This window comes from Heloderma suspectum, chromosome 5 (genome assembly GCF_057233095.1).
Source record: "Heloderma suspectum isolate Gila_16-S chromosome 5, 16-S_ref, whole genome shotgun sequence".
In the NCBI taxonomy this organism is placed as follows: domain Eukaryota; kingdom Metazoa; phylum Chordata; class Lepidosauria; order Squamata; family Helodermatidae; genus Heloderma; species Heloderma suspectum.
Window position 1 is genome coordinate 135,718,779 of NC_139462.1, and position 72,089 is coordinate 135,790,867.

A 72,089-nucleotide genomic window follows, 5' to 3' on the forward strand; every position below is an offset into this window, starting at 1 on the left:
CCACAGCAGCACCACTATCTCCTGGCACCAAAGGGGAAGGCTGGGAAGGTAACTTACCCCCGCACACACATCACACACACACACACACACACACACTGCCATGCTGTGACTGCTGGCCATTTTGCCTAACAAACTGCATAATCGGATGGCGCTATGTATATGTAAACCTACCATTTAACTTCATTTCTCTGTCATTCAAAACTATAAAGAAAATGTTCACACTTGTGGAATAAAAGCATGAGCTAGTTATAGCCTCTTAAAACAAGAGAGCAAGACAGCGTCTGGGCGGCCATAGGACAGTTTGGATTCCTGGATCTGAGGGTGGAGACCCTGCCCTGACTTGGACCCAGGAGTCTGAGCTCCCTGCCTTCTGACCCTCCCAGCTGGTGCAGAGAGAACTGCACTGGCTGCCTCTCTGAGTGACCTCAGAGAGAAGGGAAAGGGAGCATTCCCAGGGGAAGGGAGGGGACTGGGAAAGTGGAGATATGCACTATCCCCAGCCCACCCCAGCCTCCTTCCCTACCCCTCCACAGAGCCCTAGCTAGTCAGGCAAAAATGCCCGTCTAGCATAAATGCAGAGTGGGAGAAGTGCAGTGGTGACGATTGCCTCCACACTTCTTCTGCTATGCATAGGATGCCCGTCAGACTCCGAGTTCAGAGGCTGATCGGCATCCGGATAGGATTGCACCCTAAAGCAACATTTGCTCATCTTAAGCCATGGCTGACTGAAGTCTTTGCACTCTCTTCCTAAAAGCATAGTCCAGAGAAAACGATGAACAACCAAGTCCGCAGGCCTATGCACACTGCCTGTGAGTAACATATAGAATCATAGAATAGTAGCGTTGGAAGGGGCCTACAAGGCCATCGAGTCCAACCCCCTGCTCAAGGCAGGAATCCAAGTCAAAGCATCCCTGACAGATGGCTGTCCAGCTTCATCTTGAATGCCTCCACTGTGGGAGAGCCCAGTACCTCCCTAAATAATCAGTTCCATCGTTGTATTGCTCTATCAATCAGGAAGCTTTTCCTGATGTTCAGCCAGAATCTGGCTTCTTGTAACTTGAGCCCATTATTCCATGTCCTGCACTCTGGGATGATCGAGAAGAGATCCTGACCTTCCTCTCTGTGACAACCTTTCAAGTACTTGGAGAGTACGATCCTATCTCCCCTCAGTCTTCTCTTCTCTCTTTTTTTTAAAATACTTTTTATTTATTTTGCCTTTATAAATGAAATAAACAATACCAACAACCTGATCAATAACTACACTTTCCCAACAATGCAATATTCTTATGAGGACACAACAATAACAAAAAGAAAAAGAGGAAAAGAAAAGAAATTTTCCTTTTTCCTTCTTTTTCTTCCCTCTCCTCTTTTAAAGGGTTAAATTTAAACTCCAATACCCACGGGCTTCAGATGCCATTCTATTTGAAAAACTATACCTATATCACTAGCAATATTACAATTTAATAATCAGCCTTACATTTCAATATCGTATCATCAATCTTATAACAAGAAAGCAGGCCTACAATTCATTCCCAGTAACCACATATTGCTCTTAAGTTAAAATATAATAGTAATAATAAAGCTTAACAATTCAACCAACCAAAAATCTTACTGCGTAATCTTATAGTGATGACGATGGTGGTGATGATAATAGTAATAGTAATAGTGATTTAAAAAAGATGGAATTATAATGTTATATAATAATAAAGCTTAAAAGCAACCTTACAACAATCAGTGATATATTTTATACTAGATATATAAATGAGTGTGCACAATACACCCTCAAATAATATATTTAAATACAGCATATCATATCTATTTTGGAAAAAGAGAATGTAAAGAAAAATAAAAAAGAAAAGAAAAATGAAAAAAAGTAAACGAATATATGTATAATCAGATATCTTCTGGCCTAGCCTGAATCATGTAGACTAAACATATGGGGCTGGAACAGAAATCTGACGCATTTTTACATTCAGCCATGACTCCGCCATTTCATGATTTAGGAACTTCTTCATCTGACCTTCAGAAACAATGCAAAATGTAGCAGGATATTTTAAATAATATTGTAAGTTCATTTGTTTTGCCATATTCTTCGCCTTGATGAATTGCCTTCTTTTATTTGCCACCTCTTTGATGTAATCTGGAAACAACATAACTTGATCTTGTTTCCAAAAAAGACTTCCACCCTCTCTTGCCAAATGCAGGATATAATTCTTTGTGGAGACTCTTGCAAATTGGACTATAATCATATAGTTAGTCCCTTTAGCATTTGGCACACAAAATGCCTGCTCAATATCAAATAAATAATCAGATGGCACAGGGAGTATCTCATGCAAAAACTTGTCCACAAAGGTAGGCAAATTTACATCACTAGGCAGATTTTTAATCCCAATAATACATACATTGGATCTGTGCATGAAGGCCTCCAGTTGGGAAATTCTGGCAGAGATATTTTTGAAAAATGCTTGTGTTGTAGTTTCATTCGTTGTGAGCCTATCTTGTAGCTCGTTAACTTTCATCTCCATTTTTTGCCAGGAAGCATTAATTAAATCCACAGCTCCTTGCAGGGCGGTGATGGAATTTTGGATTAAATCCAACCTCTTGGCTTGCTCCGCAAATTGCAAAGATAAAGTTTTTATCAAAGTAAATAATTCTGCTATATCTTCTGTTCTCGGAGCTTTTGGCAAAGGAGGTATGGGAGGAGTGGGCAGTGATGCAATCCCCTTCCTTCTCCTCAGTGTAGCCATGTTTCTCTTCAAACAAATCTTGCAGGTCCTCAAATATTCTCAAATATTGTTGATATTCTTAAACCATCCCTCAGGTGTTGTTGATATTTCTTAATCCATATATTACAATGGAACACATCAGCCCTGTTTTCTCCTATTAAATAGGAGTTTCAGCACAGCTTTTTGCGATGGTTAAGCTCTAGGAAGATGATCCTGGAATCCAGCCCCCCCCCCCCACTGCCTCGTGGGGAGTACTTTTCTCCAAGATGTTATCCAGATGCTGCCTTGCCCCCCTTTAATTCCAGGGGGGAGATGAAAAGGTTTTTCAACCTTTTAAAAAGCTGTTCGAGATAGCATCCCTCAGAGACTCCGCTGGATGCTGCGAGGGCGACATTGGTTCTAACCGGAAGTCCTCAGTCTTCTCTTCTCAAGGTTAAACATGCCCAGTTCTTTCAGTCTCTCTTCATAGGGCTTTGTTTCCAGTCCCTTGATCATCTTTGTTGCCCTCCTCTGAACCCTCTCCAGTTTGTCTGCATCCTTCTTAAAGTGTGGTGCCCAGAACTGGACACAGTAGTCCAGATGAGGCCTAACCAGTGCTGAGTAGAGGGGAACTAGTACTTCCCGGGATTTGGAAGCTATGCTTCTATTAATGCAGCCCAAAAGAGCATTTGCCTTATTTGCAGCCACATCACATTGTTGGCTCATGTTCAGCTTGTGATCGACAACAATTCCAAGATCCTTCTCGCTTGTAGTATTGATGAGCCATGTATCCCCCATCTTGTAACTGTGCATTTGGTTTCTTTTTCCTAGGTGCAGAACTTGGCATTTCTCCCTATTAAATGTCATTCTGTTGTTTTCTGCCCAGCGCTCCAGTCTATCCAGATCACTTTGAATTTTGTTTCTGTCTTCCAAGGTATTAGCTATCCTACCCAATTTTGTGTCATCTGCAAATTTGATCAGCATTCCCTGCACCTCCTCCTCCAAGCCATAATGTTGCAGAGCACTGGGCCCAGGACTGAGCCCTGCGGTACCCCGCTTGTTACCTCTGCCCACGTTGAGAAGATCCAATTGATAAGCACTCTTTGAGTCTGATTCTGTAGCCAACTGTGGATCCACCGGATCGTTGTTTCATCTAGCCCACTTTGAGCTAGTTTGCTCATCAGGATATCATGGGGTACTTTGTCGAAAGCTTTGCTGAAGTCAAGGTATATTATGTCCACTGCATTCCCACAGTCCACAAGGTAGGTTACTTGATCAAAAAGTGAGATCAGATTCGTCTGGCAGGATTTGTTCTTGACAAATCCATGTTGGCTTCGAGTCATCACTGCATTGTTTTCAAGGTGCTTACAGATGGATTGCTTTATCATCTGCTCCAGAATTTTCCCAGGGATTGATGTCAGACTGACTGATCTGTAGTTCCCAGGTTCCTACTTTTTGCCCTTTTTGAAGATAGGAACAACATTAGCCCTCCTCCAATCATCTGGCACTTCACCCATCCTCCATGATTTCTCAAGGATAATAGACAGCGGTTCTGAGAGTTCTTCTGCCAAGTCCTTTATTACTCTAGGTTGCAGTTCATCTGGCCCTGGAGATTTGAACTCATTCAAAGTAATTAGGTGATCCTTGTAGGGATGTACAAAACCCCACTTACCTGGCTCCGCCGGGTTCCGCTAGGGGGGACGCGCTCCGTCCCTCCCCCCGGAATCCTCGCTGGGGCGGAGGCACTCTGCACCTCCCCCCGGAATCCTGGCCAGCCGGCTCCGCTTCGTGGGGATTCCGCGGAGCTGCCAGCCGGCTCTGCCAGCAGCCGGACATCCGGCCGCTGGCTAGCAGGGATGCAAATGGCGGCAGCCGTAGCCACTGCCATTTGCGTCCCCGTATTCAGCCGTGATAGGCTACGTAAAGACTTATGTAGCCTATCATGCCTGGGTTAAAAAAAAAAAAAACAATGTGTACACAAATGGCAGCGGCTATAGCCGCCATTTGCATTCCTTATTTTTGGCCGTCTTAGTCTACGTAAATATTTACGTAGACTAAGATGGCGAAAATAAGGGGGAACGCAAATAGCCATTTGCGTACGTGCATATATAGCCGCCGCCATTTGCGTACATGTGTGTGTGTTTTTTAACCCAGACATGATAGGCTACGTAAGTCTTTATGTAGCCTATCATGAATGGGGGGGGGGAGATTGCAAATGGCAGCGGCGGCAGCCAGTCGGAAGACCAGCCACCGCCTCCACTGAAGCTGCTGCTGGAGCCGCTGCCATCTGGAACATCTGCCCCAGGTAAGTCTCATCTTGGGGGGGATCCGCGGGGGGTGGGGGGGTGGCAGGCCATTCTGCCACGGAGTTCGGGGGGCCGAATGCACTGGCGTTCGGCCTCACTGAGATCCGAGGCGGAATTTTCTGACATCCCTAGTTCCTTGACCATATGCCTCAAGCTGCAATCCTGCCCCTTCAGCCTGTACTTCGCCTTTGCCGGGGGGTTAGGAAACTTCTTTCAGGAGAAGACTGAGCCAAAGTAGGAATTGAGCACTCCTGCCTTTTCTTTGTCATGGATCATTTTGCCATCCTTATTTAATAGCTGAACCACCATTTCTTTCCTCTGTCTTTTACTATGCACATAGCTGAAGAAAGCCTTTCTGTTGCTTTTAGCATCCCTTGCTAACCTCAGCTCGTTCTCAGCTTTAGCCATCCTGATGCCATCCCTGCAATTCTGTGCTACATGCCTGTACTCTTCCTTTGTATCTTGGCCTTCCTTCCACTTCCTATATGTGTCCTTTTTAGTTTTCAGGTCATCTCTAAGCTTTTTGTGAAGCCACACTGGCTTCTTCCATTGTCTTCTGCCTTTTTTCTTGTTGGAATTGTTTGTAATTGTGCCTTGAGAATTTCCTTTTTTAAAAACTCCCACCCATCTTGGACTCCTTTTCTCATTAGAGTCACTTGTCATAGGACCTTAACTTATCATTGTTCTGAGTTAATTAAAATTGGCTTTCCTAAAATTCAGGGTATGCATTTGGCTACACTCAGCTTTTGCTTCCTTTAGAACCAAGAACTCAAGTATAACATGGTCGCTTTCCCCCACAGTTTCTGTAACTGCTACTTTATCCACTAAGTCATCTCTGTTGGTTAGGATCAGGTCCAGGATAGCCGATCCTCTAGTTCCTTCCTCTACTTTCTGTAGGAGGAAGTTATCCGCCACACAAGTCAGGAATTTCCTGGAGGGACCATGTTTTGCAGAATTTGTCTCCCAACAAATATCAGGGAAATTGAAGTCCCCCATTACTACTACATCATGCTTCCTTAAAACATTGGCTATTGGCTTTTCAAAAGCTTCATCCTCATCTTCTCCTTCATTGGGTGGCCAGTAGTAGACTCCGACCACCAGGTTCCTTTTATTCTTTGCTCCATTTATTTTGATCCAGATGCTCTCGATGGGGCTACCAAGCTCCTCCTCCTGTATTTCTGTGCAGAGACATGTATTTTTAACATATAGTGCAACTCCACCTCCCTTTCTGTTCCTCCTGTTCCTTTTGAAGAAGTTATATCCTGCAATTGCTGTATTCCAGTCATGGGAGTCACCCCACCAAGTTTCAGTTACACCTATCAAGTCATAATTTCCCTCCCGTATTAAGAGTTCAAGTTCATTCTGTTTGTTTCCCATACTCTGGGCATTAGCATATAGACATCGAATACTATGTGTTTTACAGTCTGGCTTTCTTCCTACATGTTTCTGAAGACTATTATTGGGTGCTATTAGAGCTGTTCTCTCCATTGTGGTGCATGAGCCTTCATCCATTGTTACCCCGTCCCCCCCGTATGCCAAACACATTCATCCTAGCCTTTGTGAAATGCAACCCATCCCTGTCCATCTTCCAGGAAGTATAGCCCGTGGTCCCAGAATCTAAATCTCTCACACCAGCACCACCTTCTGTAATGGCCCCAGGAGTGTAACCAAGTCACCTGTAGTTTTAGAGGGGCTTAGAGATCCATAATGCTTGGCTTAGGCTTATTATAAGTGCAATTTCCTTGCTAGTGGGCCTCTGAGCATATGAGATGAGCCAAAGGTCGATAGTGTGGCCTCAGCACATTCCATTCTAATGAAGGCTAGTATCTTATCAGGGCCTAGGATGTGCCTGAGAAGTGAGGCTGTGTTTATGCTGAGTTACAGGTGGCTGTGCTAGGCAAGTTCTGATTGTTTTTCCTCTGCACAACAAGTACGGTTAGCCTATGCTGGGAAAGCTGCAAATGAACGCTAATTAACGTTTGCTTCTGTCATGCTGCCTCACTGCTGACATGCATGGTATAAAACCCATTTTATCCCATGGCTCTGGGTTCAGAGAAGCTGTCTGATCCAACCACTGGGTACGCCTGTGTGCTGTAAGTACACAATAAAATCTCATTTTAAGCGAACTTGGATCTGGCTTATCATTGTCTCTGCACCTCCAAACCTTAGTAGCCCATGGCCGGGGCGTACACCTTCGTAGCCAGTCATTCACCCAGAATATTTTTCCCCCTTTCTATCCCTCTGGAAGGATGGATGAGAAAACTATCTGGGCTACAAAATTCTTGAGTTTCCTTCCCAAAGCTTCAAAGTCTGACGTGATTTCTTCGTAGCTCCGCTTGGCAGTATCATTTGTTCCCACATGGATGGGAAGAAAGGGATACCTGTCAGTGGGCTTTATGAGTGTAGGCAACCCTTCAGTCACGTCTCTAATCCATCCTCCTAGGACACAGCATATCTAGCAAGTCCATGGGTCTTTGCGACATACTTGACATGCAGCAAGGAGTCTACCACTACTACTACTCTTCTCTTTTTCTTGTTGTAGGCCTTGGTTTCATTCCCTCTGCTTGACTGACCTTCAGCCTCTTGCTCGCTGTCATGTATGTTCCCCTGTAATTCTTCCTCTGCAGGCTGTCCTCCAGTCTCATTTCCAGTTACTGGAAAAGGTTCCATAGCTCAGCTGCTTCCACTGGTGTAGAGTGGCTTCTAGTTCTTCTGCTCCTGTCACTCTTTTCCAAGGAGTATCCTCTACTTCATTTTTCCTCACTTCAGCATTTTCCTCTTCTGCCTCAGCTTGCTGTTGCTCTTCTAGCTTCTGTTCTTCACTTTGCTGCAGTAGTTCCACCATTCTGTCCAAGAACTCTTCGTGTTCTCTTATTCCCTGGAGGGTTGACACTCACCGCTCCAGTCCTCTTACTTTTTCTTCCAGTAGCATGATCAACTTGCACTTCTTACACGTGTAGGCCATGTTGATCTCAGGCAAGTAAACAAACATTGCACAGACCTTGCAGGTCACCACCACTGGAGAGTCTTTTCCTTCCATAGTCTCTATTCTCTTTATGTTTCTAGCTTTCTGGTTATACTGGAATTGCCTGTGCTTTGTCCTCTGTTCACTGGAGGTTAGCAACAGAGTCCCACTGGTATGGAAGTGTGTGTTATAAGAAAAAGAAATTTTAAAACATCAGGACATATTTCTGAGTAGGCATTCATAGGATTAGGCTGCACATCCCATTTATTCCTTGAGTTCCACTTCTTTACAAGTTTTCTGGTGTTATCACATTATGACAGATTGTGATGCACCATCTACAGAGAAGTGTGGCAACCGCAGACTTCTGGTCGGAGCCAATGTCACCCTTGCAGCATTCCACGGAACCTCCACAGGATGCTATCTCAAACAGCTTTTTAAAAGGTTGAAAAACCTTTTTATCTCTCCCCTGGAATGAAAAGGGGGGGCAAGGCAGCATCTGGATGAAGTCTTGGTAGATTAGTCCTCTCGGAGAAGCAGCAGGGGGGTTGGATTCTGAGACTACCCTCCCAGAGCTTAATCATTGCCAAAAGTTGTTTTGAAACTCCTTTCTAAATAGGAGAAATTAGGGCTGATGTGCTCCATTGTAATTTATGGATTAAGAAATACCAGCAATATCTGAGGAATGGTTTAAGAAATATTAACAATATTTGAGGATATTTGAGGACCTGCAAGATCTGTTTGAAGAGAACTATGGCTACAGCAAGGAGAAAAAAAGGAAATGCATCTCCCCCTACTCCCCCTGTACCTCTTTTGGCAAAGGCACCGAGAACCGAAAATATAGGGGAGTTATTTACTCTGATAAAAACTTTGTCTTCGCAATTTGCTGAACAGGTTAAGAGGTTGGATACAATTCAAAATTCCATCACCACCCTGCAAGGGGCCGTGGATTTAATTAACACTTCTTGGCAAAAAATGGAGGTGAAGGTTAACAAGCTGAAAGATAGGGTGGAAGTGAACGAAACTGTGTCACAAGTTTTTTTCAACAACCCTTTTGTCAGAATTTCTCAACTGAAGGCTTTTACACGCAGGGCAAATGTACGTATTATTGGTATTAAGGATTTGCCTAGTGATGTAAATTTGTCTACTTTTTTTGTCTACTGTAGATGAGCCTTTGCATGAGATACTCCCTGTGCCATCTCATCTGATTATTTACTTGATAGTGAGCAGGCATTCCATGTGCCAAATGCCAAAGGGACTGGCTATACGATTATCATCCAGTTTGCAAGAATCTCCACAAAAAATTATATCCTGTGTTTGGCAAGAGGGGGTAGAAACCGTTTTTGGAAACAAGATAAAGTTGTTATTTCTGGATTACACCAAAGAAGTTCCTGAGAAAAGAAGGCAATTCATCAAGGCGAAAAATCTGGCAAAACAAATGAACTTACAATATCACTTAAAATATCCTGCTGCATTTTGCATTGTTTCTGAAGGTCAGATGAAGTTCCTAAATCACGAAATGGCGGAGGCATGGCTAAATGCAAAAACGTGTGAAATTTCTGTTCCAGCCCCATGAACTGGAATCCATAAACATGTTTTGTTAACTGACTATGTTTAGTCTGAATGGCTCAGGCTAGGCCAGAGTTAATTGCATATATATATCCGTCTGCATTCTCTCATTTTTCTCTCTCTTTTAAAAAAAAAAAAAATCCTTTTTTTTTTAATGGATACGACATACTGTACCTAAATATACTGTTTGAGGGTGTATAGAAATGTGCACACTCATTTATATATCTAATATATAAAGTAATATATTTATAAAATATATTGCTGATTGTTGTAAGGTTGTTTTTAAGCTTTATTATCATTTAACATTGTAAAATTTATTAGTGATTTGTTATTATTATTATTTATCCTTTTTAATCTCCTTCCTTTTTATTATTATTACTATCATTATTATGAGTGGCTAGTAAGATTTTTGGCTGGTTAAATTGTTAAGCTTTACTATTATATCTTAATTGAAGATCAATATATGGTTACTGGAAATGAATTGTAGGCCTGCTTCCTTGCTATAAGACTGATATATGATTAATCATGCTGTATTGAATTGTAATATTGCCAATGTTACAGGTATAATTTTTTTAAGTAGAATGGGATTTGAAGCCCATGTGTATTGGAGTTTAAATTTAATCCTTTTAAATAATGTTTTCTCTCCTTTTTGGTTATTGCTGTGTCCTCTTAGGAATATTGTATTGTTGGGAAACTGTAGCTACCGATTAGGGTGTTGGTACTGTTTATTTCATTTATAAAAACAAAAATAAAATAAAAAGTATTCTAAAAAAAGAAGAAGTGTGGCAACTGCAGAGAATTTACAAGGCACATATATTGGCCAATAAATCTTTATTTAAACCAACACTGTAACATAATATTCTCAACAAAACCATGACTTACATTTGTAACATGCTACTATTGACATGCTTTTTGTCGCTTCTATGATGAAGGAAGAAAGTTGGAATAAAATGTTACTGATGATGTCCTTATTTGTAGCTACCATAAATTCTGGGTTTGTTTGGGGGGTGGGGTGGGGGTTGTATTTTGCAAATGTTATAAGTACACGTTCCAAAGTTCTAGATTTTCTTTGCCATAAAACTATAACTCTCAGACTTATGAACATATTCTGTTGTTCATAGACTTAAACCATTGGTTCATCTGATACCATCTTCCGTGACTGGCAGATGATCTCCATGGTTTCATGCTTGGGCCATTCCCAGCCCTGCTACCTGAGATCCTCTCACTAGAGATGCTTGGGAATGAAACAAGGATCTCCTGGTACTCTGCCATTGAGCTACAGCCCCTCTCCTAACATTTGAGCAGGTGTCAGGATTGCTTCTGGGCGCAGGGAGATAGTTAGCAGCTCAGATTCAGAAGAGGAGCAGCCAGAACTGGGGGAGGTTTTTTCACAGGCCAGTTCAGATATGGATAGGCGTGCTTCTCAGGTTACCAGCTCCCAGATGGCTGGGCATAAAACCTCATCCTCACCCCCCTCTGTGAGAAACAGCGAGCAGGAGGAAGAGGAGCTTGAGGTCTGTGACCTAAGGGACGCCAGGCGGAGATGCAGAGCTAAGAGGGAAACGTCAGGGGTGGAACTTAGACATTCAAAATGGTTAGTAATACGTGAGAGGCTATGCAGGAGAGCAGCAGGCGAGGGGCGGAACCTCCTTCTCTAAGTTAGCCTAGTCAGACAACTGCCCTTTCAAACTGCGGGCAACTTTCATTTATTCCCATTTGAATCCCCTGGAGGCATTCCTTTGCAGCCAGAGAGTTTTCAAGGATTTGCATCTGTAATGAACCAGTGAATAATGAATTAAAGGCATGAGACTGAAGCCTCTCTTTTTGTGTGTTTTGAGTGCTGGAGGAGGGAGGGAGTCAAGGGAACCCTGACAGCAGGAGCCATCTCTACTGATATAATCTGCGTAGGACAGCCCATTGCGAGCTGGTTCACACATGCATATATATCATTTGCCATCATCATTTCATTGTTCACCATTTTACAGCTCTCAGACAAAGGTATGTACTACGGATCCAGTTGGGGGTGGAGCTTGACAAGCTTTCATTGGCTCAGTCCCCTGGGCTCTGTTCCAACTTCCGCCAGCTGGCCTGAGCCGGTGCAATGAGTTGGGCCAGCTGAAAGAATTTCCATAAATATTTTTTTGTGTGAAAAAAAACATTTCTGCAAATTACAGCTGTACACTGCACAAATTTGCATAATTTGTGCAAACTGCAGCCAAAAAATTCACAAATTATGCAAATGTGCGCAATTTGTGGCCGTAATTTGCACAAATTTCTATTATAGCAAATTATGGCCAAGAGGGGAAAAAAATGCATTAGATGTCCCCAGAACTCAAGGGAACCATACAGCTCAGCTCGCAAAAGCAAGCCAAGTCAGATGCAACAAGGAAGTTCGGCGAGCCCAAACAGGGCCAGATTTCCTGGTGACAGACATCCCTAGTTTGAACATTTTAAGCAGAATACTGTTTGAGTGGAATCACCCCTTGCTCTCCCAATTTCCATTCTCTACACCAGGGGTGGGGAACCTCATTCTGCCGTATGGTCAAATTAAATTTCGGAGAAGCTTTTGGGGGCCACATTCCAGTGGGGGCCAGGGCTGAAGGCAAGGAAGGTGGGGCCAAAGCATAAGAGATAGGGTGAAAAAATTAAAAAATGCCAGCATACTGTAGCATAAAGCTCTTACTGTCAGTAACGAAGCCCTAGGAGAGGCATTTCAGCCTTTTAGAATGGGGAAAAACTGCACAAAAGCCAGGAAACTACCCAATGATCAGTGGTTGTAAGAAACGGAAAGGGGGCCAGGGGAAAGGAATGTGGCCATTTGAGGAACCCCAGAGGGCTGGACTGAGCCACCAGCAGGGTCAAATTTGGGCCCCGGGCCTGAGGTTCCCCACCTGTCAAGGGCTCCTTGGAGGGCTCTCTCAGTCTAATCCAGTAGCCAAGTCCAGACACAGACAAAGGGATTCTTTTCAAAGCTTTATTCTTCTTTTATAACTTAACAACTCTACAGGTAGCAACTAGATCTGAGCAGCAGCATCCCTATGCCCTAAGTTGGAACAGTTGGTCCCCATTTGAAAGGCAATTACTGGCAGACCCCTGAACTTAAGGACTAGGGAGAATCCCTCCCCTTTTCCCTTGGATCCTCTGGGCGCAACCGTTGTTTGAGCGCCAACCGGGCGCTACGCCTCCTTTCCGCGCTCTTCATTTGGCGCTGCTCTCTGCGTCTGCACCGCGCATCCAACCAGTCTGCTATCGGTGCTGGGTCACTCCCTGGACTGCTTTCTAATCTAGGAATGTTGGTGGGAGGAATCTCTGTCAGCTGTGGGCCCTGGGAAAAAGGGGCGCGCTCCTCTCCCAGGAGCGACTGCTCTTCCTCCGAATCAGAACTACTCTGGGATTCTATGGGCTCAGTGTCCACCCTGACACCACCTTTGCTCTACACCCTGCTCTTCTGGTAAAGCAGGAATAGATTATAGCCTAATTGATTACAACTTGCAACCTTGTATATTCATACTTTTTTGCAGGTTGTGCCACACAAGCATGGTAGGTTAAAGCATCTTGCTGGAGAAGTAGAGAATGCTGAAATTGACACAATATATGCATCAATGTAGAATTCTAAAACCATTTAACATGAATGATCATGAGCAAACAGACATATTTTTAAAATATAGTAGATAACAGTGCCACAAGAAGAGCATTACAAATTAGGGTTGAAAATGTTCATTAGTTAATCAACAAAAGCTTTAGTTGATTAATCACGTAGGGCCAATATTTCATCAATGTGTGAGACTTAATGGCAGACTTATGGAGACTATTTTGTTTCTAGTGTGTTACTGTGAGTGGGAATGGAAAAAAAATTAAAAATAGCCTCTCTAATTGGAGTGTTAGAAGAAAGGGGCTGGAGTTGATGCAAGGTATTTCTTCATGCATGCAATTTACTCTGTAATGCTCTCATTGTCTTGCTTGGTTATATAAGATATGTGGTAGAAAAATACTGTCAAGAGTTAGTCATTAACCTAATTGTAACAGCAGGAATTGAATTGGGATATAAATGGAAATCTGATAATGCCTTTTAATTGAGGACAAGATAAAAATAAATGGGAAGATGATATATATAGGGAAATGTACTTATTAAATTAGATTTTGGGAGGCAAGAGAACATAGGAATAAAGTAAAGAGTTACTTTGAAAATTGGAACCTTTTTTATTATATTAGAATGTGCAATGAATGAGCTATTTGAAATCTCATTTTTTAATTCTGTAAATTACATCTGGTTTATATGATGAACTGTATTTAAACACTACTGAAATCTTGTATTAAAAGATTACCTTTCCTTCTAACAATGAATGGTAGCTTTTATTAAATTGTAAGTTAGATCTTGCTTCCGTCTGTATCTTGAAAAGACACTTCTATTTTAGGTTTGGCAGAAGACCTAAACCCAGTTGAATGTTGATCCACTGTCTTTTAAACATATGCTTATTCGTGTTCACTGTTTTCAATTTCAATTGCATCATAAAGCAGCAAGGACGTTGCATCACATTATTAATGAGAACTGATTAATAAAAAAACAAGAACTTGGTATAGATATACAGAAAGATTCATCTTGGATTCTTCATATCGGAGATAAAAACAAATAGGTTTTTGCTCAGCTAAGCTGTTTGACTGAGGTAGGGATGTACGAAAGTCACTTACTTGTTCGCGGATTATGTTGATGGTGGGGGGAGGCATTCCGTCCCTCCCCCCGGAATCCTAGCCGGCCGGCTCCACTCCGCAGGGATTCTGCGGAGCCGCCAGCCGGCTCCGCCAGCAGCCAGACATCCAGCCGCTGGCTAGCAGGGACGCAAATGGTGGCGGCCGTAGCCACTGCCGTTTGTGTCCCTGCAGTCAGCCATGATAGGCTACATAAATGTTTATGTAGCCTATCACATCTGACTTAAAAAAACAATGCGCTATGCAAATGGCGGCGGCCATGGCCGCCGCCATTTGCATTCCTTATTTTGGCACGTCTTAGTCTATGTCAAGATGTACGTAGACTAAGACGGCGAAAATAAGGGGAACGCAAATAGCGTAGCGGACGCTATGCTATTTGCATTCCCCTTATTTTCGCCATCTTAGTCTATGTAAATCTTGACGTAGACTAAGACGTGCCAAAATAAGGAACGCAAATGGTGGCGGCCGTAGCCGCCGCCATTTGCATACGAGCGTTGTTGTTTTTTTTAAGTCAGACGTGATAGGCTACGTAAACATTTACGTAGCCTATCACGGGGTTTTTTTTAAAAACCTAGCCGTGATAGGCTATGTAAATCTTTACGTAGCCTATCACGTCTTCTTCTTTTTTTAACTGGAAATGGCGGCGGCGGCAGCCGGTCAGAAGACCGGCCACCACAGCTGCCGCCGCCGCCAAGCCATCACCGCCGCCACCGCCGGAGCTGCCGCCGCCCGGAAGATCCGCCCCAGGTAAGTCTCGTCCCGGGGGGGCGGGGGGGTGGCAGGCCGTTCCGCCACCGATTTCGGGGGGCCGAATGCACTGGCATTCGGCCTCCCCGAGATCCGTGCCGGAATTCTCTGACATCCCTAGACTGAGGTTCATCAACTCTTGATACTGGCATCAGTGTTTGCAAGGAAGATTTGCGGATGTTTATGCAGATACCTCTCATTGCAACTGCTTGCTGTGAGCTATATCTATCAAACCTCTGATGTGCATCACCCACCATACACTACCGTTTCACTTCTTTGCTGAAGTGATTTACAATGAGGTCTCGGCCACACTTATTGACTACATCAGAATTCAAGTACTCACCTAGGTTGCTAATCTTCTGCTTTTGCATTTTGTCGCTTTGTGTAGGTCATTGGGAATTGTCCACAGCTCTTTTCACTAATGTTAGAGTACAGCATTCAGAATCAAAATAACCATGAAAAGGTGGCAGTCAAATAAACAACGTCTGTTAATTATTTCCTGAATGTTGCCCCCAGAAAGGGTAGGGGGCTGGATCTCCTGTTTTTCCTGTTTGGTTGAGGTCTTGTTCATGATGTGCAAAGACACACGACAATCTATATTTTACTATTGTTACTTATTCAAAATATTACAGCAATAATCATCTGGTTGGTAAATGAGGCCTGGGTGTGTGGCACCAAAAGAGAGTGGTTAATGAAGGTCTGGCCATTAGTGAAAATGGTTGAACTAAATTTATGACTAAGATCACCTTTTAAATTGCAAGCAATGAATGAAATCTGGAGATAATTTTCTGTTACATAACGACAATATAACCAATGAATGACACATTCCTACATCAGACATAAGTAACAGATCCTCTGTAAATATTTTGTTTTAGAAACATGTCATAAACAGAGATCTGTGTATCTGTGCAGATATTTAAAAGCTTTTATGAACTAAAATCAATAGAAACAGCAGTAAAATATTAGGACTGGGCAACTGGAGGCCAAGGAGTTCAACCTCCCCCCTCCCCTTGTAGTTTCCCCAATAACTATAACCCCCTGTGAAAGTCCGAGGCCTACAGAGGCAAAGGGGGAAAAGGTCAGGCTTACAGGCCTGGACTTTTTGTTGGGAGGGGTATCCCTCAGAGAAGTAATTTCATTACCTCAGTTAAGTTTCATTTCTTCAGGTTTGAAACAGTACTTTTGGTTTTGAGGGAGGAGGATATAAAAAGACAGCGAGAGAGCCAGTAAGAGTCAGAATCAGGGAGACCAGAGCCTGAAGAGGGAGCAGGAAGAAGCAGCCTGGAGAAGACTAGGGTAAAGGAACTTGTGTTTTGCAACTTTTATTTTCTCTTAATGCCTTTTTTATCACTCAGATAGGGATGTACAAAAGTGACTTACCTTTCGCAGATTATGTTGATGGTGGGGGGGAGGCGTTCCGTCCCTCCCCCCAGAATCCTGGACGGGGGGGAGGCGCTCCGTTCCTCCCCCCGGAATCCTCGAATGGCCGGCTGTGCTCTGCGGCAGCTCTGCGGAGCAGCCGGCCCGGCCCGGCCAGGCCAGAGCTGTCCGCAGACAGATTTCCGGCCGCGGAGGGCTCTGGGTAAACAACAACAACAACCACCACCACGTATGCAAATGGCGGCTACGGCCGCCGCCATTTGCTTTCCTTATTTTTGGCCATCTTAATCTACGTAAATATGTATGTAGACTATGACGGCGAAAATCAAGGGGAACGCAAATAGCATAGCAGGTGCTATTTGCTTCCCTTTTTCATTCACCGTTTTAGCCTAAGTAAATCTTTATGTAGGCTAAAACGGCGAATCAAAAGGGGACGCAAATAGCGCCCACTACGCTATTTGCGTTCCCCTTGATTTTCGCCGTCATAGTCTACGTAAATATTTACGTAGATTAAGACGGTAAAAAGAAGGAACGCAAATGGTGGCGGCTGGAGCTGCCGCCATTTGCGTACGCGTTTTTTTTTTTAAACCCACCCCCAACCATGATAGGCTACGTAAAGATTTACGTAGCCTATCACGTCTTTTTTGTCTTTTTTTTAAAACCCAGCCATGATAGGCTACGTAAATCTTTACATAGCCTATCATGTCTCCCCCGCACACACAAGCCTGGAAATGGTGGCAGCGGCGGCCGGTCAGAAGACCGGCCGCCGCCGCCCAGAAGATCCGCCCCAGGTGAGTCTCGTCCCGGGGGGGATCCAAAGGGGGTGGGGGAGTGGCAGGCCGTTCTGCCATGGTTTTCGGGGGGCCGAATGCTCTGGCATTCGGCCTCACCGAGATCCATGGCAGAATTTTCTGACATCCCTACACTCAGCTCTATTTTGTAAATGCCTTTAGTTGTCATTTGCTTGCTTTAATTTACCAGTAAACTGTTGTAGCTCAGCAGTGTAGAATAACTGATTTTTGGACTCCATCCCCACCTTTTTTGGTTGTTTGTTTAGAGCCTTACCTTACATTGTCCAGGTATCTGAATTTTTACTATTGCTTCCTTCCCTCCTTTCCCCCATCAGCAAATATTTCTGATTTTCATTAGCATTTTTAGGGCACAATGCTATTGATAGAGTCAGCAGCCTTTGAAGTTGGAGGCTGCTGAGTATCCAATGCAGAGCAGCCATAGCATGTAGGTGATCCTCAGTTCTGTGCACTGGCCACCCTACATTTTTGGCTAGATGGCCAATTTTGGCTGTCTGGCTGCAGCTTCAGGGAGGGGGAGGGAAGGAGGCTGCATGACACATAGGAAGCTGCATGACACATAGGAAGCTGCGTAACATGGCTTCTGTGGTCTCCTTCGCTCCTCGCCCCTGGGACCACCCGTTTCCCCACCTCTGCACTTCATTTCCGAACGTGGAGACATAGCCCGCATGGAGAGAACCGCACCAGCTATGAGGGGGAGAGGTGGGGAGCACGGTTTCTGGGAACCACGTTCAGAGCCCTGGCTCCAACCTTGGTTCTCAGAAACCGAAAAATCCTAATGCCCTCTAGACAGTGCCTAGTGGCCACAGGATTGCTCCCTCATTCAGTTTTCAATGTTTCATAGTGGTGTTTTTAGTGGGTAGATTAAAAAAAAAATTATTAGGCTACTTATGATGGTTTAGGTAGAACAAATAACTTATCCAGAGAGAAACTCCAACTAAACACACAAGGACTTATTTCTGTGTAAATTAGCAGCAGTATTTTTATGAGCAGTTGCTTGAATTTAAATACCAGCAATTCATTTATTCAAAACCCCAACACTTCTTATTTCTACTGTTAAACAGGAAGCTTGAATACAGCAGCAATGGAAAGGTCACAATATCCTGTTACATGTTCTTCCATATTGAAGAAATGCTTCTATGGGCAAAAGCATACTAGGTTATCATCCAGAAACATCTTTTTGGTACTTATGAATAACTATACATACATATAGATCAGTGTACTGTGTACACTGACTGTACCATGTTGCATGTGAATAAGTATATGTCGTTGCAGATCAACAATCTGTGTACACATGTACATGTATACAGATTGTACATTTGTTGAATGTAACATGTGGAAACTCCTATTCTCTCAGCCTCTCCTGTACCACTGGGCTGTTGTGAAGATAAACATTGAGAGGATGAGAATCTTGTAAGCCATCTTGAGGAATTTTTTTGAGGAAGAATGGTGATAAAAATGTAATTTTTAGAATGATTGTGATGTGTGGATACTTGGGGTAGTATCCAATAGAGGTGTTGCATGCATGTCCTTCCCTTTCCAGAAACCAGTGTTTTCATGCATATTGGAGCTTATTCATTTAGTTATTATATTTCTATACCACCCAATAGCCAAGGTACCCTGGAAGCACTATATTGCAGCGATGCATGGACTTGGGCTGGTGGGGCAGAATGTGTGTAGATCAGGGCCGGTCGTGCACTGCCCCATTGTATACACTTCTTTTGGTCCCCTACTTAAAGTTATAATTATGGACAAATAACTATAAGTCAAACATGCCCAGTAGAGCTCCCCAGTGTTCTGACAGGAAGTTGGTAAAATCAGTATGTGTGAACATAGCAAGGAGAGCCAGCAAACTGCACCTGTTGACTTGGTACCTTCCATTTTTGGTATTTTAAACAAACCATCATGATGATTATGCTGATATAGGAGAATTCCCACTGTAAATATTAATAGGGATGGCGCTATTAATATGGGGCTTGAAGCCTGGCAAGAAGTTGCTGGTTCAGCCCCTTGGACACCAGCTCGCGGACCTGAGCTCTTGCCCAACTCGCGGCGTGCTGAGTCGGGCAAGAGCTCGGGAGCCCGCTTCTTCAGCAAGGAGAGGGGAAGAAGGCAGCACCTCTCCTCCTTCCCCCATCCTTGCTACAGTGGCAGTGGCACGGGAGAGGCTGGTCGTTTTCCGTAAATTTTCCTGGCCTTACAGAAAATGACCAGCTTGTCCCTTGCCTCCACTGCTGTAGCAGGTGGGGACAGAGGGAAGAAGGAGGCACCTATCCTCTTCTCCCCCCCACCTGCAGGAGGCCAAGGCAAGAGGCTGGGGGCTGGCCGCCCAGGCCCTTTTTCCCCTTGACAGCCAGCGTGACGAAGAAGAGCGAAGGCAGCACCCCAGTGCTCTCGCCCTGGCCTCCTCTAGAGAAGGCCAGGGCGCGAGGCTGGGGACTGGCTGCCGTCGCCCTCCTTCCCCACACCAGCCCTTGAGAGGAAGCTCACCAAGCAGGCCTGGGCTGCATGAGCTGCGGGGGGCAGCTCATCGAGCTTCCCCCACCCCGGACGGAGATGGGCTCGTCCATCCTTAAATATTAAGCCTTTTTCCTCTCCTCTTTGGTGGGATCTAGGAGTTAGGGTTAGAGATCTCAAAATGATTGGATAAAGTTGGTTTTCTGTAAAGCCAGTAAATAGGCTAAATTTAATTGAAATGAGCTCAGGTTTTGTTTGGTTTTTGAACAGCTGTTAAGTGGCCCAGTTCATTCAAGTCAAAGGGATCTTCTAATCACATAAGTCTAGCATGCCCAGTGCAGTTCTCCTGTTAGCATTCTGAAAATAGGGGGAGGGATAGCAGGAAACTTATCAGTTGAGACCAGAATGAAGTACTTTTGAGGACCAAGGGAGTCACTCTGCCTGACAGATAGAAGGCTAAGCTGAACATAGAGGGGCATCTATATATTCTTTTATACACATATACCCATGGAATGACTAGTTTGCGAAGGGTGTTTTTTTTTCCAGAATCACTCCATATGCTGGAAATACTGCAGAGTTATTGTATCAGTACTATGACAGAGCTAATATTTGTAATCCTGAACACCAATTAGTGGCCTGGTAACTAGTGGAGGGGGCATCTTGATTTTTTCAGCCTGGTGCACATTCTACCCTAGTTATGCTTCTAGGGGAAGGGGTGGGAGGGATGAAACTCTGCCTGATCATGCACTGGTGCATGCCACACCATTTGTGCACAAAGTTTATATTACACTGGCTAACCTATCTCCTAAAGATGTTGTGGTGATGCAATGGGAGTATTCTATGTATTCTGCCTGGCTCCTTTGGGTAAGTGTGGCATGCAGAGATAATAAATTATCTATAATAATTTGTCTTGTTCACCACTCTCTTACACTTTGAATGTCCGTATTTGAATGTTGAGGGCTGTGGTGATGTATCCTGCTTGCTATTAAAGTTTCTCCAATTTGCATTTTAATAGAGATGCCCTGTATTTTGAACACTACTTAAGCTGCTAATGTATCTTTAAGAGGACTTCCATAAACTATTCCAGGTTAATACCATTCTGACCCCAATCAGAATGTAGCTATAAATTATTTAGTGCACTTTTAATCATACAAATAAGCTACTTTGCAACATGCTATGCTATCAGATCCCAGTGTGATACTGTGTAAAAGTTTCTTATTATCTTATTAGACTATTCCTTTATTAGACTATTACTAAGCTGCTTTTCAGTTACATCTGCAGTGCTTACTGCAAGATGAGCTTACTCTGAGATTTGCAAAGCCTCCCAGATCAAGGCCTTAGCTCACACATGCGCACACACAACATTTGGTTACTGAACATTTGATGACTGGCAGCTAAATATGTGAAGTGATTCAACTGAAAAGCAATGCATCTGAAAATTCTGTCTGTGCTGATATAGCTGCAATTCATTACTTCCTACTGCAGTTATCAAGTGATAAACATGCATGTGTACGCCAAGCCTTAACTGCCATTTCACACTTTACGCAGCAATCATGTTTGCTGCAGCTACACCAGTATTACACCTGTTTTCCCAACAGCAAACATTCAAAGTAATGACAAACCTTTGCAAAGGCTCTGTTAGTTCACATTCACAGGTTTCCAGACACATAGGGAATCTAAATCAGGTCTGTATCACCATTAACCTCTACTACACAAAAGTCTTGATGCCTTGTTGTGAACAAATAGTGGATCGTTAAGGATGGTATGGAGAGATCCCAGCCTAGAACAAAGAGTAATTCCTAATATAAGCAATCAGTATACCTCCAAATGTAATGAGCTGGACATGTATATCAGTTCTCAACTACATTTCATTTTTTTCTCTCCCTTCATCAGTTGGAGTTGCAACCTATTTTATAAACCTATCCTGCTTTAGAAAGAAAAGGTCTGTTTTTAGTAATATACACCCACCTATAAACCTGAGAAATGTAACTGCATTGAAATTTCTTTTTGCTTCCCTCAAAATTCCTCAGATGTTTCACCTGAGGAGGAACCCCTGCATTCAGATTTTCACTGTGGGTGAAAGTTCAGCAATAACTTCTACCTTTATTACTCATCCAGGGTGTGTGTGTGTGTGTGTGTGTGTGTGTTGTAGAACGAGGGAATTTCAGGCTTAAACTTGCCTAAAAGGCACACAGGTAGACATACTCACACACAGAGGCCTGCAAGCCTCCACAAAACATTTTGCTGCCTGAGGAAAGCAGCAAATGTTGCCCCTGCCATCCCAGTCAAGGTGCATAGTACCAATCTTTGCCTCTGCACTCCTCCCTCTCTGCATTTCAGCTAGACAGGCTTTTTTGCTGAGACACTGGGACGGGGAGGGAAGGAGGCTGGGGAGGCTAGGGGATTCCTCATAAGCTGGCCTCCCCAGTCCCTTCCCCTCCCTGCCCTTGGGAATGCCCACTTTGCCTTCCCTCCAGGGTCGCCTTTGTGACCTCAGAGCAGCAGCCTTCATGGTTCTCTCCACATTGGCTGCGAGGGAGCGGGATGGGGGTGGGGAGCTCGGGCCCTTGGAATCTGAACTATACTGTGGCCCACCAGGTGCTGTCTAGGGGCCGTAGCATTGCTCTCTAAGTTACTTTGACACTCAGGACAGCAAATCCCAAGTGCCTCTCTTTGGAAGTAACCCAAAATCAGCCACCTCACTCTGCCTGATAGTAAAGCTAGCCCTGATATTCTTCACCTTTTCCTCAAGAGTCTGAGCTTCAATGTGACTAATATTAGATTACATTACATTAGGGCTTCTTACATTACGATTATATTACATTACATTACCGCTTCTCAGATCTCAGGTTTTATTGTGGTTATATTGTTATATTGTGGTTTTAATGTTCTATATATTTTAAATTGTTTTATTGTGTGTTGTTTGGTTTTAATTTTTGTGAACCACCCAGAGAGCTTCGGCTATTGGGCGGTATAGAAATGAAATAAGTAAATAAATAAATAAAATCTTTATAAAAGATCTTACTTATTCAATTTTTATTCAGTTCTTCTTGATCTACTTGTAAAATCCTAATAATTGTAAAGCTTTGGGCCTATTTTTCTTCAGTCCCCTCAAAGTCTAATAGGTGTCTTTAAAGATTGTTTATTTACTTTCTAAATCCTTGGTTTCATCAGATGTATTGTAGATCTTTTGTTCAAAACTCGTAAATTGAGTTTCTAAAAAATGCTTAACTATCTTACAATACTGCTGCAATATTCTCTGTTATGTCCTTTGGATTTTTCCCTACTGTTTTGTTATTCATGATTTACTTTCAAAAATTCAAATATTCCACATTATCACCCTAACACTGAAAATTCATTATCTGACCATGAGTGACTTTGATTGAAATAAACTCTTGTATAATCAGTCCATTTCTTTTTCTGATAAATTGCACAGTTCCCACATCTGTTATTCCTCAAATATATTCCACTTAGATTTTTTTTAATTTCAAAAATACAGTATATTCTGGAGCTGTATAATTCTATGAGATATGGCAACCCACTCCAGTATTCTTGCCAAGAAAACCCCATGGAACGTATCACAAGGCTAAAAGATATGATGCCAGAAGATGAGCCCCTCAGGTCGGAAGGTGTCCAATATACTACTGGGGAAGAGCAGAGGGTATTTCCAAGTAGCGCCAGAAAGAGTGAAGCGGCTGGGCCAAAGCCAAAAGGACACTCAGCTGTGGATGTGTCTGGTGGTGAAAAGAAAATCCGATGCTGTAAAGAACAATATTGTTTAGGAACCTGGAATGTCAGATCAATGAATCAAGGTAAACTGGAGGTGGTCAAACATGAGATGGCAAGATTGAACATCGACATCTTGGGAATCAGCGAACTAAAATGGACAGGCATGGGCGAATTTAATTCAGGTGACCATCATATCTACTATTGTGGGCAAGAATCCCTTAGAAGAAATGGAGTAGCACTCATAGTCAACAAAAGGGTGGGAAAAGCAGTACTGGGGTACAATCTTAAAAATGATAGAATGATCTCAGTACGAATCCAAGGCAAACCATTCAACATCACAGTAATTCAAGTCTATGCCCCAACCACTGAGGCCGAAGAAGCTGAGGTTGATCGGTTCTATGAAGACCTACAACACCTTCTAGAACTAACACCAAAAAAAGATGTCCTCTTCATCATAGGGGATTGGAATGCTAAAGTAGGAAGTCAAGAAATCACCGGGATAACAGGCAGGCATGGCCTTGGTGTACAAAATGAAGCAGGACAAAAGCTAATAGAGTTTTGCCAAGAGAACATGCTGATCATAGCAAACACTCTTTTCCAACAGCACAAGAGGCGACTCTACACATGGACGTCACCAGATGGTCAATATCGAAATCAGATTGATGATGTCCTTTGCAGCCAAAGATGGAGAAGCTCCATACAGTCAGTAAAAACAAGACCTGGAGCTGACTGTGGCTCAGATCATGAGCTGCTTCTTGCAAAATTTCGGCTTAAATTGAAGAACGTCGGGAAAACCACTAAACCGTTCAGGTATGACCTAAATCATATCCCTGATGAATATACAGTGGAGGTGAGGAATAGATTTCAGGGATTAGACCTGATAGAGTGCTTGAGGAACTATGGACGGAGGTCCGTAACATTGTTCAGGAGGCAGCAACGAAATCCATCCCAAAGAAAAAGAAATGCAAGAAAGCAAAGTGGCTGTCTGATGAGGCTTTACAAGTAGCTCACGAAAGAAGGGAAGCGAAAAGCAAGGGAGAAAGGGGAAGATATACCCAACTGAATGCAGAGTTCCAGAGAATAGCAAGGAGAGACAAGAAGGCCTTCTTAAATGAACAATGCAAAGAAATCGAGGAAAACAACAGAATGGGAAAGACTAGAGATCTCTTCAAGAAAATTGGAGATCTCAAGGGAACGTTTTGTGCAAAGACGGGCATGATAAAGGACAAAGAAGGCAGGGACCTAACAGAAGCAGATGAGATTAAGAAGAGGTGGCAAGAATACACAGAAGAACTATACAGGAAAGATCTGAATGTCCCTGATAGCCATGATAGTGCGGTCACTGAACTTGAGCCGGACATCCTAGAGAGTGAAGTCAAGTGGGCCTTAGGAAGCATTAGTAACAACAAAGCTAGCGGAGATGATAGTATTCCAGCCGAGCTATTTAAAATCCTAAAAGATGATGCTGTTAAAGTGCTGCATTCAATATACCAACAAATCTGGAACACTCAACAGTGGCCACAAGACTGGAAAAGGTCAGTTTACATTCCAATTCCAAAGAAGGGCAACGCCAAAGAGTGTTCAAACTACCGCACAATTGCGCTCATTTCACATGCCAGGAAGGTGATGCTCAAAATCCTACAAGCTAGGCTTCAGCAGTACGTGAACCGAGAACTACCGGAAGTACAAGCTGGGTTTAGAAGAGGCAGAGGAACTAGAGATCAAATCGCCAACATTCGCTGCATCATGGAGAAAGCAAGAGAATTCCAGAAAAACATCTATTTCTGCTTCATTGACTACGCTAAAGCCTTTGATTGTGTGGATCACAACAAACTGTGGCAAATTCTTAAAGTGATGGGAGTACCAGACCACCTTACCTGTCTCCTGAGAAACCTGTACGAGGGTCAAGAAGCAACAGTCAGAACCAGACATGGAACAACCGATTGGTTCAAAATTGGGAAAGGAGTATGACAAGGCTGCATATTGTCACCCTACTTATTTAACTTATATGCAGAGTACATCATGAGAAATGCCGGGTTGGATGAATCAGAGGTCGGAATTAAGATTGCTGGGAGAATTATAAACAACCTCCGATATGCAGACGATGCCACCCTAATGGTAGAAAGCGTAGAGGATCTAAAGAGCCTCTTGTTGAGGGTGAAAGAGGAGAGTGCAAAAGCTGGTTTGAAACTCAACATTAAAAAAACGAAGATCATGGCATCTGGCCCCATCACTTCCTGGCATATAGAAGGGGAAGAAATGGAAGCAGTGACAGATTTTACTTTCTTGGGCTCCAAGATCACCGCAGACGGTGACTGTAGCCATGAAATTAAAAGACGCTTGCTCCTGGGGAGGAAAGCTATGGCAAACCTAGACAGCATAGTAAGAAGCAGAGACATCACCTTGCCGACAAAGGTCCGTCTAATCAAAGCTATGGTTTTCCCAGTAGTAATGTATGGCTGTGAGAGCTGGACTATAAGGAAGGCTGAGCGCCGAAGAATGGATGCTTTTGAACTGTGGTGCTGGAGAAGACTCTTACGAGTGCCCTGGACTGCAAGGAGGTCAAATCAGTCCATCCTAAAGGAAATGAACCCTGAGTGCTCATTGGAAGGACAGATAATGAAGCTGAAGCTCCAATATTTTGGCCACCTAATGCGAAGAGAAAACTCCCTGGAAAAGACCCTGATGCTGGGAAAGACTGAAGGCAAAAGGAGAAGGGGACGGCAGAGGATGAGATGGCTAGATAGCATCACGGATGCAATGAATATGAACTTGAGCACGCTCCGGGAGAGAGCGCAGGACAGGAAGGCCTGGCGTGCTATGGTCCATGGGGTCATGAAGAGTCGGACACGACTGAACGACTGAACAACAACAACAACTGATAGTTTGGGCAGTCGTTTTTCTTCTACAAATGCTCTTCCATTTTGGACAATAATTATGTTGCCTATCAGACTGGCTGTAAGCACAGGGCAAATAAATAATGCCCCCACACACACACACCAATAAATATGAACTCCCCCTATCTTCAGAAACTGAAATAACTTTGGCAAACTACAGGCAGGTTAGGCTTCATTAACAAAACAAAACAAATTCTTAGTTTAGCTTGTCCCTAAACTTGGCGGGGGGCAGGGGGAACCTGCTTGGACCCCTGAAGAAGTTTCAGAGAAGACAACCAAGGATTAACTAACATATTAAAGGCTTTGTGAATGGAGGCTTTTCACAACAAGAGACTTCTGAAGACCTGTGCTGCTAGAAAAAAATTAAACACTGTAAAGTGAGTGTATGGTCTTTTGTATATCAGGCTTTTACCAAGGCTTCTGCTTACGGATTCTTTGTGGGATTAAGATTGGCTCTTTACACATGCTTTTTTCCAGGGGTTTTCCTTCTCTGCCTTTCTATATGTTCCATTACACCACCATTAGGTGGCACTGTGGTATAGTGAAATTGCACAAATACACTAGGGTTTCATGCAGCCTTTCACAGAAATACCAGACTTTCCTTGTTAGGACCCAATCCCCGCTATAATGGTTGCAAAGCATGGGCTAATAATGTTGTGTAATGCACCTGCAAACGACCGTGAGTAAGGAATCACAAGTGCATAATAAGTGCCTCGTGTAGAAAGGCTCTATGTATACAGAGCGGGGTTGGGTTAGTGGGGGACTGCATTAATTACAGATAGGCAACCTCCTGAGCTGCAGATATTATAGCAAACCAAACAGCCACATGAAGCATGCAAACCAAGCAGTAAGTCAGTACATACCTTTAAACAAAACTTAATCCCCTTAGATAATTGTAAGTTTTTCCATTTAAAACATACAGTTTTGTTGTTGTTGTTTGGTTTGGTTTTTTTGCTCTCCCTACTTTCCCAGAAAATTTCACACTGACCTTTTTACAGTCAGTTTTCTAGTGAGAAGAATTAGAGATTTGCAGCTGTTTTCTACTATTAATTTATAAACATGCAGATGGTTGAGCAGGTGGGAAAGAAAAGCACCCAGACCAGCAGTACTTATCATGGAACAGTATCAGTTCAGCAAAAGCAACCAGCATGCCCTTAAACAAGCCCCTGCACGTTTTTTCTGGCCAGTCAACTGCAAAGACCCTGACTTGGCTTCTCTTTCTCTGACTACATTCAAAAGGTGTATGTGCACACACCCAGGCAAGCTGTCCTTGATTGCCCAGTAATTAGCATTCCTTTTTAATGTGCAAGGGAAGCTATACATCTCAAATAATTTTTTCAGCAAACAATGCTAGGCTTTATCCCGTTTCCCCCTCCATATTGCTTGTCTAATGGCTTTTATTTCATTTGTGTTTGTTAGTTTGTTTGCATCTATAAAAACCCTGGCCATGAGAAATGAAAACTGAGATCATGAGTGATGAAACAGGAAGTCATATCTCCATCTTCTTCACCATTTTTTTTTATTATTCAGAATGTGTCAAGCTGCCAGAAAAGCAATAGAGTTTCCCATCTCTAGTCCCCATCTATCTACCTGTCCTTGTCATCCTACAATATATAATTGCGGCTTCTTAGGATTATATAATGCAATGTCAAAAGATCTGACATGTTATTTAGACATATATTGAGCGTTAAACTGCCTCTCAGCTAAGGATACAAAACAACAGTACATATCAATTAAGTTGTATTCATTCTTTCATTAAGGCTGATTGCTGACAATGGAACCATAGAATCCTAACTGCAAGAATCCATTGTATTATTTATCACAAGGAGATAAGGGCTGGAATTATCCTTTTTATTTATGCCATTCAAAAAGGAGGCATTTGGAAAATATAAAATACAGCACTGCTATGTCAAATTCCTTGTATTCAGCATACCATCCACAATACTGATCCAGATCCATTTTATCGTAGTAGAATCAGATATGACCCCCCGTTTTCTCATTTTGTTCATACTAAGTTGTATGAATCCTGCCCAGCCGCCCTCCACCTCACAAGAAATTTCCCCAAAACTCTTTTGGCTTCCCTCAAAATCCTTGCCTGAGCAGGAACCTCAAAATTCATTTGGAATTTTGCTTAAGTGTCATTTTAGTGGCAACTCTAGTTAATATGCTCAGAGGCTCTCCTTTCCTCACCATGCAGATTGAAAGAGGCAACCCCCCAGGTGCCTGAACAAAAAAGCACTGCAAGTTGGATTATTATGAAGATTTTTAATTGAAGCCCAACACATTTTGGGGTTTTAAAACCTTTTTCCAAGGGTGGTCATGAAAACCTTTTTGCATTATTTTCCAAGATTAAAAAAAAAGAGTTACAAAGTGCACATACCACTGCATTTTGGGTAGCCTTTGTGGTATGTCTACTTTAAAATATTATTAATTATTAATAACAACAACAACAACAATCCCCTTGCAAAAAATCAGGAGGGGTAGAGAGCCTGGTGGGCGCCAAAGGAGGTTCTGTGGCCACAATGGTGCCCAAGAATGTCCCAATCTCCCAACATTCCATCACACCCTAGTGCAGGGGTGTTGAACCTCTTTCAGCTTGAGGTCCACATTCCATTTCAGAAAACCTCTTGGGGGCTGCATTCTACTGATGGGCAGCTCCACAGGCAAAACAAGTGGGACAAAAATCCCAAAAATACCAGCACATTTTCACTTAAAGCTCTTACTGCCAATACCTAAGACTTGGGAAGGGCATTTCAGCCTTTTAGAATGGGGAAAAAACTGCACAAAAACCAGGAAACCATCCAATGATTGGTGGTCACGAGAAAGGGGAGGGGCCAGGGAAGCGGACATGGCCATTTGAGGAACCCTAGAGGGCCAGATTGAGACTCCAGAAGAATAGCATTTGGTGCTGGGCCTGAGATGCTGCACCCCTGACCTAGCATGACCAAGAAATAGAACCCAGGATGGGGTGTGTTTTTCCTTCAGAAAAATATAAATACATTATTGAGATACGGGTTTGGTTCTCAATTGCTGAGGTCAGCAAAAGCAGGGAACAATTTGAACCCAGCCCAATAAAGTTCCCAGGTGCTGCTGTTCTTTTGTTTTTCCCATTGAAATGAATTATTGCTCTTTGCCATTTTGGCTATAGAGGGCTAAGTCTGCTTTCCACACACACTGGACACTCTGAATGGTTCTCACTGAGGTGGCAAACCTGTATATAGCAGGTGGGGGCTCACAGAACTGCTGCACCATTCAAAAAAATCCCTCCACATTTTTTTTGAAGGATGTCAGGGGACAGAGTTTCAGTCTATGTTTCCCTGATATCTAGTTTTCCATATGCAAGGATATTATTATTATTACTATTATTACTATTATTACTATTATTTTGTATGGAGGAGCAGGGTGACTGGGCAATTATTGATAGGCAGGCATCCCATTGACAGAGACACAATGCTCCCCCAGGGTCCTTTCAGCTTCTCACACTATCTGCCATGATGAGAGGCATTTTTGCTAGTGTGAGTAAAATACAGGAAAGTGTATAACGAAGACAGTCTTAGATGAAAATATAAGCAACAGAGAGATATAACCTTGCTATAGTGGAGAGTTCTCTTGTGAATGAGTTGTAGAATATATTAAAAGCATGCAAATGCTGGCATTAATGGGACTGGCTATTCATGTTGTTATGTGGGATTATTACAACCATATAATGCAATTTTCTGAAAGATGCAACTAATGGAAATGAGTGTGGATGTCTGGTATGATACTTATTGCAGGTTGAATTATAATAAATGCTCTATACATGCCATAATTCAGTAAAAATACTGGCCAACTTTGCCTGTACAATCTATATTTGTGTATCAGACTGTTTCTACATGAGGAATTTATCGTACACTTGTGACTGGCCAGTCATGGAAGTTTGCGGGCCCTTTACACGACACCGTCAACCTCCAGGGCACATCCAGTGGTATTTCCCAGTTATTCCACTTAAAAAGATCTGGAGATAAAATATTTAAATTTATTGCGAGTTTTCCCCAGTGTGTAAAGTCAGTGTTGCGTTACTAATCAGCCACTGGATGGTGCTGTTTCAATGAAAACTATGGAGCATTGACAATTGAAAACTTCCCCTCTTGGCAATCATGTGGTCGCCATATGGGAGCCCATGGTAAACACAGAAAGACTCCACAACACAGAAAGCCTGGTGAGACTGTCTCCTTTCTTGTAGAGGAAGCACAGTAGCCCTGAGGCTTTTGGGACTAAGAAGAGCCCCCTGCACATAGAAAACTAGCATGCCAGGGAAGGATTCAGACTAGATTTTGTCAAATGCTATTTTTCTACAGTTCTTTTTCCTTTGAAGGAATATTTAAACATGTAAACCCACCCATGTGCTTCTGAAGCCTAAACTATTACAGGCCAGCAAAAACCTTTTCTGTCTTGCTATGCTGATTCTCTGATACTTTGATATTGAGATTTTGGTTTGACTTTTTTATAGCATCATCAAAGCTAAAAAAAATGGATTATGAATTCCTTCTTGAGGGTCAAAAAGTATTACAGAACATTTAAAGATCATACAGCTATATGATTATTACAAACCTTTGGACCTCTTCTGAAGATTCAAAGTTGATTCCAAAGGTGGGAGAAAGCATTTTCATTTACAAATGGTGTAGAGGCTTGCTCTAAAAGCCTTTGACAAACAAGCAGTAGCTATTTGATTCCATGTGGTAAGTTTCCAAAACAACTTTGGTTTACAATTTAAAATTACTTTAGTAGGAGAAGGATTTGTTAATATTAAACTGCATTCATGCACATGTTGACAGTGACTGATTTATGAATTTCTGTATTTCTCTTAAGAAGGTCAGAGTAAAGACTCTGCTGTTGAGCCAGAACTTTGAAATCCAATTTAATAATATGACTTGGGATATTTCGGTGCTTTGTTGAAAGTCTGCCAAGACATATTTTGGGTAAGTTGGTACAAACACCGAAATCTGTCTCCTGTCACTCAGGAGCACGTCGAATAAACTGCAATTGGAGCGGAAAGATGGCGAGTATGATGTCTGATAGCAACTCGTCTGGGGTTTATAAAGGACAGCAGTGTGGCTGAACTGTGTCTCGTAAGCCCAATCTACATAGAAATGGTATGAGAAGCACTTTCTGGTTATATCTGGATTTTCATGGAATCACTTTGGTCTGTCAGCGGCACACAAAGCAAGACAAGTAGAGTATACACCATCTAAAAACCTGCTTTCACAGGTTAACCTGCACTTGAAACTGCCTTACTTTGGGGTTGGGTGGGCAGAGTCCTGCCAGTAGAACTGAACATCATCAACTGCATAGATGCTGCTCAGTAAATGGGAGAGGCTTGTTCCTTGCCTCTGTCCATGCTTCCCTGCTCAGGGAAGTTTAATGGAAGAGATGAATTATGTCCCTGTAGTTTACCCCACATCTCTCTCCTTGCATCCACCATTTGTCTTCATAAGTGTGCTCTGCTTCGAATGGTTACATTGACAGGAACCTGGGCACTGCATAGTGCAAAGTAAAAATAAACAAATGGAGAAGTCCCCTATATCAAAAGCACACCACAGCAAAGTAGTGAGAGAGTGAAACAGTGCTATTGCAAAATAGCACTAATGTAAAGTAGCACACAGTAAAAATTAACAGCCAAGAAGGGAGCTGCAGGAGAAAGCATCACATGCCCTATATTGAAAGCAGATGACTGTGGAGTAGTGAGAGAGTGAAACAGCACTATTGTGGAACAGTACAATTGTGAAATAGTGCTACTGCAGTAACAGAGGAGAAGGAAAAGGGAGCACTGATGGTGAAAGAGTGACGCTGCGCAATTTTGAAATAGCACTACTGTGATATAGTGCAAAAGTAAAAATAAGCAGAGCACCAGTGGTGAAAGAGTGAAACAATGCTACTGTGCAACAGCGCTACTGTGAATTAGTGCTAACTGGGGGCAAAAAAAACCCTTAGTCTGTGTCCAAAAAGCACACTACTGCCAATGGCAGAAGGAATGGGGGGAAGGGATGGCCCCACTCCTTAACCAGGTCACAGATACACCTCTAGACACACCCAGCATGCAGGATTTAATTTGGGGAAATGGGGCACACTACAGTGGAGCGGCGCAGGAGCCACATTTAAGGAAAAAAGACACAGTAAAACTACTTTCCAAAAATGCACTGTTTTCAGGGGAAAGCTGTGGGGTTGCTGTGGAGAGGTGACAACATCATGTGTCACAAATGACCCTGATGTGCTCTCACTCTGCACTAAATCACCCACATAGATTGAGCCATAACTCCTTTCTCCACCCCCCTCCAGTGCCTTTGGAACTCTTAGGAACATAGAAGCTGCCTTATACTGAGTCATCCAGCCCAGTATTGCTGGCAAAGACCAGCAGCAGCTCTTCCGGGTTTCAGGCAGGGTTTTTCCAGCCCTACCTGAGGACATTGGGGATTGGATCTGGGACCTTCTGTGTGCAAAGCAGATGCTCTACCAGTGAACTAGGAAGCCACTCTTGCATTTCTGCTCCACGTGGGTCGTGCTGCATCTGATCCTAGGACTGCAAAGTCATGTTTGTTTGTTTGCTGACCTCTTACTTATTTTTGTTGTTTATTCAGTCAGTCGCTTCTGACTCTTCGTGACTTCACGGACCAGCCCACACCAGAGCTTCCTGTCGGCCGTCGCCACCCCCAGCTCCCCCAAGGTCGAGTCCGTCACCTCCAGAATATCATCCATCCATCTTGCCCTTGGTCGGCCCCTCTTCTTTTTGCCTTCCACTTTCCCTAGCATCAGCATCTTCTCCAGGGTGTCCTGTCTTCTCATGATGTGGCCAAAGAACTTCAGTTTTGCCTTTAAGATCATTCCCTCAAGTGAGCAGTCTGGCTTTATTTCCTGGAGTATGGACTGATTTGATCTTCTTGCCGTCCAAGGCACTCTCAGAGTTTTCCTCCAGCACCACAGTTCAAAAGCATCTATCTTCCTTCACTCAGCCTTCCTTATGGTCCAGCTCTCGCAGCCATAGGTTACTAGGGGAATACCATTGCTTTAACTATGCGGACCTTTGTTGTCAGTGTGATGTCTCTGCTCTTAACTATTTTATCAAGATTTGTTATTGCTCTCCTCCCAAGAAGTAAACGTCTTCTGATTTCCTGGCTGCAGTCAGCGTCTGAAGTAATCTTTGCGCCTAGAAAGACAAAGTCTGTCACTGCCTCCACGTTTTCTCCCTCTATTTGCCAGTTATCAATCAAGCTGGTTGCCATAATCTTGGTTTTTTTGAGGTTTAACTGCAACCCAGCTTTTGCACTTTCTTCTTTCACCTTCGTCATGAGGTTCCTCAGCTCCTCCTCACTTTCAGCCATCAAAGTGGTATCATCTGCATATCGGAGATTGTTAATGTTTCTTCCAGCAATTTTAACTCCAGCCTTGGATTCATCAAGCCCAGCACGTCACATGATGTGTTCTGCATACAGGTTGAATAGGTAGGGTGGCAGTATACAACCCTGCCATACTCCTTTCCCAATCTTAAACCAGTCCGCTGTTGTTCCGTGGTCTGTTCTTACCTTTGCTACTTGGTCATTATACAGATTCCTCAGGAGGCAGACAAGATGACTTGGTATCCCCATACCACCAAGAACTTGCCACAATTTGTTATGATCCACACAGTCAAAGGCTTTAGAATAGTCAATAAAATAGAAATAGATGTTTTTCTGAAACTCCCTGGCTTTCTCCATTATCCAGCGGATACTGGCAATTTGGTCTCTAGTTCCTCTGCCTTTTCTAAACCCAGCTTGTACATCTGGCAATTCTCGTTCCATGAATTGCTGGAGTCTACCTTGCAAGATCTTGAGCATTACCTTACTGGCATGTGAAATAAGTGCCACTGTTCGATAGTTTGAACATTTTTTGGTGCTTCCCCTTTTTGGTATGGGGATATAGGTTGATCTTTTCCAATCTGTTGGCCATTCTTGTGTTTTCCAAATTTGCTGGCATATGGCATGCATCACCTTGACAGCATCATCTTGCAAGATTTTGAACAGTTCAACTGGGATACCGTCATCTCCTGCTGCCTTGTTATTAGCCATGCTTCTTAAGGCCCATTCAACCTCACTCTTCAGGATGTCTGGCTCTAGCTCACTGACCACACCGTCAAATCTATCCCCGATATTATTATCCTTTCTATACAGATCTTCCATATATTCTTGCCACCTTTCCTTGATCTCTTCTGCTTCTGTTAGGTCCTTGCCATCTTTGTTTTTGATCATACCCATTTTTGCCTGGAATTTACCTCCAATGTTTCTAATTTTCTGGAAAAGGTCTCTTGTCCTCCCTAGTCTATTATCTTCTTCCACTTCCGCGCATTGCTTGTTTGAAAATAATTCCTTATCTCTTCTGGCTAACCTCTGGAATTTTGCATTTAATTGGGCATATCTCCCCCTATCACTTAGTTATTTACTTATTTATTTATAATACTTCTATACCGCTTAATATAATAAAATCTCTAAGTGTTTCACACTAAAACATATATATAAAACAATACGAAACCAATACAAAATAGTAATTTTTTTAAAAAAAATACAGTGAAAACAACAATAAAATAGAGCAGTGCCATGGGCCATTTCAGGTAAGGGAAGGCCTGTGTAAACAAATACATTTTTGAGTGGTGTTGCCCACGTGTGGGAGAGTGGCCTTGAACAGCAGCCTACCAAGCAAACGTAGCATGTAAAGCTTTTCCTGACATGGAAGATAAGGTGGTAAGAAAACCCAGCCATTCATAACCACGAGTATAGGAGAAACCAAAGACCACAAACTAAGAGGGCGTAGGCATGCCTACCAGATCTAGACTTGGAGAGGACGCTTGGACCTTTAAAAATACAAGAGAGAATTCAGTAACCTTTGGGGAAGATTATATGGGGAAGCAGTAGTAGATGCAATGAGGTACTGAATTTTACATCTTGACTCAAACTAACATTCGCTGTGGAGTTAGTTTGTCTTTGGTGTTTTATGGGCAGCAGTGTGTCCTGAGGAGGCTATAATAGATCACACCTTAGTAATTCTACAATCTACATCATTATTATTGATTCCAAAAAGGCTTTAATATGAACAAGGAAAATGATGGGATATCTTCCCAATGGTAGTTTAGAACTACATACCAGATTTCAGGGTGGGATTGTCATGGATTTTTTCCCCCTTGAGAGCCATTTGTATATGCTTCCTAGATTTTATTCAGATACAAAATTTGCATTTAGATTGGTGTCTTTGGGGGGAAAATAGCTCAGGAATCTTATGATTTCTTTTTACCTTAATGCAGAAACAATCACAATGATTGCATGTGGCTGGATAACTATTAGCATATCAAGTTGTGATTCAGTTTTTTCCCACTCACCCAGGTTAAGCCAGCTGGCATCAAATATTATTTTCTCTCATCCACTGCACAAGTCACAGATCAGGTTAAGAAGGTGAACAATATCATACTTTGCTCTTATTAGATTTCTTTTTAGATAGGTTTTTTATTAAGAGGAAAAGATTCTATCAGTTAAAAATAAAACCCATGCACCAAAACGCATGACAGTCTGGCACTTTATAACACAAAAAAATCTAATACACAGATTTTACCTAGCTAACTGAACCCTGATACATATACATTACCCTATCTCTATTGATGTGTGAAATAAAATTGTTCTTCTTTATTCCCTCAGGTTATCAGTGGGGGTTGCATCTTCAAGCCACAGACAGAACTTCTTCCACTGCCACTGAGGTGACCTTTCTTTTTCACTGTGGCTGAGAGCATATAATTCACTAAACAATAAACCTACACTATACCCCCCAAAAGGTTAAGGCTATACAGTTTTCAACCAAACACCAAAAAGCAGGGAAAGTGTGAGCTAAGGCTCACAAGCCTTAATACTACATCTTCCTTAAGGAGACAGAAAATGCAAGTGCAAGAAATTCTCATTCTCCCAAAGCAGATAAACCACATGGACAGGACAGAGAATATGGTATGCAAAGGTGACTGCGGGGTTGTGGAAAACTGATTACAAATGGCTTAGGGCCACTGCTTCTCTGTCTTTTTAGAGCAACCTTTCTCAACCTGGTGCCCTCCAGAGATCTTGGACTACAACTCCCAGCATTGTGAGGAATAATGAACAGTGGACAATTCTGTCTTTTCTTTTTCTTTCCGTTGTTGCTCCTTTCTGCTTCACTCTCTCTTGGCCCAGCTTTGCACTAAGAAAAAAATCCAATTTAAGTTTTTAAAATCCATTTAAAAAATTAAGCATCAAGTTGTATTCACTCTGTTATATTGTCTTTCTATCTTAACTAAATCTTCTGCCTTGCTTGGCCCAACAGCACTACCACATAAGCATCGAATAACAACAATCCTATGTAGCCTGTGTCTTTGCATCTGACTTCAGTCAGAGAAACTGAAAGCTCAGGACTATCAAGAAACAAGCTGGTTGTTAGGCCAGAAGCACTGTTTTCATGAGGCACCCGTCTATCTCTATAGAATTGCAGCCTTAGCCATAAATAAGATGTGGTAAATAGCAGCCCCCCCACCCCACCAGCAACATTCTAAATCAGCTATGATTGAGGAGAGAGTTTCTGAGCATGCTCAGGCACATCGTTGGTCCCATTCACTGTCATTACATGTAAAAAGAAAAAAGAAAAAGCTTGTTTTAAAAGCTGAATAAAATGGAACTTTTAAAATGGAAAATGTACAGATGCAGTTACATTAAACAAGTTCTGACTCTCAATCTCCCCTGGTTTTGGAAAACCAAAACCATAAATACAAAAAGATTTACAATCTTGATCATACTCCATGGAATGTCCCAAAATTATTTGCTCACAAGTAGTGATGTATGGACTGTGTAAAATCCGCTCTGTCTGTGTTTCATGGATTGTCAGGTGCCTTTTTTCCTGTCATTCGCTCACAGATGAATGCGATTTTTTTTGACATGCGGAAAAATATGCAAATAATTATGTCAGAGGTTTTGTAACAATTTACATAATTGACCTTAGTATGTCCCATTTAGCCCATAATGTCCCCCATTCCATTCAACTTTTCCTCAACAGAAACTTGCATATTTTCCTATGAATGGAAAGGAAAGGTTCCTCCTGTGCAAGCACTGAGTCATTGCTGACCCCTAGAGGGACGCTGCTTTCGCTGGCATTTTCATGGCAGACTGTAATGGGGTGGTTTGGCATTGCCTTCCCCAGTCGTGACTACCTTTCCCCCAGCAAGCTGGGTACTCATTTTACCGACCTCGGAAGGATGGAGGGCTGAGTTGACCTGAGCCGGCTACCTGGCACCCAGCTTCTGCTGGGATCGAACTCAGGTCGTGGGGAGAGTTTCAGTTGCAATAGTGCCACCTACCACTCTGTAATATGCATAAATTTTGGGAAAGTAAAAAAAAAAAAATCCAAGTCCATGGACGCCGCGCGGCCTGAGGGAGTTGCTCTGCAGCAGATTCCACAGGTCGGATTCTTAGAAATCTGAGCTCATTTTAGTCCATCTCACATTTCTCCAGCATCCCTACTGACAAGATGACTGTGGTGCTCCTTCTTTGGGTTCTGATCCTTCCCCCCATCTTGACGTTTCCTCGGTCTCATGTGCCTTTCCAAGGTTGGCTCCAGAATATGGCTTCACAATGTGAGACATAAGTCTGGCCAATAAAAGGCTCTAGCCCAGGGCTGGTCAACCTTTTTTCTGTCAGGGGCCATATGATGGTGGTGGTAAGTTGGGCTGAAGCCAGCAGTGAGCAGAGCCAGAATCAAAAGTGAGTGGGTCACCCCTTTTCTCTTCTGCCGTCTCCTTTTCGCTCCCTCTCATCTTCCTTCCTGGACAGCAATCTGCCCAGAATGGGACAGATAGCTCTTGCCAGAGATCTGAACTGATCACATGCGAAGGCCTTATGAAATTAGAGGGCCACGTGAAATTGGGTTGAGGGCTGCATCTAGCCCTAAAGCCACAGGTTGCCTAACCCTGCTCTAGCCACTTTTACCCAAATCTTGTTTTTTTCTTTTCAGGCAGGCACATTTGCTTTTATTAGATAACAGATAGTGATATTTTCTTGTTTCTATAAAGTATATCAAGTGTCCAGCATGTATTGAGAAACCCTACGTTTGTAAGAGGAGTCAGTTGGAAATTAAATAAGTTGCAATTTTCAGTAACAGCACAACCACGAGGGTCATTTCATAAAGTTAGCTCTTGCTAGTGTTGCCACCAAAATTTTGCCTATTATGACACTTAAAACAAATCTAGGGGAAAACACCTGAGCGATGTTGTTGTTGTTCAGTCGTTAAGTCGTGTCCGACTCTTCGTGACCCCATGGACCATAGCACGCCAGGCCTTCCTGTCCTCCACTCTCTCCCGGAGTGTGCTCAAGTTCATATTCATTGCATCGGTGATGCTATCTAGCCATCTCATCCTCTGCCGTCCCCTTCTCCTTTTGCCTTCAATCTTTCCCAGCATCAGGGTCTTTTCCAGTGAGTTTTCTCTTCGCATTAGGTGGCCAAAATATTTGAGCTTCAGCTTCAGTATCTGTCCTTCCAATGAGCACTCAGGGTTGATTTCCTTTAGGATTGACTGACTGGACCTCCTTGCAGTCCAGGGGACTCGTAAGAGTCTTCTCTAGCACCACAGTTCGAAAGCATCAATTCTTTGGCACTCAGCCTTCCTTATAGTCCAGCTCTCACAGCCATACATTACTACTGGGAAAACCATAGCTTTGATTAGATGGATCTTTGTCGGCAAGGTGATGTCTCTGCTTCTTACTATGCTGTCTAGGTTTGCCATAGCTTTCCTCCCAAGGAGCAAGCGTCTTTTAATTTCATGGCTACAGTCACCGTCTGTGGTGATCTTGGAGCCCAAGAAAATAAAATCTGTCACTGCTTCCATTTCTTCCCCTTCTATATGCCAGGAAGTGATGGGGCCAGATGCCATGATCTTCATTTTTTTAAAGTTGAGTTTCAGACGAGCTTTTGCACTCTCCTCTTTCACCCTCAACAAGAGGCTCTTTAGATCCTCTTCACTTTCTGCCATTAGGGTGGTATCGTCTGCGTATCTGAGGTTGTTGATAATTCTCCCAGCAATCTTAATTCCGACCTGTGATTCATCCAACCCGGCATTTCTCATGATGTACTCTGCATATAAGTTAAATAAGCAGGGCGACAATATGCAGCCTTGTCATACTCCTTTCCCAATTTTGAACCAATCGGTTGTTCCATGTCTGGTTCTTACTGTTGCTTCTTGACCCTCGTACAGGTTTCTCAGGAGACAGGTAAGGTGGTCTGGTACTCCCATCTCTTTAAGAATTTGCCACAGTTTGTTGTGATCCACACAATCAAAGGCTTTAGCGTAGTCAATGAAGCAGAAATAGATGTTTTTCTGGAATTCTCTTGCTTTCTCCATGATCCAGCGAACGTTGGCGATTTGATCTCTAGTTCCTCGGCCTCTTCGAAACCCAGCTTGTACTTCCGGTAGTTCTCGGTTCACATACTGCTGAAGCCTAGCTTGTAGGATTTTGAGCATAACCTTGCTGCCATGGGAAATGAGTGCAATTATACGGTAGTTTGAACACTCTTTGGCATTGCCCTTCTTTGGAATTGGAATGTAAACTGACCTTTTCCAGTCTTGTGGCCACTGTTGAGTGTTCCAAATGTGTTGGCATATTAAGTGCAGCATTTTAACAGCATCATCTTTTAGGATTTTAAATAGCTCAGCTGGAATACTGTCATCTCTGCTAGCTTTGTTGTTAGTAATGCTTCCTAAGGCCCACTTGACTTCACTCTCTAGGATGTCCGGCTCAAGTTCAGTGACCGCACTATCATGGCTATCAGGGACATTCAGATCTTTCCTGTATAGTTCTTGTGTGTATTCTTTCCACCTCTTCTTAATCTCATCTGCTTCTGTTAGGTCCCTGCCTTCTTTGTCCTTTATCATGCCCGTCTTTGCACAAAACGTTCCCTTGAGATCTCCGATTTTCAGAATTCCTTTGAAATTTCACCTGAGGAGGAAGGCCCACATTGCTTTGGTAGTAGGACAGAAGTTCCCTCAGTTCAAAACTGAGGGAAGGGAAAAAAACGTTTTGGTAAATTGGAAAAAAAAAGAAGTCAGATTTAAATAAATGCAAATATAATTCAAGGTGAATTTGTAGATTCCTGCTTGGGGAAAAACTTTGGAGGAATTTCAAAGGAAGCTAAAAATGTCTGATGACAGGTTTGATTATCATGGTTAGTGGTGGGGTGGCCATGTGTCCTCTTTTACAGATCACAGTCCTCTGTTTGAGGGGCTGTCCTATCCAAGTCTGGATTAAAAATAAAAATCCATAAGAAGGGAGAACAGGAGCCCTGAAGTTGGCAATCAGCAGTTAGCAACTGAACAGGCAGGCACACAGGTCATCTTGTCAGTCTTCCACACTATTATGATTTAAATTATAATAATGATTTCTAAATTTGCATATATACATGTAAATTAGTATATGCAAATCTTTGCCCTCTTTTCTCCTACATACATTTCCTCTTTTTTGGCAGTGCATAAGTAGCCACCCTATGGTGGGTATGCGGGACAGGGTCTTCTCCACAGTGGCACCCAGACTTTAGAATTCCCTCGCTCATGAGATAGGTTGGTTCCTTCCCTCTCTTCCTTTTTGTGGAGAGTAAATACTATTCTAATCCATAGTACTTTTAAGGTAATTCAGTCTGTTCTTATCTGCTGATTCTTTTTTCTGTGTTTATATAGTTATATATTACATTGAGGGGGGGAGATTTGCTTCTTTTGTTTTGCTTTTATTGCATTGTTACATGTTTGGGGTCAGTCTATATTACCTCTAGAGATTCCATACCATTCAGTGCTGCTGAGTATAAAGAGAGTGAGGATTTCCCCCACTGCAGTCTTTTGGACAAGTTGCCCAAAGGTTATCTTGAATTGGTAACCTTTGTTCTACAAGGCCTGAGGGGGTAGGAGGAAAAGGACCTGGGGGAAGCTTTTGTCTTGGAGAAGATCACTGGGCAGCAGAGAAAGCAGGGACTGCTTGGAGTTGTGATGTTGTAGGCCTTCATCCTGAGCACAGTGTAAATAAACCTTTGCAAATGAAACACCACAAGTCTCCAGTGCCCTCCTTTGAGGAAACTGAAGTCTCCATAAGCGCTGAAGCCCCTGCAAGTTCTTCCCTCTCAGGACTGGGGTGCAGGAGCGTAACAGTAGTTTAATATGAGACTATTACTATGTTAACTGCTTTAAGTGTCCCGGAGGCTGAACAGCAGCATATAAATAAAGAAATAAATGTTAGTATTCCCCAAACTTCTGCTAGCTGAGGCACATTTGTTTTCTGAATTAAAATTGGAGGCACACCTCAGTTTTACACACAGAAGGAATTCCTTTTAGGGTATTTCTTGTAGCACTTTGGTCATGGTAAATGGCCACTAAAATGGAAAAGTCTGCTTTACGGAATAAACCCTCTCCTGTCATTGACAACCATAGGGGCCTAAACACTGCAATGTCACATTCAGTTTGATGACAAGTTTTTTTTTTTAAAAGCCAAGCATGCAAGGCTGGAATGGGGGACAGGGGGCACTTTGAACAGATGCCATTCGCTGAGGGTGACACCGTAGCATCAATAATGCAGTTCACTGGAAGTATCTGGTGATGTCTCTCAACAGGGTAGCATTTATCAGAAGTAGCAGCCATGGATTCTGAAAGCTATAAAGCTGTCAAGGAAATGTTAATTTAAACTACTACAGGTTCCCATTGGGTAGAAATTCAACAGCTTGTCTGCTTGATTGCCTAGACAGAATTCCAATCTTGGAGGTATGTGTTGTACTCCACAAAAGGCTTGCTCCACAAACGAACTGAAAATGCTGGAGAAAAAAATTCATTGTACATGGTTTTGTTACAGTGTCAGCTAGGGGCATATAACAATTTTTTCATTTCATTATTTCATTCATTTCTTTGATAAAACTTCATTCACTATGTTAAGCTTTCATTTAAATTCCATTCATTTTGTTATTCATTCATTTAAATTATATTAATTGTTGTTACATTCGTTGTCTTTGCTTTTTTCACTTTTTCTTTTCTTTTTCCTGGCACTTGTCATGGTGGCCCAAGTGAGCTTATTTTGGCAGCCACTTTTTCATGGCTGCCATTTTATTTTCCCCAAATTCCCCAGACATTACATCATTCTGGTACATTCTGAAGGAAGATGGCGGCCCCAATCTGGTAGGTGCCTTTTTTTTCTGGAATGCCCTGGAACAATACAAGGTATAGGGCATTCTGAGAAAATAAAACGGTGGCTACCAGCAGAGAAAAGTAAATACCCCCCTACCTTGAATGAATGATAAATGGGTTCAAATAGCATAACAAAACAAGCCCAGACATACCGGAACAGGCTGAAGCAGTTGGGATTGAAACAGCCACGAAAATGCAGTGGGAGTTTTCAGAGGGATGAAACAGCGGAAACATTTCAGAAGGCACTTACCTTGCTGGCTGTGTATGTGTGTGTGTGTAAGTAGTGCAAGTGTTAAAAAAAAGATTTCTCACTCTGGCATTCTTCACACTGAGCTTTTATCCTGCGATTGAGATTTCTTCCTCATGGAATTTGCAGGCTCTTTACATGACACCATGACCCTCCAGCACGTCTCCTGCACTAAATGCCCTTTGTTCTGTTTTTAAATAATGAGCTATCAAATTACCCCGTTGTGTTCTGCTTGAGTCCCCCCTCCCCCAAAAAAGATGGAAGGCAGCAAGAAGAGGGGGGAGATCAATGAAAGATAATGGAAGAGTCAGATACGGGGAGAAGAAGGGGGAAAGGGGGGGAAGGAAGCAGGTGAAAAGGGGAGTTGTGATCCTGCATTTAAAACAGAAGCAGAAAGCCTCATTTTAAATACAGGATTTTAGGCTGGTGCAGAGATGCCCTCTGTCTTGAAAACAGAGAGCTGCTGCCTTTTTTTCTCAGATAGTGACTGCTGTGGTGCTACATCAAGAATGGGGCAGTGAAATGGGAGGCTATTTCAACTTAGCCCTAATTCATAGCCATTCATTACTCATGGCACAGTTTTGTAATTAATGAAAATTGAGCCAAATGGGGCCCATTCAATTCATTTTACGTTCTTTGTGAAATGAATGCACACCCCTAGCATTAGGTAACCTTATTACATTTCAGCTGCCTTCTGTAACACTGGTGATCATTTAAAAAGGAAGCAAGTAACAGGTATAGAGTCCCTCAGACTTCCCCATTGTTAGGCACTCTGGAGGAAAAACCATAAAATTGTACAATTATACTGGAAGGTCATGACTTCTAAACTTGTTCACCAAAATAGACTCTTTACATCCAAATAGATCTAGTAAATTAGCGATGTGTGGGACACACTCTGAAAAAATTCACTAGTCTTATCAAAATTTATTTTTCAACGCTCTTCCTCTCCCTTCTTCCCTCCCTCTGAAAGTATCCCATACCTTCCCTTACCTTAGAGGGCAGCCAAAATATGCTACATACAGGACGCTTCCCAGGCATTGTGGGTCCTGAGGCCCTGGGAACTTCCAGCTATCATGAGACGAGTGAGGGAATTCTTGTGAGGAACGGGATCTCTCAGCCTTACAAGTTTTGACAAATGAAACTTGGGGTGAGGCCTATATAAGCCCTCATCTCATGTGGCTTGGCCTCTTTGCTAGGACAGGCAGCACAAGTGGGATATGTTTGCTTGAGGGGAGATCAAGGCTGGAGTGTCACTCTTTCCTCCAGGGTGTGGTCTATTGGGGCTCCTTTGAGACTGTGGTAAGTACTGGGACTTTGTGTGGGAGTGGGGCGGGGGGGACGGGACACAGGAACGGGGAGGAATCAGCCACCTGGGAGGGCCACTGGAGGTTGGGCATGAGGCAAAGGATGAAGCCCACGACTCATGTCATGTTGCTGCCTGGCTATTGGCTTCTTCCCTGTTGTAGGGGATATCTTTTCACCAGGAACTCCTCCATATTTTAAGAGACCACCTTTTCACTCCCGCATTTTAAGGAGCTGCTTTATTACAGGGTGCCACCAACCCCCATTTTATGGACCACTTTATCAAGCAGCACTTTCCCTCACTTTAGGGGCTACTTTCTCACATGGTTCTCCCCCCCCTCAATTCTAAGAGCTGCTTCCTTTGTGTATCTGCTGCTGAGGTATTTTGCCTTCTATAAAATGAGTGTTGTGCCCACATGCCCAAAAAGGACATGGACTCCGATCTAGATCTTTAAGACCTTGGACAGAACGTGCTGCACCAAAGCAGTGAGTTTGGTTTCTTAGTTAATGAGAGCCAGTTTTTTTAATAAATCCAGCACAGTAATGCACTTTTAGAGGTAAAGCAAGTAGCAAAATTTATGCCCCTGAAAGGTTCCCCCCCCCACACGCCCAGTACTGTAAAATCAATAACATTACATTTTGTTGGAAAACAAGTGCATGTATTTTGGCATCCCTTTGGCTGGCAACCATTCTGAGATTTTGTCTGTGAAAATGCTGGAGCCTCTTGCTTAATTAGGTTTTTATTGCATTGATCCTGGAAACATAAAATAATTTCAGATTTATTTATGCAAGAAGACACCATTTCAAGAAGAGAATTAACTTTTTGACTATGCAGATGTGTGTGTGTGTGCGTGTGATTTTTAAAGCATTAAACAGCACTTCGGAAAAGTTTGTTCTGGATTCCGGAACTATGTAGTTAATCACTAAAAAACCATATATTTATTACAGTGACTAACATAACAGAAATATTAAAGTCTTAAAGTGAAACATTTTAGCATCTGCCTTCTTCAGCTGCTCTGATATGAATCAAAGGGCACCGTAGCCAAGGTGGCAGTTATAGAACAGTGAGGATGGAACGTTCCAAAGTGTGGCATTTGCTGTAGATGAGTCATGTCAGGCGTTATCTTCCGCTTTAAGGGCATGTGGTGTTGTTGTGGTGTTAAGGTGTCAGGTCTATATATCCTGAACTTTTCTCGTTTCCAATGTTCTTGAATCAGATGGCATCTCTGGGGCAATAACTGATACATCAGAAAGGCTGTGATTATCTGAAGTGTTTTACAAGTGATTGTTCCATTTTTTCCTATCGAGTTTGTGGATTTATAGTTCCTAAAAGGTATGGGTGGGTGAGTTGTTTTACACACATACTAACTATGGCACCCTGGGCATTTGTATTCAATGATGTAAATTACATTGCAGCACCCACAAATGATATAATTTGTTTGATGTACAAAGTTCTGCTAGACACAGTCCTCTTGAAGGTAACTGCCCCTTACAAGATAAACATGGGTGATACACCATTTGGAGTCAAAAAGATGCTATCCAGGTTTAATAATCAGTGGCTAAAGTACAGCTTTCATTAGTGATCTAGATTTGGAGACCAGCAGAATGCTATAGCAGGAGGCTTGTTGACTGCTTTAGCACAGCCTTCCCCAACCTGGTTCTCTCCAGATGTTTTGGACTTCAAATCCCATCAACCCCAGCAAGCATGGCTAATGGTCAGGAATTTGGAGAGTTGTCATCCAAAACATTTGGAGGGCACCAGGTTGGGGAAGGCTGCTTCATCGAGACATTCAGAGTTGGCTAATCATGGATAGCTTTATCTGATTGCCACGTGATAGGAGGTACCAAATGGAAATCTATCATAAATGGGATATGTTATTCTTTATTGACTGAGCTTTCACCAAAGAATGGTATGAGGAACCATCTACATAGATAGGTGATGCTTGCACGGTTCCCAACTGCATTCAGCATCAGATCACTGGCGGGTCTGCAATATTAAATATTTGATCAAGCCAATTAAGCATTAAAGCTCTGTGGCTCAGTTAAAAATAGATCCCCAATTAATTGGAGACTGCCCGCAAGCCCACCTTCTGTTTATGTCTGAGTGTAGCTGATCTTTGGCAGTTTCTCGCCTAGGCAGGGTGCCCCCTCCATCAGGACGCTGAGATTGCAGGAGCCTCAAGGAATCTATGACTTCCCAATAGGAGGCTGCCAGAAAGAGGGAGTAGAGCATGAGGGAACTGCTGCTCTTGGATGTCTTCTTTTCTACAGATGTTTGTAATGTTTCTCCAAAGGGGAGGAGGGGTAAGCTTAAGGTGGCAGCATTTTAAAAATGCAGCAGAAAAGTTCATGACCTTGTTTTGTATTGTTTTCATTTTGTCTCTTTTCTGCACAGTGAGGCAAACCAAACCAGTAGCAGGCTGCTTGATTGGTTTGCAGCCTAGGCACAGGAACAGCCCAGTAAAGCATTGTTTTCCTTGAAAGCATAGGCCAGCCGGCCGGTAGTATACCAATCACTGATTTGTCTGATTACCTTCCCAGCTGTTGCGGACAGGGGTCCATACAAACTGCAATACTCACTCTATACCACCATATCTCTGAACAGCCGCCAAGGCTGCACCACGGACAACCTTTCTTCACCTGGCTCTGCCAACCAGCGTGTACTCCACTCAAGACTCACTGAGCAGCTTAGAGCTATTCTCAGTCTTACAGAGGTATTTAAGAGAATTTTTGTGCTCATGCTTGAGCAGGAGGACGAGTTCTCTCCCTCCCTCCTCCCGTTTTCTTTCTAATGGGGGGGACGACGACACTAGCTTGTCTTCTACTTTTTTTAAAAAATGAAGCTTTCCCCATTTTTTCTGCCTGCACAGCTGCTTTGTTTGTTTGTTTGTTTCCCATTTCTTTCTAGCTTTAAAACACGTGTAAGTATGGGGAAGGTTTCATTTTCTCTCTGTGTACTTTAAAATAAGTTGTGGTTTTATTTTCCTTTGTCGCATGCCTTGTTCAATCTGCCCTGTTCTGGTTTTCCCATTTATTTCTAGTTTCAAAACAGACAGGGGGTGTGTGTGTGTTGTGGTTCTTTAATTTTGCCTTGCGGCATGGCTTGTGAGATCAGATAGAGCTGGAATATTGCCTAACTTCCAAATCCATCCATGTTTACACAGAAATAAGTCCCAAATAGCCTAATTTTATATAGCACCATAAAAATAAACCATAGTAATAGCAATACACGTTTTACTCAAAAGTAAGTCCCACTGTGTCCAATGCAACTTACTCCCAAGTAAGTGTACATAGTGTTAGAAAAAGAGACTCCATAACCATTGGTGCCTCAGTTACGTAGGAGCCCGAGTGGCGGGAAAAATGTGGGCGGAGCCAAAAGGAGAACCATAATGACGCGCTCATGACTAATGGCTTGGTAAGCTGATACTGACTGTTTATTGGCTATTGACTTGGTAAGCTGATGTACTGACTGTTTCATTGGTTACTGGCAAGAACAATAGAAGTGATATGGTATAAAAGGCTTTTGCACACGTGTCTCGGGGTCCAGACTGCTCTGTACCCGTTTTGCAAAACGTTTCAATAAAATAGTGTTGGATCCACTGCTGCCTGCCTGGCATCCTTTTCTTCTAAACCGGAAGCAAGAACTTTTTATCTAACAATTTGGTGCCGTGACTCGGATCCTGCTTTGGGGCGCGTCCCCTTCGCGCTGAGCTGAGGGGCCGCGGAGGAGAAGTGGCCACAGGCGGTTGTTTTACACTGCCTTCTCCTCATGACGGCGGCGGCGGAGGCGCTTGGGGACCAATGTCAGAGGGAGAGGGAGACGTGATCACTCCTTTTTGGCACCGGCAGTGGATCAATAGGCAGCTGGACGCAGCTGCAGGCGGGACAGAGGAGGCCTCGGGGTAAGTGAAACAGCTTACTTTAGGGGACACACGCGGGACGGTGGTGTGTTTGTGATTGTGTGAGACGCCTACGGGTGAAGCGAGTGAGGAGCCCCAATCTGCATTTCCTTGTCTCGGCGATGGGCTGGGTCAGAGGAGGGCGAAGCGTGAGATTTGTTGAGTGAAATCCCACCATCATGGGCGGGTCCCAATCCAGGCTCACGGAAGAGTCCCATACGCCCTTGGAGTGTTGTTTGCACAACTGGTCACATTTTAAGCAGGATTATGGAACTAAGATGATGAAGGATCGACTTGTCCTTCTTTGTGCCCGGGAATGGCCGGTATTAGAACCCAAATGGCCACCCGAGGGGTCTTTTGACCCAACCCTGGTATCTGCTGTGCGCATAATAGTAACGCAAAGGGGAAGTTGGGATCAGTTCCCCTATATTGATTCATGGGCAACTTGCGTACCCCTCAGCGGCAGGCCCGCCCCGTGGGTAGTTAAATGTATGTCCTTGGCCCTCCCTGTGATAACTGAGAAAAAAATTGACGAGGAAGGGAACACCTAGGGTGGTAGCTACGGCCCCTGAGGATCCGTTGCTTCCTCCTCCCTACGGGATGGCTGTCAGGAGGGGACCTTGCCCGCCCCAGCCTCCATTTCCCCCAAGGGAGCCTGCCCAAGAGTTGCAACCATTAAAAATTCCCGAGATTGGGTCTATGACTGAGTTCGAGGACACTCTCCAAGATCGTTTGGACGCCCTCAAGAAAGATTTTAAAGAGATGAAGGGTGCTTGGGGGCCTCGAACCCAGGAAAAGGCGCCTGATAAAGAGGGGGAAACCAAAGGAGGGCCTAATTACAATTTACGAAAGGACCCTCAGCCACCAGTAAAATTGACTTTCCCTATTAGAGAGGTCCCCGATCCTACCGCCCAACACCCACAGGGGACAATGTTTGTTTACGTTCCCTTTACGACATCTGATTTGTACAATTGGAGACAGTTTAATCCTCCCTTTGAGGAGGACCCCGGTCCATTGTTGTCCTTAATAGAAAATGTGAGGCTCACGCACAATCCTACCTGGGACGACACACAGATGTTGTTAAACACTTGTTTCCTTAGTCAGAAACCGACTATTCTTGCCGGCGTGCGCGCCAAGCTTAGGGAGGAGCTCCCCTTGTGACCGAAGATGAGATAGCAGTGGTGTTGCCTTTAAGACAGCTTGATCAGAGACTAACCACCGCTGCACAAAGGCAGAGGCATGCCGTATTTTCAGCTCATTTTAGCAGGCATGAGACAAGCTGCGCGGAGGGCCCCCAATTTGCAAAAAGTTCTGACTTTAAAACAAGACAAAAACGAGCCTCCTGCCGTGTTCCTCCGAAGGCTAAAGGAAGCCTTCGCCAAGTATACTGATGTTGACTTGAATGACCCAAATAATATAAGGATTCTCACGACTCAGTTCGTGGGAAATAGTTGCCAAGACATCAGAAAGAAGTTGCAGAAGGTTGAGAAAGGATTGGCGGCTGACCTAAGTGTTTTACTAGAAGTAGTTCAGAAAGTTTATGAAAGACAAGAGGCAAGCAAAACTCCTCGCTGCTGTTCTCAGGCCAGAGCAAGGAGGGGTTAAGAAGGGTGGAAAGGGGAACAGAAAAGGGCCTCCCTTAGGAAAAGATCAGTGCCTTCTATAAAAAGATTGGACACTGAAAGCAAGACTGTGAAGCCCTAAAACAGAAAGAGAAAGAAAGTAGAGGGGAAGAGCAAAGAGTATTGTATGAACAAGAAATTACGACAGACAGGGGCCTGGCCCCCTCTTGGCCGTCTCCGAGGCAAGAGGGGACCCCATGGTCAAAATTAAAGTTGGGGGCCGCTCCTACGATGCCCTTGTAGATACAGGGGCCGCCTTGTCCATTCTCCCCCTTAGCAGACCACCAACAGGAAGTGGGGGATCTACCACCATAATGGGGGTCGAGAGAAGGGCAACCCGAGTGCCCCTTTCTCATCCCTTGCTCACCAAGGTTAGGAAAACACACCTAAAACACACGTTTGTCTGTACCCCCTCCTGTCCGGTGGCATTGTTAAGAAGGGACTTATTGACTAAGCAGCCAGCAAGCAGTAAAGGCTCCCTCTCTTTTGGATTCTCCTGATGCAAGCAGGGAGTCTATTGCAAAGGTCTCAAGCAAACTGGGCTCCGTCAGTCTGAGTGCCATCAGCCATTCCAGCTCTTCTGCTGATATTGGGGCCAACAACTTCCATGGCAACTATGCCTTTGAGGACATTGGTGATGAAGACCTCTAGGGGCCCTGCCCTAACGCAACTCTGTGAGATGTAAAATCTCCACCTCGGTGGATCTCCATGTGCCTCAACCCCAGCCAGCTGCCCACCCTCTTGTCTACATGGATGGGGAGATGGCGCGACCGCTATATGAGGCGCTGCAAAAAGATAAATTAAATAAATGAAAATGGACTAAAAAGAAATAAATAAGTCTTTCCTCAGTCTCAAAGCTGCCCTTGTGTCGCCACCTGCCCTGGCCATACCAAATCCAAGTCGATATCGCCACACTGCTGCTGACAATACAGGGCACAAGTAGACCGGGGCTCCCAGATCATGATTGCCTCGAAGTACTAGACCTAGACACCAAAGGCCGGCCGAATCTTGAAGATGAACCAATAGAGGGAGCCGAAGATCTGTTTGTAGACGGGTCTAGTTACTAGGGATGGCGGAGAATTTCTCCCTGAAACTTCGGGGGGCCGAGCGCCAACGTGTTCGGCCCCCCGAACAAGTTTCGGGGAGAAATCCTCTGCCCCCCCCGCCCCCCGCACCCCCCCCCCGGGACGGGACTTACCTTCTCCGAATGTCCCTCCCGGCGGCGGGTCCGGCCGGCGGTTCGGCGAGTGTTCAAGCGGGGCGGGAACAGCAGCCAGTCTTTCGACCGGCTGCCGCCGCCGCCGCCATTCCAATAAAAGAAAAAAAAACGCCCCCGTGATAGGCTATGTGACGATTAACGTAGCCTATCACGGCTAGATTTGCAAAGTCAGCCATGATAGGCTACGTTAATCGTCACGTAGCCTATCACGGGTGACTTTAAAAAAAAAAAGCGCGTACGGATAATGGCGGCCCCCATAGGGAGCCACCATTCCCATTCCTTATTTGGTCGCTGTAGTCTACGTAAAGATTTACGTAGACTATGGCGAAAATAAGGGCAACGCTATTTGCGTTGCCCTTATTTTCGCCGTAGTCTACGTAAACATTTACGTAGACTACAGTGACTAAATAAGGAACGCGAATGATGGCTCCCTATGGGGGCCGCCATTAGCGTACGCGCTTTTTTTTTTTAAGTCGCCCGTGATAGGCTACGTGACGATTAATGTAGCCTATCATGGCTGACTTTGCAGATCTAGCCGTGATAGGCTACATTAATCGTCACGTAGCCTATCATGGGGGCGTGTTTGTTTTTTTTTAAACAATGGCGTTCGCGGCCGGGCAAGGCGGGAAGCCTCCTCCCCAGCCTGAATTTCAGCCGGGCGAGGCGGGAAGCCTCCCCCCCGGCCTGAATTTCGCGGGGGGAGCTGCGAAGCGCCTCCCCCCCACCGCGAACAAGCTTCGACGAAAGGTAAGTGCCTTTCGTCCACCCCTACTAGTTACATGTTAGATGGAAAGCGTTACACAGGAGCGGCTGTTGTTACCTAAGACGAGAGTGTACACGAAGAATGACTGGCTCCTCATTTCTCCGCCCAATCTGCTGAGTTGGTAGCCTTAACAAGAGCCCTGCAGGCAGGCAAAGGGAAGCGAGTACACCGACAGCAAAAACGCCTTTGCCGTTGTGCATGCTCACAGACAACTGTAGAAGGAGAGGGGATTCCTTACAGCAAATGGATCCCCGGTAGCCAATGGCGGCTTAATAGTGGACCTTCTAGATGCCCTCCAACTACCCTTGCAAGTAGCTGTTATCCACGTCCGAGCCCATGGAAGGGACAGAGAAGAAAAGTGGAAGCGGGGAAATGAAAGGGCAGATGAGGCCGCAAAGAGAGCAGCCATCCAAGGGACATTCCTTGTCTTACCCAGAAGGGAAGAGCGCTCCACATACTCCCCCTCTGAGTTGCAAATGGCACAAGAACACAAAGTGAGTCCCTGCGACGATAAATGGATCCAGATGACAGATGGAAGACTGCTTCTCCCGCAGACCCTGCAGGGAGCTATCCTAGAACAAGTGCATCATTCTCTTAGACACCCTGGGGCATCAGCCATGATGGACTATTGCAAGCGGCTATTTGTCTCTCCTGGCCTAACTGTACGCGCCTATCAACTAGCCACAACCTGAGAGGTCTGCCAGAAAACTAACTCCCCCAGGGCACCCCCTCCACCAAAAGGAGGGCGACCATGGGTGTACTATCCTTTCCAGAGGGTACAGATTGATTTTGCTGAAATGCCACCGTGTAGGGGTTACAGGTATTTGCTTGTAATAGTGACGGGGTGGGTAGAAGCGTTCCCATGCAGAAACTGTCAAGCAAAAACTGTAGTTGCTAAGTTGTTACAGGAGGTGGTGCCCCGGTTCTCCTTGCCTGAAGTTATAGAATCCGACCAGGGCTCACATTTCACCTCAGCTGTTACGCAAGGGTTGGCACGAGCCCTGGGGGTAGAGTGGCAGTTACACTGTCCCTGGAGACCCCAGGCGAGTAGGCAGGTTGAAAAAAACCAATCAGAGTCTCAAGGAGACTCTAACCAAGTTCCAGCAAGGGGTAAGACTCACTTGGGTTGAGGCTCTGCCAATAGCCCTAACAAAGTTTCGAAAAATGCCAAGAAAAGACATAAAGCTGTCCCCCTTTGAGCGAATGTTTGGATTCCCGCCTCGGGTACACTGCAGAAAGAGGGAGGAGGTCAAATGGGAGATGGGAGATCAAATGTTAAGGGGCCAGTTGACTTCTCTACAGTCTGTTCTTTCACAGCTACGAGCCTACTCTGTCCCGTTCCAGAGATTGCCGCTGGATGCCCCCATCCATCTCTTCCAACCGGGAGATGAAGTATTACTGAAAAAGTAAAATAAAGAAGCTTTAAAGGAAGGGTGGGAAGGGCCCTACCTAGTGGGACCAACCAACCATTCATGTATAAAACTTGTAGGTTCTAGCAAATAGACACATTGCAGTCAATTGGAGCCATTTAGACGACCCCTGCCTGCTCCTGTCACCCGGAGAGAACAGGAGGACACGGGCAACAGTCCTCTGCTCCCTGGCACCCCACCGGAAGCTGCCAGGGACACAGGTGAAGAAGCCATCCAGGAGCCACAATCGCCTCTTGTTTATAAATCTCAGCACCTAAGAAAGGCCAGGATCCGACTCAATCGGGCTTGATAACATAACCACTATTGTTAAAATAAAGTGGCTATGGATCCTGATGTTGCTCTCCTGCATAACAGCCGGGGCAACAAGGAACTGTTGCCAAGAAAATGGGCACTGGAGAGAGGCATTCTATAGGTCCTCTTTGGGAGCGGAGTACTATAAGTCCAAGAAATCCACCACTGTAATAGGGGTAAATAATAAAGTACAATTGATTAAGCCACTTTACACTGGTGAAAAGAGAGGCACTCTACCAGTAAGTAGCACAGTTTGCCTCCGCAGAGGGGAGCTACCAGAACCAGGGAGTGTGAGGACTATTCCTCAATGGGGGTTAGGTGAGTGGAGTCCATCACAGGTTCACCAAACCGTCAATCAGCTAATACGGAAGGCAAAAGAAAAAGAAGGTAAACTAATCCCCGTCAAAAGGGACCCTCGACCACCTGCGTCTCCCAAACCACCTTTGGTGCAAATTCCTGAGGTGGAAAAGCGTCCCTGGAAAGCCAGATTAGGGGTCCCAATAACAGAAGAAACTGATAATGTGGGCTAGAATGGGTAAAGTACACCGCGAATTCCTTAAATAAGTCTGACTGTTTTATTTGTGCTGCAGGAAGATCGGTCAAGGGTACTGCTTTTCCTCTGGGATGGGACACTCCCTCCCTCCTCACCTGTGTGATCCGTTTGTTCCAGCACCCTAACGCATGGGGAGAAGAGGAGTGCCAGACTCTCAATAAACTATACCCGTGATGCTGTAAAGGGATTGGCTGAGCAACTAGATGCCACTAGCCAAATAGCCTAGGAAAATCGGCGTGTTCTTGATATGATGTTAGCAGAAAAGGGAGGGGTATGTGTTATGCTAGGTGGGCGATGTTGCACCTTCATCCCTAACAACACTGCTCCAGACGGCACAGTAACAAGGGCCTTGCGGAGCCTCACCGCCTTATCCGAGGAGTTAGCTGAGAATTCAGAAATTAACAACCCCGTGACCGCCTGGTTAGAAAAGTGGTGTAGAAAATGGAAACACCTAGCAGCCTCAATCCTTATCTCGCTTGTAGTGGTAGTAACAGTTCTGGAATTATTTGGTTGCTGCATTATCCCCTGTGTCAGAGGCTTATCCCAGCGATTGATAGAAACCGCTCTGTCAAAACAGATGCTCTTGCTTTATTGTACCAGTAAAGAGGCTCCGTTTTAAACGCTTTAAGACGTGAGTAAAGATTTAAAGGAGGGAATTGTTAGAAAAAGAGACTCCATAACCGTTGGTGCCTCAGTTACGTAGGAGCCCAAGTGGCGGGAAAAATGTGGGCGGAGCCAAAAGGAGAACCATAATGACGCGCTCATGACTAATGGCTTGGTAAGCTGATACTGACTGTTTATTGGCTATTGACTTGGTAAGCTGATGTACTGACTGTTTCATTGGTTACTGGCAAGAACAATAGAAGTGATATGGTATAAAAGGCTTTTGCACATGTGTCTCGGGGTCCAGACTGCTCTGCACCCGTTTTGCAAAACGTTTCAATAAAATAGTGTTGGATCCACTGCTGCCTGCCTGGCATCCTTTTCTTCTAAACCGGAAGCAAGAACTTTTTATCTAACAATTGGACTGCAACCATAGGCATGCCTAGGCCCATTGAAATCAATTGATTTAGGGCTCCTTCACACTGAGCTTTTATCCTGGGATTGAGATTGCTCCTTCACGGAAGTTTGTGGGCTCTTTACATGACACCGTGATCATTCAAAGCACCTCCTGCACTAAATGCCCTTTGTTCCATTTTTAAATAGATTGCAGATAATGAGCTATCAAATTACCCTGTTGTGTTCCACTTGAGTTCCCTCCATGAGAAGAGTAAAAGCAGCAAGAAGAGGAGCGAGATCAATGAAAGATAATGGAAGACTCAGATACGGGGAGAAGGAGGAGGGAAGGGGTCGAGGGGAAAGGAAGCACGGGAAAAAGGGAGTCATTGTGATCCTGCATTTAAAATGGAAGCAGAGAGCCCCATTTTAAATGCAGAATTTTAGGCTGGTGTAGAGATGCCCTTAGAGGTGTCTTATTCTGTATAGAACCAGGCTATAAATGTGCATGCAGGATAAGGCTCTCAATCGTGAAATCTACTCCAAGACTTCTAGACAAGGGTTGGCCAGGAACTGTACAGTAATATAGCATATGTTTCCTATCCATAATATTCCAGATTCAATTTCTTGGTTCTCCACTGGGGGGAAGAAACATGCCTGTGACTTGGGATTGGTAGGATTGAGCAAAATGGCCCCTTTGTGTATAATGCAGCTCCTAGTACCCTGTTGTTATCCCCATGGGTAAAATTTGCCAGAGAGGCTTCATCCAGAAAGAAGTCAGAATACAAACTCAGGAGGATTCATCCAAAGGTCGTAACAATTATTCATGAACTGCAAATGCTGTTTGCTTCAGCTTCAGCTGTGGAAAACATTGAATGGCTTGACCTTACTGAGTCGAAAATGGCTTTGTTTATTTTGCTGACTCCAGAGGTTAGTTGGCAAATGTTAACTGTAGTAAACAAATATATTAAGATGGATGAAGCACAATGAAATGTTTGCATGGTGATCCCAAATGTGTGCTCATTACAAAAAGAACAGAGGTCTCCCATGATTTGTGGATTGTAGGAGCTTTCTCCAGCAGGCAAATCTAGGGAATCCTCCTTAAGCCTTCATTGAACAGCTTCTGGTGTTGCATTTTCCTTTTCATTAAATGCAAGTAGAGAAGTGACTTGGAAATATATGTATGTATCTAGGTTTTTATACAGTCTCATTCCAGTCATGAAGGCTCAGATGATTGGAAATATGAAAGTAATAGGAGCTGTGTATCCACAGTCTTCTCCACAGTCCATTCATCTGATACTCTCCCATCCAGCCACTTTTATTCTACCAAGATGAATGTCTGTGATAGCTCCTATGAAGGAATGAAACTGTTGGTGTCAGCCATTTGGTGTTAGTTCTTAATTATAAAATTGTTGCTTTCTGTTTAGATACTGGGTTACGTAGAGTTTAGGAGCTGTTCTTGCTAAGGAGTTCAAAAGGTCATAAAGGTGCTGGTAAGCCCAGAAACCTGAAACTTGGGGTGTGGGTGAAGGAAACTATGGGGTATCTCCCTGAGTGATTTACTCTGAGTTGGCTGCTTGTGGAGGTAGTTAGGGATATATGACAACGTGGCCAACCAGCAGCCACCCTGGAGCTTATCTGGGAAAAAACTGATTTCCTGAGACTGCTTAAAGTCTGATTCTTTTCCTTAAGTTAGGTTCTCCACTATATAGTTGTTGTCTGCCCCAACCCGTGCGTTTACCTTGGGTATGCTAGCCTTGCCCAGGGGCATGCCTTCCACCGTGACCCTGGTCAAGGGGTGTTTCCTTTCCCTGTGTTTCCCAGCACAAACCAATTAGTGTCTACCCAGAAGTAACTTCCAACGTGGTCAATGCGGCTTGTCCCCTGAATGTGCACCCCTCCATTGAAATAACACATTTTAAAGCACTAATTCCCTAAAGGGTGTAAAGTGCTTTCCCCAAGCTGCAATTCTCGTGTGGTTTATTGCCTTAGGAGGTAACTAATTCAGACCTTCGTTCCTGTGCAGCATCGGGTTAGAAAGGGAGCTGGTTTCCCCTCCCTTTGTTTCCCTTCCTTGTCTGTCCCAGCAAAAATATGTGTGTCTACTCAGAAGTAACTCCCATTGTGGTCAATGAGGCTTGTTCCCAAAATGCGCACCAAGATCCCCATGAATTGAAATAACGCATTTAGAGAGCCTTAATGTTGAAGCTTCGATTGATCGCGGCAGGGCAGCTAGAGCACTGTGTTCCAGGAAGGAGTGTTTATTTAAGGAAGTGGGAGGGGGGAGAGAAGGAGATTGTTCCTGTCCCCCCTGAGTTTCCCAACTCGAACCAATTAGTGAGAATGCAGAAGTAACTCCCAATGTGGTCAATGAGGCTTGTCTCCTGAATGCAGAGGAGCCTCTCTTATTCTCAAAGGAGAAAGAGCAGGAGAGCCTGGAGGGGGGGAGCCTCTCTTATTGGTTGAGCAGCCCCTGCCAGTCAGCTGACCTTCATTCCAACCCCCACCCCACCCCACCCCACCCCACCCTACCCTGAAGTATGTCCTGTGAAGCAACTTTTAGTGGTGCAATACGCTCGCTGGTGGAGCCCTGCGCAGAGCAAAGCTGGCTCCTTGAAAAATGCAGGTAAGCCATGATTGGCTTCTCCTTCTGTCTCCTTCCGTTGTCATGGAGATACCCCCCGAGTTATTATAGCAACCATAAATTTAAAGTCTACTGCCATTCTGATTAGCTAAGACACGAGTGGGCAACTTGTGCCCCTCCAGATGTTGTTTGACTGCAACTCCCATCAGCCCTAGTTAGCATAACCATTGGTGAGGCAAGGTGGGAGTTGTGGCCCCATATATGTTGCTGGACTACAAGTTGCCCACCTCTGAGCTAAAAGGTTAGGAGGGGGAGATGGCATAGTGAAGCTTGCAAGCTGCACACAATGACTTAAAGAGCTAGAATTCAGAAGAAAGAAGCCAGGATGGAGAGTGACAGAGGAACCAGACTTCAGGGACAAAAGGAGCTGAGCTGAAAGTAAGAAGGCTGAAAAGTGCACTGCCAAAGGACTAGAATGAGATGAAAAAATATCCTGTATCAATAGGACTTGGCTTAAGTAGGAAGACAGTCTAGACAAGGTTTAGATGGATGCATTTTTCATGTTATTTTCATAGCCTAGTAGTTAACTGCCAAAATTGTTTTAAAATCTGTTTTCCCCTAGAAATATCATTATATTTACTGTAGAACTGCTATTTTTCAAAATGTTTAGTAAAGTTTTTTATTTGTTGGTAGTTTAACTATCGTCTAATACCTGGTTTTCACCCCACAGCTAACTGCCTTCCCATTCTACCTGTTACAGTGAGTCGGCTGCATCAGGAGGGAAGTCCATAGGAGGTGCCATAGTTACAAAGAATAACAGGCTGTTTTAGTCCAGGCAGCTGGGAAAATACATTCATTTTGTGCCAGGCCTGAATAGGGGGCTACTTGCCACCCCACTCTCTCACAGTGTAGACTATAACCCATGCCATGACACTCCCCAAACATTTGTTTTAATAACCATTCTAAATAACACTCTTTTATGTGCTAACAAAGTTATATGAAGAGAAATTGTGTTTTCATTTTCCCAGATGTGGAAGAAGCTTCCATCCTTGCTACATTTTTTTTAATATAATGCTATATTTATGCTTATAATTTTGCCGCTGGGGAGTGTAGGATATGAAATAGTTATGTAAGCTCTGGCATCAGTCATGTTTGCTGGGCTATAGGATTGCTCTGCTCACCAGTTAAAGCATGCAACCTGAGAAAAAAGCATGAAATTAGTGACTGGGTGAAAAAAAGGAAACATTGGTGCTTCCAAAAGGAAGAATAATATCAGCCACAAATACATAGAAAAGTTGGGCCAAGTGAGAAAGCAAGAGATAGTTCAATTTTGACTTGAGTTCTTCAAACATAAATTGTGTCCAACAAGTAACTCATAGTATCTGCATTGTCATCCCATTAAATGTAAGGAAATGAAGGTTATTTCCACATGAGGCTTTTATTGGGCAGTTGCTGTCTTAAACATGGAATTTTACGGAGGGGGATGTAACCAGATGTTGTCTTTCACTTGTAATTCTCCTGAATTCTCCTGCCACTACTTCCACCTTTTTTCTTACCACAAACAATCCATTAAGGGGTGTGTTTGAGGTTTGTGTGAGTGGAGACTCAGCTAGGTTTGTTGCTCCCCCTGAAGAAAACTGCAGCATTCTGGAAGGCGTGGGGCCAGGACACCAGAGACAATCAGTGAGCCGAAGCTATAGAGAGGGAGATAGAACCCGCATGGAAGAAACAGGAAAGAGGAAGGTGGGGAAAAGCGAAGGTGTGAAGTCATAGGAACAGAGGAAGCTGCCTTATACCGAGTCACACTGTTAGGCCAGCTAAGCCTAGTATTGTTGACACTTACTGGCAGCAGCTCTGCAAGGTTTTATGCAGAAGTTTTTCCAGCCCTACTTGCAGACGCCGGGGATCAAACCTGGGACCTTGCATGCAAAGGTACCACTGAGCTACAGCCCTTCCTCTTCACAAGCCCTATTGTGAAGACAGACGAACAGCCAGGCAAGCATTATTTCAGGGGGGATTGCTGGATATAATAGGACGACAAGGTAGATTAATTGAGCCAGGGAGTGGGTATAATAAAAGTGACCAAGGCTGAGCAGTATTTAGCTACCTGAAGAAACGCAGAGACGCTAATTGGACTCTGAGAGGTATTATCGGCAGAAGAGTTAATTACAGAGGGAAAGATGGAAGAGCTGCACAATGCCTTCTTGTTGGTAGTGCTAGAATCAGTCCATCTGAAAGCACCCAGAGTAACAGCAATCCTATGTCGGGGGCCGGGGGGAGGACGAAGTGCGGGATGACCCACCACTTTGGAAGCCCTGTCAGCTCACTCTGGCCAAGTCTGTAGGCACGGGAGCCTTTTTTTTCCTGCAGAGATGGGAGGCTTTTTTCTTTTTCTTTTGGTCCTTTCACTGTCCCAGCAGGTCTTTGTCTTTTGAAATTTCCCTCTCATTGATTCCGGTGAGAGGGAAAAGGCTGGCCATAGGTATGGAGCCCAATGTGGGGCTGTTGTGTGGGAGTGAGGGAGCTTTGGACCCATGGTTCCAAGGCCTCCCTGGGCCCATCCCAGAATGCCTTAATCTAGCTTCTTGTGCCAGCAGTTCTTTTATGCCTGTGGGCATTCTGGGACCCATTGGGGCTGACAGGCCTGCCCTGATTGTGGAGTTCCTCTCTGCCAGAGGAGAGGCTCTTTGACCACTCCTCCCACCACTTCCTCACCTGGACTTCAGCAGGGGTTAGGATTGCTCTGCCCCATGTGAACTGCTGTTTGACCTTGGTATCCATCTTGTTGTTTGGTTGGTTCCTTTTAAATCTTTAACATGCCATCCTGGACCGTGTCTCGGGAAGGGAAGGAGAAACGAATGGATTTTTACCAGATTTTTTAAAAAAGGAATCAGCTTTGCTGTGCTTTGGTCCATGTAGGGCTTCACAAGCAGGTTCTCTGCACCAGTAAAAATCGCTTCATAAAACATACTTCCTGGTGGGGGTTGGAGTCAACATTATCTGACTGGCAGGGACAGCTCAACCAATAAAAGAGGCTTCCCCCTCCCCCCCTTTCTCCTTTCCCCTGAAACTCCAGATGCACCTGCATTTCAGGAGCAAGCCTCATTGAGCACAATGGGAGTTACTTCTGAGTAGACACACACATGCTTGTGCTGGGAAAGAGCGGGGTGGGGGGACACAGGGATGGGAAACCAGTCCCCTTTCTAACTGCAGGATCTCTATAAGGAAGGTGTGAAGTAGTTACTTCTTAAGGCAATAAAGCAAGCCACCGAGAATCGCAGGTTTGGTAAAGCATTTACAGGCTTTAAATTCTGCATTCAGTTCAGAGGGATCTCTGTAAATTCTGATGTGTGCAAGCGTCATTAAGCACAATGGCAGTTACTTCTGAGTAGACACTAATTGGTTTGTGCAGGGACGGGAAACACACAGGAAATACCCCTTGACCGTTGGTCATGGTGAAAGTCACACCCCTGGGCAGGGCTAGCATACCCGAGGTAAATGCAGGGGTTCGGGCACACAACAGTTATAGCGCGGAGAACCTGACTTAAGGAAAAGAATCGGACCTTAAGCAGTCTCAGGAAATCCAATTTTCCCCTATAAGCTCCGGGGTGGCTGCTGGATGGCCACGACGTCATGTGTCTTTCATGACCTCCACAAGCAGCCAGCTTGGAGTAAATGGCTGATGGAGACACCCCCCTGGTCAGATTTTCAAAAATACAACTGTAGATGGGCAAAGTTTGAAAATGAATAATGATTCCAAATGAAACAGCATCAGGTCCTTTAAAAGGATTGTCCATGAAAATGTCATTTTCTCATTTTCCCGCTGACACATTGGGTTGTGCAATTTGTCGCAAGGGCTGTGTCTGTCATACTGAATGACATAATACAATGAAGCTGACAAAATGTGATGCAACAAGCCAGCTAATGCTTGGAAACAGTAGGGAAATTTTTTTAACAGTTTATGTATCACTATTTAAAACAAAAGAAACAAGCAAAACAAAATCAGTAATATCATTTTTATTTTAAAAAATGTCTCTGCAAAATGACGAGGGCCAGTTGTTTATTAATCTCTATATGCAGAGCTATGGTTGGCACCTTTCACCATGCAAATTATGGACACTAGTCATTCACACCGACAGCAGAGGGAAATAAGTGCAACATCAGAGGGACTGAGCTGGGAAGCAGAGCTGGAACTGCAGAGTTGGACACTCTGCATTTGAACGTAGGGCACTAATGCCTAATGGACATCTCAGCCTCTTATTGTCCTGACTAGTAGTTTCAATGTTCAGAGTGGGTGTGACAAATGAGTGCATCAGTGTCCCCATTACAATTCTTTTTTGCAAGAAGTTTTTGCTCTTTGATGCCTGGGACAAAAAAAGTGTTCTTGCAAACACACTTTAAAAAAAAAAATCAAAGGCAATACTGACTGGCCAGCATATGATCCCTCCCAACTTAACATCTGCCACCATCTCTTAATTCACGTTCTCCTGAGCGAGAACTCCAAGGGTTGCAGGTTAATTTTAGTGCTGGGCCTAAAGTGCCTTACTTTCACAGTCCAATTCCGCAGCTATGAAAGCGGGAGGCACCTTCTATTCCTTTTAGGGGTGGACAGCCATTCTCCCCACCCCCTAACGATGCCCCTGGAAGAATCTTCCTGCAGAGGCATTGTAGGGTAAATGGCCCTGGACTGGGTTAGGAGCCCCAATGTCACTTTGTGCAGTGGCAAAATCTGCAGGCAGGAAGCCCCCACTGCTCTTTAGTAGCCCCACCACCACGCATGTTGGCGCGGGCGCACACTCTGAAAGTGGGTTTCACCAGCTCACTGACCATGGTAGATTTTATCCCTGCTTTTGTTTCACCTTCATTCCCAACAAATGTGCCCCCAAAGTTCCATTCAGAACTTTCAGCACAGCACTAGTTAATGTTCATCCTTGGAGGGGTTAACTGCCAGTTAACTCCCCATTCCCCATTGAGCTGGTGCAGCTGGTTTTCACCTACTTCCTCTTAGTCTGATTGTATAGCGTGAAAGTATGGTCTTGCAATTAGACTAAGAGGAAGAAGGTGAAAACCAGCTCAATGGGGTCACGAAGAGTCGGACACGACTTAACGACTGAACAACAACAACAACAACAATGGTCTTGCACATGGGGAAAAGATCCTTGAGTTGGCAGAAGTATTCAGTCAAACCCCAGGTAGCATATTAAGAAGCTTTATTGAGATTAGGGATGGAAATATAAGAGATGAAGAGGAAAACAGATAGCATAAAACGAAATAAAAACACAAAACATTTACTCCCTAAATAACTTAAGCTAGGCAGACTTAAAGAGGAACCTCAAACTAGCAAGGAGCACCCATGATGTTCAGTAGATAACAAATTTTCTTAGGCAATAATCATTTTTTTTAACCCTATGGAATCATGGGAATGGGATCCTCCAATGGGGTCTCGCCATGTAGGCTTTGGCAGACCTCTGTGAGCAGTGCTTGACACTTGGGACACATGGCGAAGTAGGGATTTTGTTAAATCCATTCCATCTGTGTACTGCTGATCGTCAGGCACCCATTGTTCCATTGTCTGCTCATTGGCAGAATCTGATTATTTGTAAGGATTACGATAATTTTGTTCCACTTGCAGAAGTGCACATTAGCACTAATGCACACTAGCACAAGTGCAGATTTGTGCAAATCCCCCAAAAGTTAAAAAAAAAAACACAACCTGGTCCGCAAGTCCACATCACTCAGAAAAAGCCAGTCTACTGTGGAATCCACAGGTTGGGTTCATAGAAATCCAAACTCATTTGAATCTGTTGCGGTTTTCTCCAATATCTCTAGGGACATGGCCGTGTCCAACATGGAGGCCAGGGATAGACAACTTCCAGGAGTCCCCTGGGGCATCCACCAGGGGCTGCACCCCACCCTCGTAAAAATTGTTAACACTGCTGAATTTGGTACTGCAACAACAGCAAAAAGAATTGTTTTTCATTGCAAACAACACCCGCCAGGAGCACGCACCCTATTTGGAAGGAAAGTAACTGGGTTTTATGCTGCCACCATCATGGCAGCAACTTTGGCACCAGGAGCGCGCGCACACACACACACACACACCAGCAGGGGGAGGCACCTATGGGCTTCATGTTGCCAAGCCTTGAGGTAAGCAAAGGAGAGCCTGGGAAGGTGGGCCATTGGCACCTTTCAACAATCCAAGGCGGTAGAAGTAAAAGGTGAGAAGTGATCAAGATTTCCCATCTGCTGGTAGACAGAACTACAGGAAGAATTCGAGCCAGTGAGTAGGGAGGATGCTTGAGAGTTGACAGGTTGCTGTCTAGTGGGGAAGTTAGGCTGTTGTGCCAGGTACATAAGATATTTAAAGACAGAAACATTTTATTCTCAGGCCTTTTCCCACAGCACAATGCTTCCTTCATGGAAAATATGGACTCCCCATTTATGATGAACAGTTCATAAAACGTGCATGTGGTGGCTGGCAACCCTACAGGTAAATCTTCATCAAGTCATGACCTGCTCATGTGTTTCAGTGGTATATGGCAGGCATTCTAATTTATTTATCACATTTATATCTGTACTTGCCTGCAAAAAACTCAGTATGAGGTACATGAGGTTGCCCCATTTTGTCCTCACAACAACCCTGTCAGAAAGGTTAGAGATAATCATGGCTGCTCAAATCAGTCAGTGAGTTCCAGGGATGAGCAGCAATTTGAGCCTAGGTCTGCCCAGTCCAAATCCAAGAGTTCAGCTGCTATATGGCCCTGATTCTCAATTCCTCCTACCACTAGCCTATTCTTTCAGGTTGACTGTGCAATAATTTCATTGCATTATAGCCAGTCCCCTTTAGATAAGGAGCCTGCAAACTCCACAAACCAAGCTGATGTGAAAGAAAGCTTGCCCCATTCACGGTTTTAGAAGAAAATGTGTCTGTGTATGAAGAACCTTGCACTGCTGCTGACTTCTACTTTTTGTTGTTGTTTGTTTTTACTGTAGTATTAATCTGTTTTAAACCTTTCAGGGCGCAATCCTATGCAGGTTTAGACAGAAAAATGTGTCCTGCAACTCCCAGCATTCCCCAGCCAGCTTTGCTGGCTTGGCTTTGCTTTGCTGGCTGGGGAATGCTAGGAGTTGCAGGACTTGTTTCTGTCTAAACCTGCATAGGATTGCGCCCTTAATGTGTTTGTTTATATTATGTTTTATTATGCTATTGTATTTTATGGTTTCAAGTCTTGTTCTGTGAACTGCCCAGAGACCTTCGGCTATTGGGCAGTATAGAAATGTACTTAAATAAGGGTGCAATCCTATGCACATTTAGACAGAAACAAGTCCTACAACTCCCAGATTGCTTGGAGTTGTAGGACTTTTTTCTGCCTAAACATGCATAGGATTACACCCTAAATATTCAAGGAAAGTGCAGCATTTCCACAAGCATTAAAAAAAGACAGGCAAATGGAAAGAGCAACCTTATGGCCCTCAGGCAGAGTCTGGGGGCCGTAGGATAATTTGGATTCCTGGAACTGAGGTTAGAGACAGCATTCCAACCACAGATGCAGGAATCCATGTTCGCCTCCCTATCGCAGCTAGTGCAGAGAGAACTGTGCTAGCTGCCTCTCCGAGGATGCAAAGGCAACCTTGGAGATGGGGTAAAAGGGGTGTGCCAGTGGGCGAGGACTGGGGAAACCAGGATACAACGTATCCCAAGGCCTCCCCACCCTCCTTCCCTCCCACTCCGATGCGCTCCAGCTAGACAGGTGAAAAACCCCATCTAGCCAAAATGCAGAGCAGGAGGAGCATGGAGATTAAGACTGCCTCCGCCGCTCCTCACACTCTGCATAAGATACAAGTAAGCTTCTGAGTTTGGAGGCGGACAAGCATCACCATAGGATAGCACCCTAAAAGGATGAAATACAAGTAAATCAAAGGTGCTCAGTTCTATTATGCTGAATTGGTTAACATTTAAGGAAGATGTGAATAAATATGCACATAATAAGTTTCTGTTCTCCTCTTGGTTCATTGTTGCACTCATCTGGAGCAGCTTCATTCATTACTAAGTTCTTTTTCTTTCTATGTCCTTATTCTTTTGTTTACAGCCTAGTTTGACAAGGAAGTGGCAGCTCTAGATTGACAAAAGATGACTTTAATTATTGATGAGTTCGGTTCACCACAGTCACAATCAATGCTACCATTTACCTAATTCCATGAAAATGCTCCCCAGACTCATGCAGAAAGTGGGGGGGGAGCCTCACAAACTCCTAGAATTACCACACCTGGGCCTCTAAAATGGCCTCTGAACCAGCTCTCAGTAGAAGTAGCCCTGCTCCCAAAGCAGCTATCATACGTGGTTTACTAATGGACATTATCCCAGCTTTTTCTGCAATCTCTGTCCAGCCAGCCAGCCACTTTTTCTGCTGCTTTTTAAAAAAGCAAACTGCAATGGAGTGTTTGCTTTGGACAACAGATGCTTCTGCAGTTTGTTTAGACTGTGAGGCCAGCTGTTCCTTATGCTCTAAAACCATTGCCAAACCCTGTCTTTATGGACCTTATTATTGTATATTTTATCCAGTGGTAAGATCATCCAAGGGGGTAATTGCTCCCACTGTGGTTTTCCCTACTTTAATAGATACTTGCTTTTACACCAGAGGTTGTTGCTGTTGTTATTACTGCAGTGACAGAATATCTGGAGCAGTAATCCATATGGTGTTCCATAAAGCAAAGCTACAAGAGTAGAGTAAACACTGGACTAATCAAAACAGGAAATACATATATATCTTCAACTACCACAACCTGTGCACTGGTGCTCAACCAAAATAGACTAGAATATATTGCTTCTTTGGCATGATTCCACTTTCCATTTGGGAAAAAGGAATATATCCCAGACCTGTAAAGAGGAGAAGTCTCCTATATTCCAAATCTAACTAAAGATGCTTCATAAGATCCAGATACTGGAATATTTTTTGGCAAACATCCTAGATTGCAAAAAACCCAGGAGTCCTGGGCACTCAAAAACTAACACATTTGCTGTGGCATAAGCTTTCAGAAGCTAGAGCCGACTTTGTGGCAGTCTGCATCTTAGGACAACTGCCAGAAGAAATGAAATTAAATAATGTAGAGGCTCTGAAAACCCAGTGTCCCTATTCACAGAGGAGGCTGCCCACTGCATCTTTGCATGATTTACTGCTCTGGTCTTGTCTCTTTCCACTCTGCCATTGCCTGGGGGCAAGTAATTCTACTGAGCTTTTGCATCATTGTGTGATTGTGCCATACGATCACTCCTGATACAAAGACATCAGAATTATTTGTCCTCAGAGGAAGCTGACACTTGCATCTCTGCATGAGTCATTTCTTTGATCTTGCCTCCCTCCATTCATAAGGCATGCCCAGATCAGTCACTCATGCAAAGAAGTGCACTCCTTTGCTAGTTTTATACATCATCATTTTAGTATAGTGGTTAGAATGTTGAACTAGGACCTGAGAGAACTGTATTTAGATACTCATTCAGCCATGATACTCAATGGGTGACCTTGGGGCAGTCAGTATAGGGACAACCTATAGTGACAGAAAACACCACACACACACACACACTGGGTATGTCAATGGAGGATGGGGTTAGCTGGTACATCCTCACAACCACCTCATGTATTTTTTGGATGAATGACAGGGAGTTGTCTGAACTCCCTTATCTTTCAACCTAATTTACACAGAATAAAACGGGGGGGGGGGCATTATGAGAATAAAATAGGGAGAACCATGTATGCCGTGCTGAGCTCCTTTGAGGAAGGGTGAGATTAAAAATGAAAATAATAATTACTTTATACACATGCTAAAAGTAAAATGTTTTGTTCGTAAATCTAAAGTGTGTTTCTACTTTTAATTCAGAAAAAGTGCACCTCAGAATTGTTGGAAACTCTTAAGATGCCAGAGAAATCTTCGGGCTAATCATGTGACTAGATTTAAGATGCACTTTTTCCTTCCTCTGCTGTGGACCTGTGGAAAATCAGTCCTTTGAAGCAGCTATTTCCATTGGAATTCCTTCCTTCCTAATGCAAATAGCAACTTCAGAGAAGGGATTTTCTTCAGGACCTCAGCAGAAGAGGGAAAGGTTAGATTCTCCCTCCCCTCCTACTGTAAACATGATAACTATCAGCCCCCTCCCAGAAGATGCTATTTGCATTTTTTAAAAACCTTGCATGCTAAATGCAAAGACACAACTAAGGTTACATCTAGTTTGATCCTTTGTTATTTGCCCTACAGCAGATTAACAAAGGTACTGCTGTGCTTTTGTGCAGCTAGCTCATATCAGTGGGGCCTGGGCAAGAGAGCTTCTTAATGAATTGTGATCCAGATTCTTAGTTCTGGACCAACAGAATCAAATGTAGTGAGTTCTACCTGGTTTACTAAGCTGCACCCATCTGCAGTGTGAGGAAAATAATGATTTGGCAGCTATTGCCTCAGCTTTTCTTGCTCTGCAAAGGCAAACAAGTCTTGTCAGGCAATCCATCACCATTTTTCATTTGTCCACAGCTCAGTGACTGGCATTCCTATTGCTCGTTCTTCAGGTCAATAAACATGTCCTTTTCTGTGCAATAAGCCAATAAATTGCAAGGGATCGGAACTCATTTTTGGAGTGCCATAAATAATCTGTGTCCCTGTCCAGTTGCCATGGGCACACATTCCCATTCTGCACGGTAAGCCCAGGCTAGTATTGCTACCAGAGATCTGTGCAAAAACCTTTCAGCTATTTATGTTCTTTTTGTGGCTGGCCTGGACAACTGAGTTTGCATCAACAAGAGCAGTGCTAGCTGCTCCAGTGTCACGTTGAGTGACACAGATTGAATCTCCATTCAGTTCAATGAAGCAACTAGGTTTTAGGCCATTTTACTCTCGTTGGAGAGCTTCGGCTATTGGGTGGGATAGAAATAAATAAATAAACAAACAAACAAACAAATAAAATTGGCTTCCACGGGTTTGAACTAGAGCTGAAATTAATTTGCTCCTAAAAATTATCCTCCAAATTCTCATTTGGAGATGTTACTGTCAAAAATGCTCCAGATTGTATACCAAATGCTCAGATCTTTTCCAAATAAAATAGTACCCAGCATTAGCTACCGTTTATAAATAATATTTGGTTTCTGATACTGATGTTTGTTGGTATTTTGCAGTATTTGATCATTGACATGCAGTTGTATTTATTACCTGACCATATTGACACCTGGTACACAATGCTACACTATGGTGGTTCGCCAATTTCCGATCTTAAAGTATCTCTATCCACATCAATATCTACTGTGGTGCAGCTGGTGCAGAACATGGCAGCTCGCCTGATTAAAGGCAGCCACCAGCGTGATCACATCACTCTGGTGCTGAAGGATTTGCGCCGGCTACCAGTTGTTTTCCAGGCCAAATTCAAGGTGTTGTTTTTGACCTTTAAAACCCTATACGGTTCCGGCCCAGCCTATCTCAAGGAGCACCTCCAGCAACACCAGACAGGCCACTCAACAAGATCAGCCTCAGATGGCCTTCTCTCTGTCCCATCAGCCAGGACAGCTAGGCTGGTGAGGATGAGGGAGAGGGCCTTCTCTGTGGTAGCGCCCACTCTGTGGAACTCCCTCCCTAGGGAACTCTGCCATGCCCCCTCTTTAATGAGCTTCCGCCACACATTGAAAACTTGGTTGTTCAGGCAGGCATTTGGGGTGGGTTAGGAGTCGGACACGACTGAACAACTGAACAACAACAACTGCTGTACATCGCCCAGAGTGGCTGGGTGACTGGCCAGATGGGCGATTAAGAACATAAATAAATAAATAAACAAACTAAGGAATATCAATATGCCTGCCACAGAATCCCTATGCACTGTAGAGGATTATGGTGCATACTCAGTTCACATGGGAAAGTATTTGGCCTCACCAGTGCTGACTGTAAGCTCAAAAATGTGTCCTAGGACACACCCTGCATTACACCATAGCTACAGATGACGCTCAGTAGTAGTGGCAAAGCCAGTAGACCCAAAGCTCCTCCAGTCTATCCCTGACACACCTATGGACCCCTCTTTTTTTCCTGTACTGCTAGTGTGCCATCTATGGTGGAGTTGTCAGTGTAGTGGGTTGGTTGGTGAGCAGAAAATGTGGACTTCACAGAGTCCTTAAATGTGTAGAGACCTGTGTAGTTTAACACAGTCAGTAGATTTTAGCAGGCTTTAGCTAACAAAAGTATCTGCCCTGAGCAGTCTTCCCTTTGTTCCTCTGGGAAGCCAATTAATTTGTCAGGCTGGGATGTTTTGGGTGAGAGAAGCCCCCCTCCTCCCGAGTAGCTGTTGGGAGGGAGAAGAGGCGCTTCTTGCCAATGCCTAAGTTTAGAGAGAGAAGCCCATAAGATCAGGCCCCAGGGTATCTGTGTTCTCACTTCAAGGGGAAATATGCGTTACCAGCTTGGAGACCCTTTGGCCCAGGAGCGGCCTCCCCATCTGTCTTGGGGACTCAGATAGACATATTTGCTTGTGACAAGGGTGCCTGCATTGTCAGCTGAGGGGAGGTGTGAACTTTCTTCGTATATACAGTCAGGGTCAGAAATATTAGAACAAGGATAACTGTTTTGGCAGTTGGCCTCTGTATACCACCACATTGAAGTTGAAAGGAAACACACCCAGATGGGAGCGAAGTCAGGACTTTCAGCTGTAATTCAAGGGGTTTGACAAAAGTGGAGCACTAACCATTCAGGAAGGACAGCCAGTGGCATACACACACACCCATCGTTGGTGGCTCATAAGTAATGGAACGAATGGCTGACAAGCAGCTGCATGGCCAGGTGTGGCCTGTTTCCTGGGTACCCCATAGCCAATCAAGCAGATAAAAGGCCTGGAGGTGTTTCTGAGTGTTACATTTGCATTTGGTAGCTGTTCACTGGAACTCCCAACATGGGGTCCAAAGAGGTGTCCATGCGAGTGAAGGAAGCCATCATTAGGCTGAGGAAACAACATAAACCCATCAAAGAGAGAGCAAAAACAGTGGGAGTGGCCAACACAACAGTTTGGAACGTCCTGAACAAGAAGGAATTAACTGGCAAGCTCAGCAACAGCAAAAGGCCTGGAAGACCATAGATGACAACTAAAGTGGATGATCGTAGAATGCTGCTCATGGTGAAGAGGAACCCTTTCACAACATCTAGCCAGGTCAAGAATGCTCTTGCGGAGGTAAGCATGTCATTGTCAACATCTACAGACAAGAGACGGCTTTATGAATGTAAATACAGAGGCTTCACAACAAGGTGCAAACCACTGGTAACGCTCAAGAACAGACAGGCCAGATTAGCCTTTGCCAGCAAACACCTAAAAAAGCCTGCCCAGTTCTGGAATAAGATTCTTTGGACTGATGAAACCAAGATTAACTTGTACCAGAATGATGGTAAGAGAAAAGTATGGAGAAGGAAAGGAACAGCTCATGATCCAAAGCATACCACATCATCTGTCAAACATGGTGGAGGCAGTGTTATGGCATGGGCATGTATGGCTGCCAATGGAACCGGGTCACTGGTGTTTATTGATGACCTGACTGCTGATCAAAGCAGCAGGATGAATTCTGAAGTGTATAGGGCTATACTTTCTGCTGAGATTCAGCCGAATGCTGCCAAACTGATAGGACACTGCTTCATATTGCAGATGGATAATGACCCAAAACATACAGCAAAAGCTACCCAAGAGTTTCTGAAGGCAAAGAAGTGGGATGTTCTTCAATGGCCAAGTCAGTCACCTGATCTCAACCCAAGAGAGCATGCTTTTCACTTACTGAAGACGAGACTGAAGGCAGAAAGACCCACAAACAAGCAGCAGCTGAAGGCAGCTGCAGTAAAGGCCTGGCAAAGCATCTCGAGGGAGGAAACTCAGCATTTGGTCATGTTCATGGGTTCCAGACTTCAGGCAGTCATCGACTGCAAAGGATTTTCATCCAGTTATTAAAGGTGATCCTTAAACTTGAAATGATGTTGGTTTGTTCCATTACTTATGAGCCACCAACGATGGGGTGTGTGTTTATGCCACTGGCTGCCCTTCCTGAATGGTTAGTACCCCACTTTTGTCAACCCCCTTGAATTACAGCTGAAAGTCCTGACTTCGCTCCCATCTGGGTGTGTTTCCTTTCAACTTCAATGTGGTGGTGTACAGAGGCCAACTGCCAAAACAGTTATCCTTGTACCAATATTTCTGGCCCTGACTGTATATTCTGCATCCTTTTCTGTCATTAATCTGTCATCTTCTTGTACAAGTAATTTAAAATAATCCACTGCTGACCGGGCCTTCACAGAATCGGGACCCCAGATCAACACAGTCATCAGTGGAAAGCTCCACCACCAGCCAGGGAGAACCTCTGTGGGCAGACCTCGGTCTCTGCCACAGGTCCACACTCTGCTATTGCCTCTGAGATATGCCCCCAGGGACCATAAGGTCAAATCCTTAGCAATATTTATATAATTGTTTTCCAGAAAAATATGCTTAATTCCAATAGCAATACAGTAAATGGATACTTGATGGGAGTTTAGTCATTGTCATAAATGGGATGCATCCACAATTGAATGGCTTATATAATTCACTTCAAAAAATAAATTAATATATTTCTTTACCCCAGCATTCTGTTCATCTAACATCAGTGCTAGAAGTGAGATGTGGCATTAACCAAGCAAACTATTATGGCTAATAAGCCATCCTCATAATT